The sequence below is a fragment of the Panthera uncia genome, chromosome C2, assembly GCF_023721935.1.
Source record: "Panthera uncia isolate 11264 chromosome C2, Puncia_PCG_1.0, whole genome shotgun sequence".
In the NCBI taxonomy this organism is placed as follows: domain Eukaryota; kingdom Metazoa; phylum Chordata; class Mammalia; order Carnivora; family Felidae; genus Panthera; species Panthera uncia.
The window spans coordinates 72,694,807-72,764,772 of NC_064810.1; the positions used below are offsets into that span (position 1 = coordinate 72,694,807).

Genomic DNA, 69,966 nt, shown 5'->3' on the forward strand with positions numbered 1-69,966 from the left:
TAGGTCGGATTCTCAGCCCATTCGTTTTCATCCTTTCTTCCTCGGCTCTCCACCCCCCCCCCCCCCCCCCCCCCCCCAAGTACTGCTTTAGCAGCAGCTCCTGTTTTAGGCTGGGGTATTATTAACACTTGGCCTCCATTTTCGTCCACTTCTGCATTTTCTCATTTCCATTATGAGTTGCTCTTCGAACGGAGTTATTTGGAAGTGTGCTTTTTATTCCAATATTTAAATAACTTTCCTGTATTGATTTCTAACTCACTTGTGGTCTGTATGATGCCAATTCTTTGTGTCGAGTTGTTGTTTTTTTAAGATATTTTTTCTTATTTATTTATTTGAGAGAGAGAGTGCGTGCACATGCATGCATGAGCAGGGAAGGGGCAGAGAGAGAGGGAGGGAATCTTAAGCAGGCTCTATGCTCAGCATGGAGGCTGAGGAGGGCTTGATGTGGGGCTCTAACTTACTACCCTCAGATCATCACCTGAGCCTAAATCAAGAGTCAATTGCTTAACCGACTGAGCCACCCAGGCGTCCTTGGAGGTTTTATTGTTAAGTAATCTCTATGTCTAACGTGGGACTCAAACTCATGACCTGAGATCAAGGGTCACACGCTCCCTCTACTGAGCCAGCCAAGCGCCCCTATGATCTCAGTTCTTTGAACGTTTTTGAGACTCATTTTCTGGCCTAGTACATAGGCAGTTTTTGTAAATGTTTCTATGTGCTTGAGGAAAAAAAAATTCTCTTTTAAATCAGGTTCATGGAGTGCCTGGCTGGCTTAGTCGGTGGAGTATGTGACTGTTGATCTTGGGGTCCTGGGTTCAAGCCCCATGTTGGTTGTAGAGATTACTTAAAAATAAATAAATAAATAGGGTTCAGGTTATTAAACATCCCTTAAATAAAGCTTATTAATTGTGTTGTTTGACACTTCTATAACCTTACTAAGTTTTAATTTGCTTACCTACAGAAAAAAGTTTGTGAATTTCTTAAGTTCCTATTACAATTCTATCATGTATCTGTCTATCATCTATCTATCATCTAACAGTATATAGCCACATGGAAATTTTAAATTCCTGGTTAACTTAATATTTTGTAAGGTTATTTATGTTGTTTTGTCTTTTTAAGGTTCTAAGGTTATTAGGTTTTAAAAAATGTTTTATTATGTAGTGTTAGTTTTTGTCCCTATAGCATTTTCCTTTTAAAGACTATTTTATGTGGGATTTGTTTGGTTTTTTAGCCATAGCAGTTTATTTTGGTTACCATCTCTATGACACATGTTTTTTCATTCTTTATTTTTACCTTTTCTCTTTGGTTTTACTTTAGGTGTACATTTTGTAGGCAGCATATAGTTGGATTTTTCTAAATTTTATTTAGATAATATCTTTCTGTCCATAACTGAAGCTAATCTGTTTACATTTATTTTAGCTGCTCACTGATGTATTGTTACTAAGGAGTTATTCTGTGTTTTCTATTTCCCATTTTCTCTCTTTGCTTTATTGTCCCCCTCTCTTCACACCCTCTGGTGGATTGATAAATTTATATTACTCCCTCTCTCTCTCTCATATACATTGGGTTTTTTTGTTTGTTTGTTTGCTGTCTTTCTTTTAGTGGTTATTTTAATGTGCGTAATCAATTATAAAATTAAATTATATAAATTATAAAATTTTCCAACAAATTTTAAAGTATTCAGTCTTCCTTTTCTCTTTCTAAACATGGCGTGGATTTTACTGTCTTCGCTCCCCAGTGAACACACAATTTAACTTTGGGTTTGACCTTTACAAACTTGATTAAAGCTTTAAAAAAATTTTTTTTTAATGTTTATTTATTTTTGAAAGAGCGAGAGAGAGGCAGAGTGCAAGCGGGGGAGGGACAGAGAGAGAGGAAGACACAGAATCCGAAGCAGGCTCCAGGTTCCGAGCTGTCAGCACAGAGCCTGATGTGGGGCTCGAACCCACAAACCGCAAGATCATGAGCTGAAGTCAGATGCTTAACCAACTAAGCCACCCAGGCACCCTGAAGGCTTTTTTTTGGTGTGTGTAATTGAACTTAACCTTCTGATGTATTATGCTTTTTTTTTTTGTAATTGAACTTAATCTTCTGATGCATTATGCATTTATGCTCATATACATTAGTGTGAAACAAATGAAATTTCTGATATTCAACCATTTTAGCCTTAAAAAAAACCACACACACAGCTTTGTGTGATTCAGCTGTATAGTTCCAGCACCATGTAGTTGTTCCAAAGGTTACTTTTGTACTTACATTGCAACTTTCCCGTCTTGGTCCATCAGCTACAGTCTCTCTTGACACCTCTTTCCATAAGTCGCCATCAGTGCTACAACTTGTCCCACGCCAACTTTTCCTTTCCGCCTGCCAATTGCTGTTAAGAGTGGTGACTTTTAGGGGTGCCTGGGTGGCCAGTTGGTTAAGTGTCCAACTCTTGATTTTGGCTCAAGTCATGATCTCACGGTTTATGAATTCAAGTTCTGCGTGGGGCTCTGAGCTGACCCCAAGGAGCCTTCTTGGGATTCTCTGTCTCCCTCTCTCTCTGTCCCTCCACCCCCAATTCAAAATAAATAAATAAACATTTTTTTAAAAAGTGATGACTTTTATATTCTCTTAATGTAATTAAATTTTTGCTGACTGTTAAAAAACTTGAACATGAATAAAAAAGAATTGATGTTATTGCTTCTTTGTAAAGATTGTTTACTACGGTGTCGGGTAGTACATCGTAATTACACTTCCTTTCTAGCAATTCCTTCGTTTTTCTCGAATTTTGAGAAATTGCTTTAGGCCTGCTACCCAGCTGTTTCCTGGAGCTCCTCTTCATGGCTTTCCTCAGTTGCTTCCACTGTTTCCTAAATTCCACATCTTCCTCTTTCAAGTTTACTCCCTTATTTTGTAACTTCTTAAGAAAGGGGATACAGAAAGTATCCTCTTTTCTGAGTCCTTGTGTAAAACTTTATTCTCCATTCACACTTGATTGCTAGTTTAGCTGGAAATAGAATTCTGAATTCAAATTATCTTCTTCCCCCAAGGTTGCTGGTGAGCATTTGTTATTATTTATAGTTGACTCATTGTTTCTTTTTAGAAGACTTTAGTATCTTCTCTATGTCCTTTATGTTCTGGTTTCAGTATCATGTGCCATGTGTTGCTCTTTATTTCATTCACACTGCTGGAAACATCCAGGTTCTCGGGAGACTGGTGTCCTTAAGTTTTGTGAAATTCTTTTCTAATATTTCTATCTACTAATTATATTATCTATAATTTTTTGTCCTCTCTTTTAATTTTTCTTCTCTTATTTCTTCTCTTTTTAATCTCTCTTGTACTTTCTGGAAACTTCTCAACTCTATCTTCTAACACTTTAATTAAAATTTTAAGTTCTGCAATTGTATTCTTAATTTCCATGATTCTTATTCTTTAATTGTTCCTTTTCATAGACTCATATTCTTGTTTTATGAATGCAGTCTCTTTTGGGTTTTTCTTAGGATACTAGAGTTTACATTTTATAGTTTTTAAAGTTCCCTTTTATTTTCTGAACTGTATGTTTTCTCTGGGATTTGTTGTTGCACTTCTTTGTTGTTTGCTTCCCTTAAATCCTTGTTTGTTGGTTCATATTTTAAAAGTGAGGCAATAGGGGTAGCCAACTTTGAGACTTTTGTACACACAGGCAAGTGTTGTTGACTGGCAAGCTTCACTTTAGGGTCCTGGGGTAGCAAGCTGAGTACTATGCTGGGAATCTCTACAAGCAGGGATGTTTGTGGAGGGTTGTTTTCTCCAGGACCTTATTCTTTAAATAACTTTTTTGTTTGTTTTCATAGGGATGGGAGTAGAGGCAACTGTTCCACATACTAGCTTTCAAATAACTTCCTGGTTTTTACTTCCACAGTTCATCTCACCTGTCCTGCACTGTACGTGGCGTGGTCAGTCTTTAGGCCTCCATGGGGCTCTGTTAAGGAAAATGGCTCACGCTGGCCATGGCTTCCTCCTCCTCACCTACAACTGTTCAGTTCAATAAACTTGCTGAGTTCTCCAGTCCACTGATACTCCTCTCCCATTCTCTCTGATGTTGTGGGTTTATACCATTTCAACTCCTTTACGCCCATCTAAATAGGATCCAAGGAGGGAGAGGAGACAACTGGGTATGATAAATTCACACATTTAACTGAAAGCCCATCCATTTCTAGTTTATAAGTTTCTAGCCCTGGAGCTTCTTTGACTGCCCCTGGGCAAAACTGGGTCTTCCTTGTCCTGGGTCCTGGGCTCCTCCTATACTTTGGGGTCCCATAACCCCCCCCCCCCCCCCCCCCCCCCCCCCCCCCGTTATCATTGGCTTCTCTTCCTGGAACCATTGCAGGTTGGGCTCTGAATCTCTACTGACATTGGGACTGACCAAGTCTGTTTGGGGAGAAGTCACTCTGGGCTTCCCAGCCTTTAAAAATCACCATTACTGCTAGGGCGTGCCGAAGGCAGGGAGATTCCAGGACTCACTGCCCAGTAGCTGCACACACCCTCATTAGGCATCTGGAATGTTACAAGATGATTTCATCAACATCATAAAGAGACAAGCATTAATTGCATTCAGTGGCTGGATCCAGATACCGGGAGCCTGAGATGCCTTGGGGGAAGAGCAATGAACAGCCTCTGCTTCGTGACACCCTTCCCTCCATCACTTTCTACCCCTCTGTTGGTCCTTCCTGGCTCTTATTACCCCAACACAGATATTGATATATCCAAGTCCCTCAGGAGACTTCTGTACTCCAGCTACTGACGCATTCTACCAACCTTTATTAAATATCGAATACATTCCCGGCACCATGAAATCAATTTTTCAAGCCCTCACACTGCCTTGGGAGGTAGGTATTATTATCCTACTTTACTGATGAGGAAACTGAGGTCCAGGGTGGGGCAGTAACATATCTGAGGTTATGACTGGCAGATCTGTCATGTGAACCCCTCTCCTAGCTTCAGGCCTAGAGCTTTCCAAGATCCTGACCCTACTGCTGCTTCTGGTAGGGATGGGCTCAGCTACTCAACAGGAACCTGTTGACTTGGGGACGCAGGCACTGGGAGCACACTCAAGTTCGTGGTTGTAGGCATCCTGATTCAGGGGTTCTAGTCCCTCCAACCTAGCAGGGGCCCCTGAGAACTGAACATCATTTGTGGCACTCTTGGCTGGTGAGAAGGAGAAAAAAAGAGAAAATGAAGAGAGGAATACAGATACAGAAGAAAAAGGCATGGGGAGAGAGGTGGGAGAGAGGGGAGGAATGAGAGAAAGGAACTGGAAATCTTTTTCTTTTCCTTTTTAAGTTTATTTATTCATTTTGAGAGAGACAGAGAGCTCATGTGCTTGGGGAAGGGGCAGAGAGAGGAAGAGAGAGGATCCCAAGCAGGCTCCGCGCTGTCAGTGCAGAGCCTGATACGGGGCTTGTTCCCACAAACCATGACATCATGACCTGAGCCAAAATCTGACACTCAAGTGACTGAGCCACCCAGGCGCCCCAGGAGCGGGAAACCTTAAGTGTAGGCCATCGTTGACAATTGCTGCAGGCCTGGCCCTGACCCAGCAGGAGCGATCCAGAGTCCACAGGAGGCATCCACATGTGGTGGGAACAGAGGAGAGTTGGTCTCAAATGTGGGTCCCAGCCATGCCACCGACTCAGTTTCCCTCACTGGGGTGTTACAACAGTCAAGGATGATAATGGATATATAAATGCACTGTAAACTAAAGCTCTGTTCAGCACTGAGGGCAAGGTGGCTGCCGCTCCATTGCCTCACACCCCAGAGCATCACCAGGAACAGTACTGCCTGACATAGAGGAGACCCAGGGACAAAGGACATCAACAGAGGATGTAGAGAGATACCAAGGATATAGGATGTGTCTTGTCAGCCAGCCTCTTTGTGGCACTGTCCTCCCTCCACAGGCCCCACAGCCCAGAGTTCCTGCCCACCCCTATCCCCTCAATGGCCACAGCAAAGACTACCTGGACAGAGGCTGCCAGAACTCAAGGTCACCTCAGGCAGAAGGCAGAAAGCTGGGCTTCCTTCCTGGCTGCAAACCTCTAGCAATTTATGTTTGCAGGGACACCGAAAGAGAAGTGGAATATGTCAGCACTTCTGCGTTATTGTCTTTTCACGCTCAAGTTCCAATTCAGCCTCAGCTCAAATTCTTCTCAGTTGACTTGTAGCACAGGAGTAGAGGAGGTGGCCTCAGTGGAATTCTGGAGACCATCCATCTTTGGGACTGATATTGTTCTAATAAGCTATTGGCCTCATGACCTGTTCTGAGGCATTTAGGTGGAACAAGGATGAACCTCAGAGAATCTTCTGGATGTATCCAACCCCTGTGTACCATGACCCTCCCACTGCCCAGTACCCATTTCTGGTCCAACTAAGGTAACTCTTGGGCACTGAGAGATCTATTAATGTTTCCAGTGATGACAAAGACAGGAGGGTTCAATTTAAGGACGGTTCTTCTCTGGAGCTGTCAACGGGAAGACAGGAGCTGCCTTGAAGGGTAATGAGTGAGTCTCTAAACCTTAGTGGCAATCAGGCAGAGGCTGGGTCTTTTAGAAAATAAATCAAATAAAGGAAAAAACTCTCTGTGCTTTCTTGTCTCCAGGCCTTGTAGGAGCACATTCTTTGTGTAAGTCCCTTTTCCCTTTTGTGCCAGGGTTGTCCTTGAAGAGCCTTAAAGGATCCATTCAAGTGTAACACGTCTTCCCCCAGGTGGAGTTAGTTGTTTCTGGGGCTGCAAAGATGTCCTGGTCCTAGTCCCCAGAAGCCACGAATACATTTTACCTAACAGGGCAAAGGGACTTTCAGAAGTGGTCGGGTTAAGACCCTTGGGATGGGAAGGTTATCATGAATTACCCAGGGGAGCCCAATGTAATCACATGGGCCCTCCTAAGTGAAAGGAAGGGGCAGGAGGTTAGAGAGAGAGAGAGATTCGAAGAAGCAGCAACACTGCTGGCTTTGAACGTGGAGAAAGTGCCACGAGCCAAGAAAGGCAGGCAGCCTCCAGAAGCTGGCAAAGAAGATCCGCGCATCTCCGGAAAGAACCCAGTCCCACTGACACCTTGATTTGAGGTCAGTGAGACCCATTTTGGGTTTGTGGTCATTTGTTATAGCAGTAATAGGATTGACCTCTCGCGGTTCTCATGCCTCCACGATAGCTTCTAGCACACTTTATTGTACTTCTATATGTGCTGATCTCCCCAGTTGGGCTCCTTGGGATAAAAGTTATATACTAAATAGTCTTTCTACCCTGGAGCTCTGGGTGCAGGCATCAGCTGGCCTCCAGAATGGGACCTGACAGATTAGCCTCAGCACACACTGTGCTATTGGGGGATTTCACCCCGGACCTCGCGGCCTTTTGCAGAGTTAAATACTCTTCCTTACTGGTGTTTTGGAAAATCAGGGTTTGCCACACTTGTGCAAGTATGAGCCACGGGGTGCCCGTAACTCTGCTTTCTCTGAGCAAGTATGGCCTCCCCGTCTGGGTCTCGGAAGCTTGGATCAGGGTTTAAACACCAGATAACAGAAAACAGAAGGGGCACGTGTGTAACGCTTTGAGGTGCTGGCCTTCAACTTCAACGTCATGTTCAATCCTGGGGATCCACAATCCGTCGAGTGGAGAGAGTGGAGTCGGAAATAAGTAGGATGGAGAGGGGCTGGAAGAAGGGCTGAATGCAGTCCTGTGGGAACAGGTTTAGAGAGCCAAGGGGATTCAGCCTGGAAAGGGGAGGATTTGGGGGTCCTGGTCACTGTGTTTAACCAATTAGAGGGTTGGTATAGGGAAGAGGAAGGGATGTGTTCCATATGGTTTCAAGGGATAGGATGAGGATCGATTAGGAAATACAGAGTGAGCAGGGGAGGAGATTTGGGGTGAGTCCAAGAACTTGGCCGGCTGCCATCAAGGGTTGGAGTGGCCCGCCACCTGGGGCTGTGAGCTGTCTTTGGAGGAGTTCAGACGGTGTCTGAGCAACCCCAAGATGGAAAGAATCCCAGTGTTTGATAGAGATAGGTGTGAGGCTGGTAAATGCTCATTAAGGTCCCTTTTCCCTCACACGGTCTGTGATTAATCGACCCAGCCCTGGGTTGAACTGGGTGGATATGGGTGTAACCCTCTGCCCGGGCACTGGCCACTGGAGACGTTGGTCACGGCCTTGTTGAGCTGACCTGTGCTGAGTGGAAGACCAATTTGTAGGCATTGTGTTGGCGTGGGTGCTTAGTACCCTGGGATCCATCCATGTTCTCAAACAAACACGCGTAAAACCAGCTGCCCCAACAGCAGGCTTTTTGCAGCTGGCTGCTCTGGGAAGGGGGCTTCTCACTGGCCCACAGAGGCTTCCTTGGGTTTTGTATTCCCAGATTGCTTTGAAAAATCTCAATCTTGGGTTCCCACATGATCCTGTGCAGGGCTGGCCCCTAGCCAAAGCATGTGTCTGGCTTTCTCACATCTCCTTTTGCCCTCCCTCAAGATACCCAGGATTGCCTTCCCAGGGATCAAATCTTCACTCTGCTCTTGACCAGCTTGTGTAGCTTTGAGTCCATTTTTCCCCCTCCTTGGGCCTTAGACCCCCATCCATAAAATGGAGGTCTGGACCAGAAAGTCCTTCCCACTCTGATGCTACAGGAACCCCAAATCTACGTCTTGAATCAAATCACTTTCCCTCCCTTGTCCATCCATCTACCTCTGTCCTTTCAAAGACATATCCCTGTCACCTGACCCTCCCTCCCACCCTCAGGCCGTACTTGAATGGCTGACCTTGCTCATCACCTAACACTTAAGCGGCTACCGAAAGGGCCTTTCCTGGGACATGGGAAATCAGGGTAAGTGCCCACTCCTGTGTCCCTGTCCCCATACGCATTCCCACTGCCCTCACCATGCTTTGCAGGAATGCACTTTGGCTGGTTCTCATGACTCCTTGTTGTGGGGAACCCTGGCGAGGTTCTGTCGGAGTCACTCACTCAGTCTGTGCTGGGGCTGGGCCCAAGGCTCCCTGCTGCCTGGGAGAGAAGACGCATCCTCTGCCATTGAGCATGGAGTGTCACTTTTCCTACTGCGACAGCAGGAAACGTCCCGGTTGCTGCAACCCTGCTCTTAACCCCCACAGATGGCCGGGAATAGGCGTTCTTGGAACAATCATGGTGAGACCTGGGTGAGAAAGTGCTCTGTGACCAACAAAACTCTGTGTGAGCAATTACTGAATCCAAAAGGTCCACTGGGCACCCCTGGTCCTCCCCCGGGGGCAGGTCCTCCCCTGGACTTGGTCTCTCCTTAGTAACATCTGCACAGGTGCGTCATGTCAGCAGGTGTATTGTACCTGGGGTCAGAAGTGTTGAGTTCAGGTGCTTCCTGGAGAGACACAGAGAGAGAGAGAGAGAGAAAGAGAGAGAGACAGAGACAGAGAGACAGAGAGAAAGCCTGTGGACTCCTGACTTGGCTGTGCCCCTCACTGTATGACCCTGGGCAAGTTCTCCTCCCCTCTGGACTCAGTTTCTTCAGTTTCCTGTAAGTTGAGAAGTTTCCTTTCGATGCCATAGACACCCACACATCCTTAGTGTGGGTGAGATTCTGTGAACTCAAGGATCTTCTCTGCCTACCTGGGACTCCTGGTCCACACTGCCCTGGAGTTGTGGCTGAGGCTGAGGCAGAGGCAGCAGGGAGACTAGGGTGGTCTGAGCAGTGAGTGGATGAGCGGCCAGAAGGGCCATGGACACCCCTGCTTGAGCTGCCCCGAAGCCTCCCTTCCCGAGGTGCCTGTGAGGAAAGTGGGGCTGCTCCACATGCCCGTGAAATGTCACATCTTCCCGAGAATGTCATCCTCCTGACAGGCCTGCAGTGCTGGACTCTTTTTATTTTTTTAATTTTTAAAATGTTTTTATTTATTTTTGAAAGAGAGAGACAGAACACAAGCAGGGGAGGGGCAGAGAGAGAAGAAGACACAGAATCCGAAGCAGAACCCAGGCTCTGAGCTGTCAGCACAGAGCCCGATGCGGGGCTTAAACTCATGAACATCGAGATCATGACCTGAGTTGAAGTCGCTTAACTGACTGAACCACCCAGGTGCCCCGGCAGTGTCAGCCTCTTAAACAGCCCAGCCCTCTGGACTTGGTTTATAGGTTGAGTTTTGGGATATCACTGAAATGCCCAGTTGAAAACCAATTCTTGCATCTTCCTTTCTTTTGGAGGAATTCTTGTTTTCGCTCAGGTTAACCAGGTGGTTTCTTTGTTGGGCACTTCTTTTTAGGCAACTTGATTTTATAAAAGGTCAACTCCAGTAAGGGTGGGTCTGTATTTTCTGGAGAGAAGCCCAGCACCTCGACAGTGGCCATCTGATGAGGGGAACGATACTTAGGGAGAGTTGGTGGAAAGAGACATGTGCTGTGTCTCACCACTCCTCCTGACAGCCTAAACTCTGTCCCCCAAACACACCAGAGTTGCAGAGGGCTGGGGTCTGGACCGCACATACTGGGCCCTCCGTAGAATTTGCTTCCTATTTTATGGCAATTCCCATTGGCTCATGGAGGAATGTGCTGAGAAACAATGGGCTGAATCTGAAGTGGGCTCCAGGCTCTGAGCTGTCAGCACAGACCCTGACGCGATGCTAGAGTCCACAAGCAGTGAGATCATGACCTGAACCAAAGTCAGATGCTTAACCGACTGAGCCACCCAGGCGCCCCTTTTTTGCTATGTTTTATTTGAGTTACCTCAAATCTTTTTTGGAGCCAGGCAGGATAAGATAAGAAAGAATACCCAAATAGATGGATGGGTGGGTGGGTGGACATACAGTTCTCTGGCATGACCAGGCAATGGATCTACCCAGAGTCACCAGTCTGAGAACCATGATTCTGCCCTAAATGTGAGGAAATGCCCCCCCAGGAAAGAGGGGGTGGGTAGATCAGAGCAGGGGGAGAGCCCAGGGCACATCCTTATTCAGCCCAGATGCCAGCTCTCTCCTTCTTGTCACTTGTCATCTGGGCCTCCCCTCCATCCTGTTAACCATTATCTGCCTCATTGTAGGTTCCCAGTTATAATAAGCACCATCATGGCACTCCTGTCTTCAAACTCCTCTCCTGTCAGAAACGAAGCCTAATCACTTCCCTTAATTTGCCAGCATGGAAATGGCCAATGCCAGAGAAGACAGTCTGTCATTCCAAGGATCTAGGTGGTGGCTCTCACATGGGACCTAGACTCATTACGATCACGTGGCAGTGTTTTCCCCTTTGGAGCAATAACATAGCTTCATTTATTAGGAGCAACAGCTATTTTATCTGTCTTATTTCTTATGCTAAGGTTGACCAGAAGGCAGTCTTAAAAAGTAACATGTTGTTCTTCTGAAGAACAGAGAGTAATAGTAAGAAAGTGTGGGGTAAGACAGGGAATACTGGATTCTAATCCCAACCACTGTCTGAGACTTTTCTGGAATCAGTTGCCTTTTCTAGAAAAGTACATAGTTAAACTAGATGAAATCTAGGGTCCTTTCAATCCCCATCCTCTTTCTCCCCTCTCAAAAAAAAAAACCTGTGGTTTTGGGTCAGTAATGGTGTGAGAATCCTGACCACTCTAAGGTGGCAAAAATGTTTCTGGATGACACAGTTTTAAGCAATTGTTTGAACCAAGGAAGAACTCTATTCCTTCTGATACCAATTTTATTTGGAAAACTCTACTGGATTTATTCTTTTTCTTGACAAGCCCTTCAGAAAAGGGGATGTTGAGGGGTGGGGAGAGGCAAAGGCCTGAGACAAAAATGTCTATGAGGGAGTCTGACTTTCTGAACTGTAGCTACTGTGACCTTTCAAAGTATGGGATCGGATAAATGGCCTGGAATCCAACCCAGGCTGGACTTAGAGATTTTCAAAGCAAGAGAGGAGACAGAATTATATAGATGCCTCAGCTTGCGCAAGCCATCCAAAGGGGGTCCAGTTTGAAAGGCTGTCTTCAGGACTTACTATGGAACTGAGTTCCAGAAGGCTGTGAGGCTCGGAACAAGAGCCAGCGATTGGCCATAGCCTTACCTGGATCCAAGCAAACCACCTCCTACTCTGCAAGAACTTCTGGCTCCCACCCAGCTTGAGGAGACCAGGGCCAACCCCAGGACTCTGTGCAAACATTCTCCAGGCCCCTGGAGACAATTTCCATCCCCAGGACTCAGACCTCACTGGAAATTCTTGTCCGCAGTCCCCTAAACCTCCTAAGGGAAACCTCTCCCTTGTTCAAGACCTGCTTTTACCTTCTTCAACTCCAGATCCACCATCTTGGTTCACTCTCTGTACGGGCGCCATGGGAGAAGGATGGAAAAAGGGTCTCAATTAGCATTTATTAAACAGCTGTTTGGTCTGGGCACCGCGTGTGGTAGGCAGTGCAAGGAGTTAGGAAAGCTTGCGGTTAGTCAAGGTGGATGCAAATAGGAACTCTGAACAATTTCTGCCTCCCTCCCTCCCTTCCCTTCTCCTTTATCAGATGAGATGAGCCGAAAAGATAGGATTTTTTTTTTCCATAGAATAACAGGCTGCCATAAGTGGTTATCTAGTGTAATGCCCGGTCCCACTTTACGAATGTGAAAACTGGCACCCAAAGGGGGAAAGGACTTGCTGAAGTCCGTGTTCTGAGCTCCTAGCCTTCCATGTCTTTCTTGAACCTTGAATCTGGCTAAGTGACCTTCTCCTGTTCCTTTTTGGATTGTGCACTGAGAAGAATTTGTAGGGAGATGAGCAAGGCAGGTTTCTCAAAGTGGGGGAGCAGGGGGAGGCTAGGGCTCCCTGGATTGAGCCCACGTGCCCCTGTGTTTCTGTGCAAACTTCAGTCATGTATGTCCTTCAAAACAGACCTGTTCGTTCATGTAATAATTAAGGAAAACACAACAGCTCCTCCAGCACCCGTCTCTGACCTTTAATTAGGTGTGGTGACGCTCCAGCCGTGAGGAGTATGAAGTTGCTAGTTTAATCATTTCAAAGGCTGCTCTGTTTTACTGTGGCATAAAATTTGGAAGTCTCATATTAAAATATGCCAGTAAATGTAACTGGAATTGCTTTAGGCCAAAGAGAACTTTTCCCTTCCTCCTGCAGCCAGCCCCGACTCTTTCCTACCCCCATCTGTCAGCTGTCTGGCCTCAAACTCTCGGAATCCCTTTGAAGGAAAGGGATGGACGGGCTCTTTTTGAAAAACAGTGTTTAAGAAGACACTTGGCAAACTTAACCTGAGTCCGTCTGTACGTTCCGGGACACCCCGTGGCTGGGCTCAGGCTGTTCTGGAGGCTGATGGGATGAGAAGACAGACCCTGGGGCTTCTTGGACCGGGCAGGCTGGGTCTTGATAAAATAAATGAAACAATAATGACCACCACCCTTCCCGGTTCGCTGTCACCTATGGAGAAAAGTTCAAGTTTCTCAGCCCAGCTTAGAAGGGCTTCATAATCCAGCTCTCTGTCAAAACTCACTCCCTACAAACACAGCATCTATTCTTTGGGCCCTCGCCTAAAATGCCCACCTACCCCCTTCAAACCCTTTCATTCACCCTCAAAGGCCTGTGTCCACCCCGCCATGCCTTCCTTGCCCTATCCTGGCTGAGCAAACCTTTCCGTCCTCTGTCCTTTGTGACTGACCTGGGAGAAGAGAGCATTGCACGCCGGGAGCTAATGCTGGGCAGCGGAGGTCCCTTCTGAGAAACACTGTGCCCTTGCTCACAAGGGCTGGCATGGAGGGCGGGGTCTTTAAAATATGGAGCATTTAAGGAATGTTCACTTCATTATAAAAACTGTCAAGTCATATACGGAAAATGTGGAAAAAAATATAAAAGACAAAATTATAGGGGAGGGAATGATGGCTCACATGCACATCATCCAAAGGCAGGCCAGCCTTCCTCAAAGGCCGGGGACACAGCCGCTGGGCCAGGAGAGCTGAGTTCAGGCCGGAGCAGAGGGGTGCGTTCGGCGACCTGTCCACATGCAGGTCAACCAGGAACCAGCTTAGATTGGCTTTGCGTGTTCTCTATTTTTGATAACGTTTGCACGAAGGCCTAATTTTTCATTTCCCAGAAAAACGTTTCACAAGTTCAACAATGGTCTTCGACTCTGTCCAGCATAATTCAATCTGAGGATCGTTTCGTGTGTGTGCGCGCGCACGTGTGTGATAAAATCTACGGAACATAAAATTTACCACTGTGACCATTTTTTTGTGCGGTTTGGTGGCATTAAGCGTAGTCACGTTGGAGTGCCACCACCCGCTTTTCAGTCTTTTGGGTGCACCCTTAGAAGAATCGCCGGATCTTAGGGTAGTTCTGTGTTTCAATTCTTGAGGAACAGCCATCCCATTTCCCATAGCAGCGACATCATTTTACATTCCCAGCAGTGATGTACCAGGGCTCCAGTTTCTCCACATCCTTTCCAACCCTTTATTATTTTCCATTTTTTGGATAGCAGCCATCCTTGTGGGTGTGAGGTGGTACCTCACTGTGGTTTTGGGTTTGCGTTTCTCTGATGACTAGTGATGCTGAGCATCTCCTCATGTGCTTGTTGGCCATCGGTGTATCTTCCTTGTTGAAATGTCTGCTCAGGTCCTTTGCCGGTGTTTTAATTGAGTTGTTTGTTTGAAGGTTGCTCTTTCACGTGTGAAATCCTCTCTCCTCCACCCACTGCTTCCAGGCCTGACAGCCTCCGACCAAATAGCCTCCTTGGAACACTCATGACTCTGAACACATCATCATCATCATCATCGGGAACAGAATGCGGGGGACCGAGGACAATCTCATGACACTCGTCTTTGCAGAAACATCACTAATAACCAGCTATGGATGGAGATGAGTCTGGCAGCTGTCACTGGGGATTTTAAGAAGGTGACTGTCTGCTTGTTGGCCCTGTTGGTATTATTCTATATATTGTCAGTGTTTCTGGCTTCATTCTTCCACAAGACGTTGGCGTGCAGTACTTGAAATAGACCGAATTCTGCCCCTTTGGGACAAGTAGGAAGATTATAAGGTCCTTTCCTCAAAGACTGCCCTTTTGATGTGAGCTAAAAAGCAACAATCCTATCAGAAGGGAAGGACTGGGAAGGTAGAAAGGCCCTCCCACTTACTGGGCATCTGCTGCGACCAGGACCTGAGTTGGACATTTCCACACATGATTTTTCTTCTAGTCCTTTCATTATTCACATCAGGCAGGTGGTTATCTGAGTTCACACACGGGGACAAAGAGGCTCAGAGAGGTGGATTAACTCGCCAAGGTCCCGATCACTGCCAGGCAGAGGTGGAAAGCACCCTACAAGTCTGAGCCCTTTCTGTGACAGCGAGCACTTCTGTTTCTGCTGCTGGGACCACACCCGAGTGGTAAAGTTGGTGCTAGGAGCCTGTTTCCAGAAGAAGATATCGTTTGCTCTATCTCTGCTCTTCTCATTACCTCCTTCTCTGCTGGACATTTCCATTCAACCTCTGCCATGTTTAATCTGCTGCCATCCTAAAAGCCAGGCCTGGCCTTCCCTCCAATCTTTCCCTCTGGGATGTGTCTCCTCCACCTGCTCCTTCCGCTCCCTCGAAACCACTGACTGTCTTTGTCACAGGCTTCCCGACATCCATGGGCCTCACTGATTTACCACCCATTCTTCTTAAACCCTGCTCCCTGCTGCCCATCCAAACCCTCTGTCTTGCTGCTCCTAAGACCACCTTCATTGCTCTTTCCTGGTCCCTTTGGTTTGCTCTTCTTCCTCTACCTGCCTCAGTAATAAGACGGGGGAGATACCCAGGCTGCCATTCTGAACCCTCTTCTTCTGCATCCAGATCCTTGAGAATCTGATGAAAGTCATGAGCTGCCTTCCTGGAAAAGCATACAGCACATTTCCACATAACTTACAGACAATTTCAGGAAATTCATAGGCTGCAACTTCCTGTCAGTACTTTAGGTGTAGGGAGGCTGCTTTAATGGCTGGGGCTTATGGACTCCAGATTAAGTACCATTGCTAGACTATCTCCCCTTTATGGTTCTGTGGTTTCTTAGAGTTCTGTTCCCACCCAGACCCTTGCCCTGAGCTCAGACCCTGATTTCAGGCTCCGTGGGACAGTCCACATTGTGGTCCCACAGGGCTCAAAGGCAGCCTGTTCAAAATGAGTCTGCCCCCTTGCTTCTTACCACTTCCATGTTCACGAGTCCTCTTAATGTTACCCACCATCTACTGGGTCCCTCATGCCAAAAACCTGGCTGTTCCTTTCATGGCTTTTTCTGTTATCACCCATAGCATGGACTGCTAATAGCCTACCAATGGCTGCTTCCCTCCTCTTCTACTGTTATAAAAGTTTTAATTAATTAAGTTTTATTTTATTTTGAGAGAGATAGAGAGAGAGAGAGCAGGGGAGGGTCAGAGAGAGAGGCTAAGAGAGACTCTTAAGCAGCCCACGCTCAGCGTGGAGCCTGATGTGGGACTCCATCCCACAACCCTGGGATCATGACCTGTGCTGAAATCAAGAGTCAGATGCTCAATCGACTGAGCCACCAGGCGCCCCTAAAAGTGTTCATTTATATATGGTGCTCAACTCAAGACTACATTTCCCTTGCAGATAGGGGCAGCCGCATGACTAAGTTCTGGCCAATGGAATATGAGCGGAAGTGATGTGTGTAGCTTTTAGGTCATGCCTTTAAAGAGAAGGACTGAGATGCTTCCTCTCTCCTGCCTTTCCCTTGGCTAGAATATGAACATGAAAGCAGGAGCTAGAGCAACCATCGTGGGCATGGATTGAAGATGGCTGAGCAATTGGATGGATGGGGTCTTGGTCCCTGATATAGTCAAGCCACCATTCCAGGCTTGATGGGAAATAAACATCCGTCTTGCTTAAGCTCTTGCTATGTTTGACTCACTTTGTTGTGGTGGCCTAACCTGTATTGTAACAGCCCCACTGTATCGCCTCACTTCCCACCATAACCAATCCATCACCGTGTTGTACCAGTTCACTCCTTATTATCACCTCCTGATTCAGTCTCTTTTCTCCATTCTCACTGCCCTGTCTTCGTTCAGGTTTTCATTGCCTCGCATCCGAGCTGTTGCTATAATTTTTTCTCAGGTCTTCTTACCCTCTCCAACCCACACCCCCTCAGTGATCCATCCTTTATGCTGCTGCTAAAACTATCCACCTTCCATATCTGTGCTTCTCAACCTCAGCACCATTGACACCTCAGTCCAAATAATGCTTGGCTGCAGGAGGCTGTCCTGTCCCCTGGAGGATGTCTAGCCTCATCTCTTGGCTGTACTCACTAGATGCCACTTGCATTCTCAAGTTGTGACAACCCCAAATGTCTCCAGATACTGCCAACTGTTCCGCGGGATGGGGAAGAATCACCCTTGTTGCAACCACTGCCCTACACCCATCTGACTACATCTGTCCCTGGCCAAACCCTTCTGTGGCCCTCCATGGCCACCTACAGACTGAGTCCCATTTGGTGAGGCCCCTCATACATTGGGTCTTGCCTTCTTCCCAGGATGGTGTTTCTCCTAAGCCCTCACGTGCACCCTGCTCTCCACTTATCCTGAACTGTTTGTCACATGCTGGATGTGCCATGGTCTTTAGCGCCTTTGAGACTTTGCAAATGCTATTTGTTCTCAGAGGCCCAAATGCCCACTCATCCTACTGGGTTTAGTCCAAGGGCCTCCTCTTTGGGGAAGCCTTCCTCCCGTGGTCCAGGAAGGCTCAGCGGCTCCCTTGTTGGCCCCAACCCATGTATACCTTCCACCTGAATATGACTGTTCCTGTATTTGAGTGCCTCCCAGAACAAATTCACCCCTGTATACTGGCACTCAGCCTGGGCCTGCCACTTACTGAATGCTCCGTTTGCTGAGTGAATGCAAAGCCCCGTGGCGAGCAACCAGGACAGTTGAGGGAAGGGACTACGTGTGGTGTGTCCAAAGGGGCAGATGGCACGGAAGCTTTGGAAGGGGGTGAGCCTGTTCATGGGTCTCAAACATCTGAGGTGATGGCCCCCAGGCCAGGGCAGGCACTATGGGGCCTGAAGACGGGAAGGGAATCCACTGGTGGAGGTTCCAGGAGGTGGGTTTTGGTGTAATAAAAAGAAATGTTTAAAAGTGTAGAACTTTAGGGGCGCCTGGGTGGCACAGTCAGTTCAGCATCAACTCTTGATTTTGGCTCAGGCATGACCTCACAGTTTGTGAGTTCAAGCCCTGCGTCGGGCTCTGTGCTGACAGAGTGGGATTCTCTCTCTCCCTCTCTTTCTCTGTTCCTTCCCTGCTTGTGCTGTCTCTTTCTTTCTCTCTCTTTCAAAATAAATAACTAAACTTCAGAAAAACAAAAGAATAAAATTTTTAATTATCTTTTAAAATAGTTGTTCTAATTGTCCATGAGATGCAATTCAGGAATGTGTTTCTATTTAAATGTAACGTAAGACAACACACAGTTATAAAAAATCCTTATCCATCACTCCCTCTGCTACTGCAGCAGTTCTGTGTGTCCTTCCACGTCCTTGTCCTTTCCTAAGCATTTATACATAGCTATAGACAGAGGTCACATATGTGCACACGTGTGCACACACACGTCTATGTACACACAAACACACGCGTGCACACACGTGTGCATACACAGACGTGCGTGTTTACATGCACTGAACACACGCATGCACACGCATACATGTGCGTACATACGCGTGTGTCTGTATGTGTGCATGCATGTGTGTGAATACACACACACACATACACATAGATATAAAACTGGATGAAACTTTATCTCACCTGCACTGTTCTTTCTGGTTCCTCCTCATCTGTGTTATGAAAGCTGTTTTATAAAACTGAGAAAACCGACAGAGACTTGGCTGGCAATGTAGTTTTTCAGTCCTGTTGTGAGAAGCTGTCCACACGAGCGAGAGAGATGGCTGTTGGTCTTTGAGAGTCACTGCTCTGAGAAGCGACCTAAAATTCTTCCTTCAAAGAACAGTCAGGGCTTTGGGAATGAGCTGGAAACCAGGTGGGGCCCCATGGCCTTCTCTGATTCCAGCATGGCTGGGCGCCACCCCCTACCCCTGGGGACCAGCAGGTGGGAGCAGAGCAGAGTGACCTGGGGAAGAAGAGGGGTGGGGGACAGGCAAAGACAAGAGCCTTGGGTGCTCATTTGAGGCTGATTCCATGAGCCATTCAGTAGGAAAACTGATGTTCTGTACCATCTTCTGGCATCTTGCGTGATCATGATGGGCAAATAGTGACATTGTTTTCCTCATTATGTTTCCCATATATTGAAATATAACTGAGGAGTTATACATATATGTGTTTCCCCCTAAAACCAGGAAGTGCAATATATAAAAATATATATATAATATTAATTATAATATAAGTAATATAATGTACATTAATTATAATAATTTTAATAATGTATATATATTAATCTCTTTTTTTAATGTTTTTTTAATTTATTTTTGAGACAGGGAGAGACAGAGCATGAACAGGGGAGGGTCAGAGAGAGGGAGACACAGAATCTGAAACAGGCTCCAGGCTCTGAGCTGTCAGCACAGAGCCCGACGCGGGGCTCAAACTCACGGACCGAGAGATCATGACCTGAGCCGAAGTCGGACGCTTAACCGACTGAGCCACCCAGGTGCCCCTATATATTAATCTCTTAATACATGAAGTATATTTTTCTTCTCTGGCAAATGAAGATGTATCCAATCTTTTTAAATTGGGTACTTGGCATGGGTTTTTATGATACACGGAATCATTGTCTTATGGAAGGACATTCACACCGTTAACACAACCTATTGTTGCAAACAATTCTGCGCTGCGTGTTCTTGGGCATGTAGCTTTGTGCACACATACGATCGTGTGTGGTGTTGCACTGACCGTGGTGGATGGGTTTACACATTTTGAATTTTGATAGCTGCTGCTCTACCAATTTATATTCCCATCAACAGTACCCACATCCTTAGGAGCCCTGAGTGTTCTCCACCTTTTTTATCTTGCCAATTCCCCCCCACCCCCAGGGACTTCATTGTGCAGTCCTGACTTTCCCCTCCCAGAGGTGGACCAAGCAGAGCTATAACTCTGTCTCTTGAGGTTGCTGTGAAGGGCTTTCATGACCCCAGTTCCCTGGGTTCTATGCATATTAACTAGACTTGGGAAACATGCATGGGTGGGAGGGATAGACTTCTTTGAAGCCCTAAGGCAACCCCGGCCCTTCTGGTTCTAGGGGAGGGGAGGGGGGCCTGGAAAGTGAGCCCAGAGGTTTATAGGGCCTGTGGGTGGTGAATCAGGCTCTTACTTTCACCAGGAGATCTCACTTCTGGGGGCTAACTGGGGCCATTTTGCTTTCTCAGTAGCAAAGAACGTGCTGCTCCATGAAAGAGGGGTTCTTGGTGAGCTAAAGCTCATAGGTCCTGTAGCTGGATCCCCAGTCTGGAGAACTGGTCCTTCCTGCATGGGCTACTTACTGTCTTGAAATCCATGTCCTGTCATGAAGACCAGAGAGGATGGTAGGAGTGCTTTGGAAACTGGATGCCCTGTGGACAGCCAAGGGTCCTCCACTAAATCTGAAACTCCTGCCATACTATGCTTCCTGCAGTGTGGCTCTGTGCCTCTACTCTCCTCCCAAACCCTCGGTGTCTCCCTACTGCCTGTAAAGGACCTCATGTTCCTCAGGGAGGCGTCCCAGCCCTCTCCAGGAAGACCTGGCACAAAGCCTAGGCTCAGAGTTTTTGGAGAGCCCCCTCTCCTTGCTCTGATTTAATGGTTTTCCTTAACTTGCTGCTCTCATATTTCCAGATCCTGCTCATCTTTGACGGCCACCTTCTTCACGAAACTCAAATGCATCCACATTTATCCAACTTATGCTGAGGACCTCACGTCCCTCGACTTCTTGAAATCCTTACTCTAATTTAAACACGGCCACACTCCTATCTGCAAGAGTTAAGTGTGTGTAAGCACACAGTGGGAGGGAAAGCATACAACGCACATCCAGGGTTTGAATTTTGGCTCTGTCACTTAGAGTGTGATCTCAGGGAAGTTAGTTAACTGCCCTGAGCCTTAGTTTTCTTATTTGTAAAACAGGGACAGTTACTCCTACTCACAGGATTATTGGTAGATCAGTGGCTCTCAGCTCTGTGCGTGTGTGGGCGGGTGGGTGTGCATGCTCTGGCAACATGCATTTTTGGTTGTCTCAACTTGGGAGGGACGCTAATGGTATCTAGTGGGCTGAGCCCAAGGATACTTTAAGCATCCTACGATACAGGCACATCTCACATTTTTGCACTTTTTTTTTTTTTTTTACAAATTCAAGATTTGTGGCAACCCTGCATCAAACAAGTCTATGGGTGCCATTTTTCCAATAACATTTGCTCACTTCATGTCTCTGTGTCGTGTTTTGGTAATTTTTGCAATATTATAACTTTTTCATCATTATTATATTTGTTGTGGTGATCTCTGATCCGTCGTCTTTAATCTACTATAGTAATTATTTTGGGGATCCACAAACCACACCCACATAGCATGGTGGACTTAATCTATAAATGTATGTGTTCTGACTGCTTCACTGACTAGCTGCTCCCCCTATCTGTCTTCCTCTTTTTGGGCCTCCTAATTCCCTGACCCATAGCAATATTGAAATTAGGACAATTAATTGCCCTCACATTGGCCTCTAAGTGTTCAAGTGAAAGGAAGAACCACACGTCTCTTGCTTTAAATCAAAAGCTAGAAATGATTAAGCTTCATAAGGAAGGCATGCCGAAAGCTGAGACAGGCTGAAAGCTTGGCCTCTAGTGCCAAAGAGTTAGGCAAGTTGTGAATGCAAAGGAAAGTTCTTGAAGGAAAATTAAAAGTGCTACTCCAGTGAGCACATGAATGATAAAAAAAAAAAAAAAAAAAAAGCAAAACAGCCTTATTGCTGATATGGCAAATGTCTGAGTGGTCTGGATAGATCAAACCAGCCACAATATTCCCTTAAGCCAAAGCCTAATCCAGAGCATGGCCCTAACTCTCTTCAATCCTATGAAGCTGAGAGAAGAGAGGAAGCTGCACAATTAAAGATTGAAGCTAGCAGAGGTTGGCTCATGAGGTTTAAAGAAAGAAGCCGTCTCCATGATATAAACGTGCAAGGTGAAGCAGGAAGTTTTCCAGAAGATCTAGCTTGGATAATTAATGGAAGTGGCTGCGCTAAGCAACAGATGCTCAACGTAGACGAAATAACCTTCTCTTGAAAGAAGATGCCATCTAGGACTTTCATAGCTAGAGAGGAGAAGTCAATGTCTGGCCTCAGAACTTGAAAGCACAAGCTGACTCTTTTGTTTGGTGACTTGAAGTTGAAGCCAGTGCTCAGTTACCATGCTGAAAATCCTAAGGCCTTTAAGAATTATGCTAAATCTGCTCTCCCTGAGCTCTGTAAATGTAATAACAGCACCTGGATGACAGCACATCTGTTTACAACGTGTTTACTGAATAATTTAAGCCCACTGTTGAGACCTACTGCTCAGGAAAAAAAAGATTCTTTTAAAAATATGACTGCTCATGGACAAAGCACCTGGTCACCCAAGAGCTCTGTTGGAGAGGGGAAATGAGGTTTTCATGTTTGCTAGACCGACATCCATTCTGCAGCTCACAGGTCAAGGAGTCATTTCTACTTTCAAGTCTTAGTCCTAAAGAAATACATCTCAGAAAGCTCTAGCCATCATAGATAGTGATTCCTCTGAGGGATCTGGGCCAAGTACACTGAAAACCTTCTGGCAAGTCTTCACCATTCTAGATGCCATGAAGAACATTCATGATTCATAGAAGGAAGTCAAAATATCAACATAAACGGGAGTTTGGAAGAAGTTGATTCCAACCCTCATGGATGACTTTGAGGGCTCAAGACTCCCGTGCAGGAAGGAACGGCCAATGTGGTAGAAATAGCCAGAGAACCAGAATCAGAAGTGGAGCCTGAATATGGGACTGATTGTTGCAACCTCTTGATAAGATTTGAATGGATGAGAAGTGGCTTCTTAGGGATGAGCAAAGAGGGTGGTTCCTTGAGATGGAAGAGACTTCTGGTGAAGATGCTGTGAAGATGGTTGAAATGATAACAGAGGATTGAGAATATTACATAAACTTAGTTGATAAAGCAGTGGCAGGGTTTGAGAGGTCTGACTCCGATTTTAAAGGAAGTTCTGTGGGTAAACTGCTATCAAACAGCACCACGTGTTCCAGAGAAATTTTTCGTGAAAGGAAGTGGCAAACTCCGTTGTTGCTTTGTCTTAAGAAGTCACCAGAGGCCACAGTTTTCAGCAGCCACCACCCTGACAAATCAGCAGCTGCCCACACTGAGGCATAGGTTCCTATCAGCAAAAACATTATGACTTGCTGAGAGCTCGGATGATGGTTAGCATTTTGAAAAAAAATCTTTTCTACATTTATTTATTTTTGAGAGACAGAGCACAGCGGGGGAGGGGCAGGGAGAGAATGAGACACAGAATCCGAAGTAGGCTCCAGGCTCGGAGCTGTCAGCGCAGAGCCCGATGCGGGGCTTGAACTCACAGATCGCGAGATCATGACCTGAGCCGAAGTTAACCGACTGAGCCACCCAGACGCCCCTATGGTTAGCATTTTTTAGCAATGAAGTATTTTGAAATTAAGGTATGTACATTGTTTTAGACATGATGCTATTCTTCACTTAATAGACTACAGTAGAGTGTAAATGCAACTTTATACGTTCTAGGAAACTAAAAAATTCATTTGACTCGCTTTACTGTGATACTGGCTTTATTGTGGTGGCCTGAAACTGAACCCACAATATCTTTGAGGAATGCGTGTACCTGGGACAGCTCCCCACAGTAAAGAATCCTCTGGCCCCAAATCTCAGTAGTGGCAACATTTAGAAACCTGGTATAGATAAAATACTGTAGAGATGTAATAAGGTGCCTGTGGGCTCTATGGTTCACAGTAGGTGCTTCATAAATGTCTGTCCTTCTCTCAGCTCTTCACGGGCAAGAAAAGTATCTGATTCATCCCTGTGCGGACCTTGGCAGCCAGTGCAGAGTGGCTGAATGTTAGAATCAGGAAGGAAGGAAAGAAGGTAAAGAGGGGATATTTTTTTTCTTCCAGGTTCTACAAAAAGGCGGTCGACGGCTCCAGTTTGGGGAGGTGAAGGTGCCTGGGTAGTAAGAGGGAGGGTGTTCTCCGCACAGAATGTTATTTGGAAGGGAGGTTGGTCGTTGAAGAACCAGGGCTGGGAGCTGTGGGGAGATCCCTCCAAGCGGTGCCTGCCCCTCTTGGGCTCATGTCACTTAATGGACAGGGTGCTTTTTGTTTCTGGCTCTGAATCATGGTGCCACCAGTGAGGAGGAATGTGACATGATTCAGGCTGTAGGGCTTGACCATTGCAAGCCACCCAAGTGACTATTTCGGTAATAACACTATGCAGTTTTATATCTTCCTTTCATCGCCCATCTCAAAGCACAGTGCAAACATTAATTAAGGCTCCTGGCATTCCATGAGGCATTGTGTGTAAATATCACTCTCCCCACTGGGCTGAAAAGGTAAACTGAGCCAGGGAAGGGCACGTGGCTCAGCCCAGCGCAGTTCCTGCCTTATTGAGACTGCATCTTGGAGAAGATGCTAGGGTTTGGCTGCCTCCTCACCCCATAAACTGTGACTTCTTTCTCTTCTTCCCCAGGTCCTCTTGGTGATACCAAGAACAGAAATGGTTTCTTGTCCCCCACTAGGGCAGCCGGGAGTGGGCTCCAATGCAGAGGTGAAGGTCACAGGGAGCCTCTCATTCTTAAATATGCCCCTTGACTGCATGCCCCTATCTCTGCGGGGCGGCAGCCAGGGAGCGGAGGATGATACCAGAAGGGAAATGAAACTTTGCTTTTAGGGGGGGACACGGTTGGAGGGTACTTTATCTCTCTTTGGAACTTAAATGCTTTTCTCACCATGTTAACAAATAAGCAAATTGGGTTAGGCACAGAAGAGTGTTCCTTGTATTATTCTTGCAAATTATCCGTAAATTTGAAATTACTTCCGAATTTCAAAGAAAAAGGGAAAAAAAATCAATGCTTTTCTACAGCCACGGAGCTTTTCCAGAGCCGAAATGGCCAAGGCAGCGACTGAGTCTCAATGGAGCATTGGAGGCAGGAGGAGAACGTGTTCTGTAAAAAAAAGAAAGAAAGAAAGAAAGAAAGAAAGAAAGAAAAGAAAAAAAAACAACAACACACAACTAAATCATACAGGAGAAGCCCCCGCACCCTGCATCTCTGAAGAGGCTGTGCCCACGGCTGGGCCGCCCGCCGGCCCTGGCCCCTCCCCGCCACCGCGCCGACACTGCCCCCGGCGGTGACTCACGCCCGGACCGTTTAAATACGGGGAGTGCCGGGCCCGCCGCACTCATGCTGCCGCCTTGAGCCGGCCGCGTCCTGCTCTCGGGCTCCCTCTGGTCGACGGCGGGCGGGCGCCGAGCTGCTGGTAAGTGGGCAGGCCGGCCGCCGCGCCCTCCCTCCCTCCCTCCTGCCGGCCAGCGCCCCGGCTCTGTCCCCCACCTCGCGTCCGGCCGGCCGGCGTCCCGGGGAGAGGCTGGCGGGGTGCCTGGGGATGCTCTCCGGAGAGGGCCAACCCCCGCGAGCCTGGGGCCACAGGCCCCCTGCCCCACTTACCCTTACCGCCCCATGAGGTCCGTCTGCGGTGCTGCCCAGGTAGTTTTCAGATGCCCCGAAAGTTAACTAAATTATCACCGGGACTGTGCTATTAGGGGAAGAGGTTCTCTTTTTCCAAGGTTCAGGTTATTTTGAACCCGTGTCCTTTCCCCCAGCACTTACTGTGGTGGCCGCCAGTGGCCTGCCTGGCATGTGGGTCTGTCCAGGACCAGTGGAGGGTTTCCCAGAAGACAGATCTGTCCTCTTTTCCCGGCCTTATCATTGCTACAAAAGTGGCTTCAGCAGAAGTGCCCGCCTAGTTCGGATCTCCAATTTGGATTTCGGCTGTGGACTGAGCATCGTTTCGGGGTCTAAGTTTGTGTGTGGCTTAGGCGGCTTGCAGCCTTGCCCTCTCGCCAGCCAGATGTGTCTGGGGGTGGCCGGGGCTGCTGGCTCTGAGCTGGGAGTCGGGGCTGGGTGTGCATGTAAAATCCTGTGACTGAGGCACCCTTACCCACATCTCTGCTCAAATGTAGAGGCAGGAGTGGGGCCACGGAACCAACTGTGGAAAAGCAGAACTTTTCTAGAGCTTCCCCCCTGTGCTGAAGTGTGAGAGAGCCAGTCTACCTCCAGGGCCAGATGTATTACCTCAGGGCAGGCCGCGATGCTCTTGGATTAAGGTGTCACTCAGACTGAAGGTGCCAGCACCTTCTGGGATTATATCACTGGATCTCCAGCGACTCCCAGATATGCTGGTGCCACTGTCTCCATAATTTAGAAATTCTCTAACGGCTATCACTTCTTTCACTGCACTGATGGGACATCTGGGGTACAGTCAGGATCGGACAGTCCCATTTGCCTGTGGTCTTGAGTCAGTGGGTGGGCTCGGCAGTGATGAGACAGGCCTGGGAGAGAGGTCAGGGCCAGGGGGGAGCGTTGTGAACAGACCCTACAGAAAGTCAGGGCACTGGAGGCTACCTGGGCTTGCTCCGTAAATGCCGGGGGTGCTGGGCTACAGATGGGAGTAGTTCCAGATGCCGAGAAATAAGGAGAGATGGGGGAGAAGCTGTCCCCACTCGGTCCTGCCAGCACATGCTCCCGAGGCTGTGATTATACATGGCAAATTGCTTCCCTAAATCCCGACCACGAACGAATGACTATAACTTCTGGTTTCACTGACTCTCTGGGGCTTTTGGGACATAGGATTTAGAAACTTTTTCCAAGATGCTTTGTTAAGAAGTTCATCCATTTCTGTCTGTTTTGGGTCCCCTGGGTGTCACCCCGAGCAGGGAGCTGTAGCCGGTGGCTTCTTTCATAAAAGCATCGGTCGAGTGGGAGCTTCTCCCCTGCTCTGCTGGCAACTTTGTTAGTATCTCCTGCCCCTTCCTGTGAGCTAATTACAGGCCTGCTTTGGCCTCTGCAGGAAGCCCTACCTCCCCTAACCCTGGGGCTGGAAAGGACTTGCTTTTTCTTACTCATGTTCATTTTTAAACAAGTGAAGAATGTTTTGGCTTTGAAGGACCAAGAGAGATGGGGTCAACAATTGAGTCAGGTGGGGGATGAGGGGGTGGCTGGTGTTCCCTTGGGGCTCCAGCATGCTTTGTGTTTGGGGTAGAGCATTCCTAATTTGGATAAAACCCTGAGGGGGCTGTGTGTTCAGATTATGGGATTAATCCCTTCTGGCAACCCCTTCTGTCCCTGCCCTCTGCTCTTCCAGGCCACTCAGGTGAAATTGAGCCAACATGAGCATCAGAGCAGCCTTAAGGAAGGACATCCCTCAAACAATGCAGGCTGGGAGTAGGGAGGGGTATTTGATCTTGGTTAATAATGCTGGGCAGCTGGAGGGTGGATTGCATGTGAGCCTGAGATCATTTTAGGACAGAGGGACTAAAGCCACCTCTTCCCCCCTTTCAGGCACTGCCAGACACGTGGTGGATAAGGTCCTGAAGCCTCGTGATAAGGTTCAGGGGCTCACCAAGCTCTACAGTTAGGCAGAGTCTTGATCTGGATGTCAGGAATCTTCAACTGACTGTGTGACCTTGAACAAGTCCGTTCCTCCTCTGGGCCCCTTAGTTTTCCCATCTACAAAATGACCAGATGGTTTGACAGGATAGTCAAAAGGCCCTTGCACCTCCGATGCCCTGGGCTCTAAGTGCTGCTTTTGGAAATAGCCTCTACTGCTACATTCAAATTAGCACAAATCTCAGATTTCTGACAGGGGTGACGAAAGGGCCAGGGAAGGGAATATTGGTAGAGGTCTCTGGGCGAGGTCTGTGATTTGGCCTTCAGCCTCCTTGATCCTGAGTTCAGTCTCTCTGTTCTTGGCAGGAAATGACACAGGTCAGGAGTATGTATCTGAGCTGGGCTAGACCCCAATGAGTGCTTCCGAGTATAGACCATGGACACCTACATCAGTGTCCCTTGGGGAATTTGTTAAACACTGGAGAGTCTGGGGCCCACCCAGGCCTAGGAATCAGGATCTCTGTGGGTGGAGTCTCGCGAGATCCTGGTTTTACTCAACAGCAGAACGAACAGTAACTATCAGTGACATTTATTGGGTACTCATTCTGTGCCAAAGACGCCTCTCAGTGCTTTGTGGGTAGGATTCATTTAATCCCCACAGCTGCAATGCTACTTCTATTCAACAAGCATCCCAGGATCTTCCAGGTGATTTTTATCTACTGATTTGGGGTGTAGGATGGTTACCCCCCGTTTAGTGCGATGGGGACATCTGGATGCACTGAGCCTCTCAATCAGTGGCTTTAAGCCTGTTGACCAAGCACTGATGAGCAACTTGATAGAGGCTGATACTGGCTGGAGGGGATGGCAGAGTTGCTGGGGGTGGGGGAAGACAACCCCTCAACAGCTCCAAGCCTGACATCTCCCTCGGCTGGATGGGGCAACATGTCACTGCAGGTGAGGCCATGCTTAGGGGAAGACCTCTGTGGGGAGAGGGCACAGACCAGGGAAGGAGATCTTCTCTCGGGTCCTCAGTCTCCCCAGGTGCACTGGAGGGGGTCAGGACCAGAGGCTCCACAATCCCATGAAATGGCTCTTGGCTATTTGAAGATGCACTGATTAAGAAGCGGGGTTGCCCTGCCTGGGAAACTTCTGCAACAAGGTAGACCTGAAAAAATGGGTATGAGTTCCTCAGTCTTGGCATGAAGGGGCTAGGCCAGGTAGCGTTGCCAGCCATTCAGGGTAACCTGCATGGTCTATGGAAGGGAGGGCAGGTGAATGGTGGGGCTTCAGGCCAGATTTCCTTTCTGTCTCCAGTCAGAAGATATCAGAGCTATCAAGGGCCCTTGGAAGTCTTTACAGGAGGCCTGGAGAATGTACCTAAACTCACACTCCAGTTTAACATCAAGACCAGCGTCACACATCTGTCTCCCAGGCTTTTTCCAGAAGTTTGCTCTGTGGCATTGCAATAAGAAGGCATCTCCTCCCAGGGAACCTCATGTTTAGGGGATGTGAATGATGGTAATAAACCAAAAAAGTGCCAACCCACCAACCAACAAAGCCCAGGGCTTCAGCGCTAATTATGTGTTCACTCATGAGTCACAGGCAGTTCTTGCTGAAGAGACTCACAGTCAAAGTGCCTGGGCCAAGTGCTTCTACTCCTGGGGAGGGACCGCGTCAGGGTGTCCGGGTGAGCTGCCTGTCCGTCTGCTTGGCTTACTGAATTCCTGGGCCAGCGACAGACCCCGGGCTGTCCCTCCTCCTAGGACAGGGGCTGGGCTGAGTCGCTGCAGTGACTGAGGACGCCTTCGGCCGCCTGGGGGAGGAGGGTATAATTAGGGTAGCTTTGTGGGTCTTTAACTGGCATTTGTCACAGCTGCCAAGCGGCACCGGGCAGCGTGTGCTATTAGGCTGCTGTGTGCCGGGCTCCTGAGCATGGCCGCAGCACTCGCTGGCTGGCCGGCCCTGCGCCTGTGGCCCCTCCATCCCCTGAGGGCTCTGTAGCTAGGTTGGAGGTGGGCCCTCTGGAGGTCCTTTGGAGCAGTCGGTGCCTTGTGGCGGGAACAAGTGCTGGAAAACAGGAAGCCGCTGCGTGTGGCGCTGGGGCGGACTCCGCAGACATAAGGATTTATAAGAAGGAAAATCTGCAAATTCTTGCAATATTTGTCAAGCTGAGTGTGGTCCATTTTAAACAACAGTGGCTCTGTTCCCATAAGGGAATTATCTTTTCTCTCTTCCTCTCAAGCTGTGAGGCACCCTCCCCTGGCCCTGGGCCCTTCCTGAGACTGGCATGATGCCCTCCCCACCTCTCCCCCGCCCCAGCTGGGGAATGCAGACTCAGGGAAGGTCTGAGATGGCTTCCTCAGAGGGCATCTCATCCCACACCCTCACTTACAGATGGGGAAATCTGACAGGGACTGCCTTGGACTTGCCAGGTTGTGGGCACTTAAGTTAGTCCCCGACATTGGGACCACGGCACCATTTTGAAGCATGGTGAGCATAGAAGTAGACATTAAAAATAAATGAAGCACATCGCATTACCAGGAGCATTTAGAGCTTCTCCTTTTTTTTTTTTAATTTTTTAATGTTTATTTATTTTTGAGAGAGAGACAGAGGCAGAGCATGGGGGGGGGGGAGGGGCAGAAAGAGAGGGAGACACAGAATCCGTAGCAGGTTCCAGGCCCTGAGCTGTTGGCACAGAGCCCGACGTGGGGCTCGAACCCACAGACTGTGAGTACCTGACCTGAGCTGAAGTCGGACGCTTAACCAACTGAGCCACCCAGGCGCCCCATTTTGTTAAGTCAGTCCAGGGGGTAAGTCTTTCACACACACATGTACCAAGGAGATGGGCCAACACCCACACCTGTCCACACAGACCCTTGGGAGCACAGGCACAATTAGCTGGGTATATGGATCTCACATCCTTGCTCTGGACTCAGCCTTAGAATCCCAAAATCTTGGGGGATAGACAGGACATCAGCTGTCATCCAGTTCAATACCCTCCCAGCTGTAGGAATCTCCCCTCCAGCATCCTTTCCAGAGAGTTGGTCTGCCTCTGCTTGAACACTTCCAGTGATGGGGAGCTTACTAACTCCATGGGTTGTCCATTCTGATTCAGACAGTGGTGAGCTGAAATGTGCTCCCCTACAGTTTCTGCACACCACTTTTGACCTCTGGAGCTACAGTAAAGCTGCCTTCTGTGTCCCAGGGCAGTCCTTCATGTGTTCTTGGCAAGTGCTTATAGCCTCCTCCTATCTTCTTCCAGGTATCTATCCACAGTTCCTTCAACAGGTGCTCGGAGGTTCTCATTTCTAGGTCCCCTCACTGTCCTCTTACCCCTCTCTACAGGGCCTTCAAGGGACCAGTTTGTTATTGGCCTTCTTGAAGCTGGGGCGCAGAAGCACAGGTGTGGCCTGATGAGGGCCATGTAGAAGAAGACCATCACTTTCTTTGTTCCACACTTAATACTTCTGTTAATGCAGGCTAAGATTGACATTAGTTTTTCTGGCCAGTCTTCTTTCTCTGCTACTATCAATAAAAAGTCTTAAGTCTTTCCCCTGGGGTGGATGTTGAGTCACTTTTCCTGTGCCCCATGTTTAGGCTGTTCATTTTCTACTCTTAAGTTCTGGACCTTCTTTTGTCTATACAAATTTGTGCTTCTGGATGTGTCTATAGCTTCATCGGACCCCATTCCTCTACATCTAGACTCTGGTGGCCAAGTTTTTCTTTCTTTCTTTTCTCCAACACGTTACATAGTTACTCAAGTCCTTAATGCAAAAATACAACAGGTCGGGGCTTGGATGGGCTGTGAATAAATGAAAAATCAAGGTCTGGGTGGGGAGAGATAAACTTGGGTTCTGTCCTCAGAGTAGGTTTGTTGAGAGGGCAGGAAAAGGGTGCACGGAGTTAAGGCCAGGTTGGGAAGCCTGGATTATTCTGAGTTATGGGCCAGACTTTGGACTCCATGAGTTCAGGAAGAGAGGCTAGAGAAATACCTTCCCCACCCAGCCAGTTTATGCCTCACATGCCATCATTTCAGATTCCTTGCTCTGACCTGCATTGCATTGCATTAACACTCAAAGCACTCACCCAAGAATCTGGAGGTCCCGGATTTAAGCTCCGAGCCTCAGTTTCCCTGCTTCCTTCATCCCCAGAAAATAGTGGGGATGTATGATCAGCCGTTCTTCACCCTTTGGAAGTTAGAGACCCCTTTGAACCTCAGTTGGAAGTTACAGATACTGCTTTACACATACTCAGAAATCTCTAATCCCCTTGAGTAAGATTTCCAAGATTAAAAACACTTTGAGGCCTTCCTGCCTCCATGAGTCTATAGAGTCCAAGTCGTGGATGACCTTGAACAACCGCACGCATTTGCACAACACTGTGCAGGACACCCCCACATCCATTCTTCTGTTTGCTCCTCCCAGCAGCCTCAAGAAGGGGCAGAGACTATCCTCCCAATTTAACACACGAGAAAGCTGAGCTTGAAGGTTTCAAGTTTCCTTTCAGGTCAAACAGCTAGTTAGTGGTTCTTAACTCTACGTAGGGCTCAGTGCCCACAGCTCATGGCTCCACCACATTGTATACGTTATATATCTAATTATATATATATATATATATATGTACACATATCTGTACATGTATCACTTCTGACCTCTGATCTTAAATATCACCTCTGACCTCAAATATCGAACCTTTCATGGGTTTGGGCTCCATTCCCAGATCAGCACCATGCCCTGTGGGAGCATATGGCCCTACCACCTTTCAGCTCAAAGTGCATCCCAAGTTTTCTGGGACTTACTCAAGGCCACTCAAAGTTTCTTTGTGGAAACTGGAACTAGTACCCAGAAGGTAGACCCCAGGCATTGGCTCCTTCCAGAGAGACAGGAAGTGTCATAATTTCCTTTCACTGGGAAGGGTTTGAATTAAAGCCGGGAAGGGGTACCGAAGGGCCAGGTTGTCAGTGGTGGTGATGGGGCAGGGCAGTGCCGGGAAGTGCCAGGCAGAGGAAAAGCTCAACTTGCCCTCTCGTCCTTTCTGCCAGATCAGCAGCGCATCCTACCTTTGTTGGCTGCTGCTGCTTTCCCAGAAGAGGTCCATGTTTATGGTCTTAGCATCTTCTGCCAGGTCTCATTTCCTATCTGCTCCTCCCGAGGAGGTCATGTTCAACCAGCAAGTTAGTTGCGCTGTGAGGGATACAAGGATGCGTCTGATCCAGGGGGCTGGATCCAGGGTACAACCCAGACAAGATACTGTTCCTGCCTGAAGGAATCTCTGGGGATGAATGATGAACATCCCTGCCCTTGAAAAACTTATTGACTAGAGAAGGACAGAGATGGGGACGCAACGAATTCCGAACGAGGCCAGCTGTGGCATGGCCATAATGGACACTGGGAAGACCACCTGCGTGGGAGGGCAACTAATGCTGACTCACAGAATCTGGGGAAAGCTTCCTAGAGGCGACCGTATTTGAGCTAGACTTGGAAGTATGGGGAAGATTTAGATGAGGACAAAGAGCACTCCGGGTGGGGGAATTGCTTGGCATGTGGGAAAGGTGAAGGGGCTTGCTGACCGGACCGTAAGTAGCATATGGCAGGGCATATGGTTGTGGGGTTCAAAGGCAAGCCGGTGTTTGGCACCAAAGGTTGACGTGGGCTTAAAACTAACAGCAGTGTTGGTGAGATGACCCTGACTCACGTGTGCTCTCTCCCCTTGCAGAGGCCATGTCGCTGAAACATTACCTTCTTTTGCTGGTGGGCTGCCAAGCCTGGAGTGCAGGGCTGGCCTACTATGGCTGCCCAAATGAGTGTACCTGCTCCAGGGCCTCCCAGGTGGAGTGCACTGGGGCACGCATCGTGGCAGTGCCCACTCCCCTGCCCTGGAACGCCATGAGCCTGCAGATCCTCAACACGCACATCACCGAACTCAACGAGTCCCCATTCCTCAACGTCTCAGCCCTCATTGCCCTGAGGATTGAGAAGAACGAGCTGTCCCACATCGTGCCTGGTGCCTTCCGTAGCCTGGGCTCGCTGCGTTACCTCAGCCTTGCCAACAACAAGCTTCAGGTGCTGCCTATTGGCCTCTTCCAGGGCCTGGACAACCTCGAGTCGCTCCTTCTGTCCAGCAACCAGCTGGTGCAGATCCAGCCAGCACACTTCTCCCAGTTCAGCAACCTCAAGGAGCTGCAGTTGCACGGCAACCACCTGGAATATATCCCTGATGGTGTCTTCGACCACCTGGTGGGCCTCACCAAGCTCAATCTCGGCAAGAATAGCCTCACCCATCTCTCGCCCAGGGTCTTCCAGCGCCTGGGCAACCTCCAGGTCCTCCGGCTGTATGAGAACAGGCTCTCAGAAATCCCCATGGGCACTTTTGATGGGTGTGGAAACCTCCAGGAGCTGGCCCTGCAGCAGAACCAGATTAGTATGCTCTCCCCTGGCCTCTTCCACAACAACCGTAACCTCCAGAAGCTCTATCTGTCCAACAACCACATCTCCCAGTTGCCCCCTGGCATCTTCATGCAGCTGCCCCAGCTCAACCGTCTCACGCTTTTTGGGAATTCCCTGAAGGAGCTCTCTCCGGGGATCTTTGGGCCCATGCACAACCTGCGTGAGCTTTGGCTCTACGACAACCACATCACTTCTCTGCCTGACAACGTCTTCAGCAACCTCCGCCAGCTGCAGGTCCTGATTCTCAGTCGTAACCAGATCAACTACATCTCCCCAGACGCCTTCAATGGGCTGGTGGAGCTGCGGGAGCTGTCCCTCCACACCAATGCGCTGCAAGAGCTGGACGGGAATGTCTTCCGCATGTTGGTCAATCTACAGAACATCTCCTTGCAGAACAACCGCCTCAGACAGCTCCCAGGGAATATCTTTGCCAATGTCAATGGCCTCATGACCATCCAGCTGCAGAACAACCAGCTGGAGAACCTGCCCATGGGCATCTTCGATCACCTGGGGCACCTGTGTGAGCTGAGGCTCTATGACAACCCCTGGAGATGCGACTCAGACATCCTACCACTCCGCAATTGGCTTCTGCTCAACAAGCCCAGGTTGGGGACAGATACTCTCCCGGTATGTTTCAGCCCACCCAGTGTCCGAGGCCAGTCCCTCATCATCGTCAGCGTCAGTGCTGCTGTCCCCAGTGTCCAGGTCCCAGTGATCCCCGAGGTGCCCAGCTACCCGGAAACACCACAGTACCCGGACACACCCAGCTACCCTGACACCACCCCCATCTCCTCCACTACTGAGTTCACCAGCTCCGTGGAGGACTACACTGACCTGACCACCGTTGAGGTCACCGAAGACCGTGGTACGTGGGGCATGACCCAGGCCCAGAGCGGGCTGGCCATTGCCGCCATTGTCATTGGCATCATTGCCCTGGCCTGTTCCCTGGCTGCCTGCATCTGCTGTTGCTGCTGCAGGAAGAGGAGCCATGCAGTCCTGATGCAGATGAAGGCACCCAACGAGTGTTGAAGAGGCGGGCTGGAGGCGGAGCTGGGGGACAGTGGGACCACTGGAAGATCTGGGAATTTCATTGTTCCACCTCCACCCCTGGGTCCACAGAGCCATCCCCTGCTTCCTCTCTGCTCCCCAAGAGAAAGCCCCCCCCCCCACTTTTTCCTGACCTGCCTGGTTCTCCTATAGAGAACTACAGGAGAATCAGCTCTTGCAGGGCCTTCTTAGCCACCAGGGAGATCGAACTGGCCATGGCAAAACCCCCCTGGGGTTTCTAATTCATGTCTAATTCACTCGAGAAAGCCCCTCTCCGCAGCCTCACCAGCTCTCCTCCAAGAACAAGCTTCCCTGTGTCCACGGCCCTGCTGGCCTCTGTAGACTCCGTTCTCATGTCTGCTCACTTTGTGGGAATAGTTCTCCCCGGGGGGGGGTGGGGCAGCTCCTCTCCCAAGTATGATGTAAGTTGATTCCCCTTCCTTCGCTCCCCCCCCACCTGTGGCATGGCTGTCCCCTGTCCCCTGAAATGAAAGGTCTCCCTCAATGTTCTGCTCCTGAAGGCAGGGTGAGTTCTGTCCTCAAAGACGGCTTCCACCCACTCAACTGGCTTCCTGAGAGTGGCCAAGCACCCTGGCTTTCGGATGCTGTGAAAGAGACAAGGAGGGACCATGTCGCTCAGTTCCTGTGGAGAGGGCCGCTGTCAACATCTCTCACGGGATCGTTATCTGGAAAAGGAAGAAGGGCACCAGTGCAATAAGTCAGCCTCGTGGAGAATACTTCTGAACTGCAGACTTTGCTTTGAAAATTTTGGTCCCTTGGGGAATAAGATCATGTAGAATGTCTGCCCCCTAAAAACATTTAAAATCAGCTTATTGGTACTGGATGGAGAAAGCACCCAGGTACCAGGGGGCCCTTATGTTCACCCCTAGGGTTTTTCTCTTTTAACTTTTTATTGAAGTGTAGCATACGTACAGGAACGTGGGAGTGTGATCATGTAGTGTTGGATGGATCTTCACAAACAGTTCATACCCATGTAATCAGCATCCACATCAAGAAACAGAGTATCACTAGAATCTTCAATCCTGGGCTTTAACTGGAGAATAGAGGCTTTTGGAGATGGGTCCCCATGAGCCAAGCCAGCCCCTCACTGTCCTTGCCAGCCAGCCCTTGCAAAGGCCCAGCTGCCAGGGGTGGCGGAGAGGATGTGGGTACATTCTGGCCTAGACAGCAGATGTTATTAGATCCCCATGCCCCAAGGCACCCAGGATGGCCAGGTTAGAGGCATCTCGACTGCAGAAGACCTTTCTCTGCCAGCAAGTTGTCTGCTGCTGATTGGAGGCCCCTCTGCCTGGTCCTTTTATGGGCATGCTATGCCTTATATCTGTTTTTAATTTTCACTCCCCATTTGAGGGAAGTGAAATAGTTCAGAGATGAGATCCTTTAATTGAAAAGCCAAGTGTAATGGAACCCGGCAATCCTGTTAGTGTGGTAAAATCCCCCATCAGTCAGCTAGACACGGATGTTCATCACATACAGCAGGCAACATCAGGGCATACAGAGAGGTCACGCTGGGTCAGGGGGCTCTCTGGGACTCCTTGTGCCTGTGGCCTGGTTATGAGAGTGGAGTTGTTTGGTCCGGGGTTATAATAGTCACGTAAATGCCTGCCTTTGTCACCCTTCCTGCTCCACACACATTCACACTGGTAAAGAAATTTTGCTCAGGGCAACTCACATCTTCGTCTGGACAACTGGTCTATCAGTTAAGAGGTAAAAACAGTGAAATGGAGAATTTCGGGTGCCTATGTCTGCCCAGGAAAGAGCTGCAGCCAATGCTATCACGATTCGGAAACCCTGACTGGCTCTTACTAGTTTCCTCTGTAGCACAAGATGAATGGGAAATCCCGCGAGGCCTTAGCAGCACGGTGCTACCAGGTTCCCAACAAAAAGGGTCCATGAAGGGATGTGCTAACTAGTACACTTAGTAGTGTTATACTCTCTGTTCCAGAGAATCTGGGAGAGACAGGGCTTGTCAAAGGCAAAAAACATCTTCTCTCCAAGGTAAATCTGGGCCTCCAAAATGTTTTCAAAATATTTATAGCAACTAGTGGACAGGTACTGACACTTGCCAGAGCATGAAAGGAAGTGAGCCCAGAGCTTGGGGCATGGGCATCATTCCACTGATGGTGCTGCCCTATTCGATCCTGGGGCCATCAGGGGAAGCTGCCTGCTTTCCTCCAGACAGGAAGCATGGTGTGGCACCGCCTCCAGTGTCTCGTTGTACAAGGGTGCAAGTGGGCCAGAGATGGCAGGGAGGTGAGGAAGGAGTCATCTTCATCCAGTGTGTCCCCTTTACCTGACCCTCTGGCTTGCCTGTCCCTTTCTTTCATCAGAGTGGCTTGGATGGAGCCACTGGGCCTCCAATTCTTCGTCAGGCGTCTTGGCCTCTGCACCATGTTGTCTGGTCAGGAAGCTACCAGAAAAGCTGGGTGGAGTTTCCTTTCCAATAAGACATTGCATTTGCTCACTTCTCAGCGCTGGAGCGAGCTGCTTTGTCCCCCAAGGCTGAGGTAGGGCACAGGGTTCACTTTAATTTTTCACCTTGTCGGTACTAGCAGCTTCCATTAATGTTAATGTTGCAGGAAAGATAATAAAAGCCAGTTAGAACCACTGTTTAGCGACGATGCTTACTTAAGTGCGTAGATACCCTTTAAAGCACTTAACGAGCATTTTCTTTTTAAACTTCACAGCACCCTTGTGCATAGATACTACCGTTATCCCTTTGAAATGGGTCTAAAATCACTTTCTTCCGCAACGTTATTCAGTGGGCTGTGGGTTTCCTTTCTGTCTTCAAACTTTGTACGAGACCTTGTGGCCTGTCCTGCACTTTCATCAGTCGAGAAAATGGGAGTTACTTTCCTGTTGCTTCTTATAGTCCCAGGCATGGGAACCTCATGTGGTAGTGTGTGGACCAGAAGCCTGGTCAATACAGGAAAACATGAAGTTCACCCGTCCCTTACAGAAAAAAGGCCCCTCTCATGGAAACTGTTGGGGCTGTGTGTGTGCTCTCTTCCTCTTTAGGAGTTAAGGGCGCAGCTCAGCTCTCAGGACTCTTCATGGGCAACAACACAAGTTCACAACCCTTCAGATGTCAGTGCGGAGCAGTTTCAGGAATCTGTTTCCAAACTCAGGAAGCTTATGGAGAGCAGACAGCTAGAGATAACTAGGTAACTAGAGCCGGTAACCAGATGTTGGCTGTATCCCAGCCTTTAGCTACAAACCACTCCGAGCTCAGCCCACAGATCCTAGAGTCAGAACCGAATCCAGGGTGCTGGGGAGGTGGTGGTGGGCTCGAGGAAGAAGCCATCACTGGGGTTCGGAGAGGGGGGCCGGGCGGGTGCTTCTCCAGGCCAGACTCCTCCCAGCCTGGATCTCTCCCTCACCTACGGAGAGCTCCTTCTCACCAACCTGTTGCCTTCATGCTGCATTCAAAAGTAGATCATATTCGCCTCGCTTAGAGAATCACTGCAAATAATCCCAGGTGCTTGGTGATGCGTTTAGAGATTTCTAGGCCCCCAGGGTTTTATAGAGTGTGAGCCCTGGTGGGCAGGGTTGGGGGTCCAACTTCGCTGGACGCTGCCCGTAACAACCGTGGTGTACAGAATCAACAATAAATGGTATACACAGGACGCCTGTGCTCTCTATGGACGTCTTGGCTAAGGAATCTCACACCTGTTGATTCTACTCCTGTCACATGCGTGCAAGGCTGACCCAGACAACCCCTGACAGAGAGTAGGTTCCAAGCTGGGAAAAGGCCTTTCGAAAGTGAGGGGGAACAAAAATGGAGTAACAAATGCTATCTATAGGCCACTGTGGCTGGAAGGAGTCTTAAGAATAGGTTCAACCTGAAGAAAGTGAGATCCAAGGGGGAAATGAGTTTCCCATAGTCACCTAGTGAACTTAGCTGAGCTTGGACTGCAGCGGGTCCCCAGACCTCCAGACTGGAGGTTCTTCTATGTCACCAGAGAGGCCACGAAGTCCACTCAGCCTTCATTGACCGTGCACGTGAACACGCACACGCACACACGCACACGCACACACTCAGACTCAGGCGGACAGGACTCTTCTGCACACCTCAGGACTCCTATCAGTGCTGAGCACCAGGCTCGGTGAGTCACAGGCTGTCAGAAGACACTAGCTCCCTCCAACATGTCCAGGTGTCCCCAAAACTCGTTCAGGTCTCCAGATTGCAGGGGCTGCCATAGTGGCTGGCATAGTGCTTCAGAGAGGAATGACTCTGTTGTTCCTTTATCCCGCTGCTATGCCCAATAAAGGAGCTTCAAACTGTATTTTCCCAGGCCCTTTTTAGCTCTTAGATCCCTTCTGCCAGGTGTACGCTTGTCCCAGGAAGCTGGACCTGAATGGGGGTCAATAGTGTGCTTGTTGTGCTTCAATGGTTGGGGCAACGCTTGTTGTCCTTCCTTCACCACTGGACCTGGCCTCTTAGACAAGTTTCTGGAGTTCTGGGTAATGGAAAAAGGGGTTAGAGTCTTTATCCAATTTCCCAGAAGGTCCCTAGAGTTCCTAATGCAAATCTCCCCTTCACACACACACATCAGCCCTCTACCACACCCATTGCACAGATGGGAATGCAAAGACTTATAGAGATAAAATAACTTGTGTGAAGTCTGGTTAATTAGGTGAAGAGCCAGGATTCAAACCCGGATCCACTGATACCCAATTTCTCTTGTTCACCATGATATTGACAAATAGACAAACTCTCTTTCTGCAGATGAGTGTCAATGTGATAAGAACCTATTCAGAGCACAGGGCAGATTGGACTGTTCCCCTAGCCTGGCTGTGAGTCTTCTCCAGAGGTGTCTCCCCTTCATTCACCCCTTGGCCTCTGGCCATTCTTCCAATGTGCCATCTTGCCTCTGTCAGCCTGGGTGCTACGAAGGTGGGTGCTATGAAGGGCGGGTGACTTGGAGGGTGGGAGCTATGGAGAGGGGGTGCTTTGGAGGGCGGGTGCTATGAAGGGTGGGAGCTATGGAGGTCCACAGGTTTTCTCCCCTCTGACACGCTCCCATTTTCCTCTGCCAAAGTGTGGATTTGTAATATGTCTCTATTGAAAAATGTTTTCTTGCTACATTTTATCAGACCTTTGTGGTTTGGCTGATGAAATATTAGTTAATATTTGAAAAGGAGTGAGATAGATATTAATACCATGCAACGAATTTTAAAGTCAACAGTCTGCTTTGAATGGTAGACTGGACATTGAAAATCATCTGAGATTGCTTATCTGGGTCATGCCTTCACCCTGCATCCCTTAAAACATATACATGCTTGGGGCGCCTGGGTGACTCAGTCGGTTAAGCGTCCGACTTCGGCTCAGGTCGTGATCTCACAGTTCATGAGTTCGAGCCCCGCATCGGTCTCTGTGCTGACAGCTCAGAGCCTGGAGTCTGTTTCGGATTCTGTGTCTCCCTCTCTCTCTGCCCCTCCCCTGCTCATGTTCCATCTCTCTCCTTTAAAAATAAATAAACATTAAAAAAATAAAAAAACATATATATGCTCATATACACCCCCCACCCCCCTCCCGCCCCCTCCCCCCTCCCCCCTCCCCCCTCCTCCCCCTCCTCCCACACACAGTTTGCCTCATTCTGTAGCCCCTGGATGAACCTTTCTAAACAGGAAAACCACTGCCTCCCAAGGCAATGTCTTTCATCCTTGGCTAGCCCTGTGGTGAAAGCATGCCTCTCCATATTGGGCCCCAATCCACCGCCTTCTATCTTCTCCCTTTTTAACCCAGAAAGGCTTTAGAAAGTTGGTTTATGAAACAAACAGACAAACCAAGGAACCAGCCCACAGCCCTCTTAGAGTGTCTCCTGTCACTGATAGCCCAGCAGATGTCTGTGGCTGGCTGTTTGGCTGAGGTCAGGCTCCCAGCACTGGCCTGGCCCTTCACCAGGAGAGGATGTAGGCGTGGACCCCCGGTCCTAGTCCTCACCTCGGGATAGGCCTATTGGAAACTTTCTAGGGCCTAGTGGATGCCCTGGGGTCCTCCTGCAGGTGCCAGGCCTGGGATCTTAGCCAGATTTTGGCCTCAGTGTGGATCTGTCCATGGAAACAGTTCAGGGTTATTTTGTAATCTTTAGAGGCCTTGTGCCAGATTCTATTCTCCTGTCCTGTGACCCTGGTGACATTCCGGGAACACTTAGGCCACGTGAGGGGAGGAACCACTGCCTGGAACTTTGATCCGTGCTGGCACTGCTGGGTTCATACTGATCACAGACCACACCAGACCCTTCTGCTCCACCGGAAGAGCCAGGGCGGCCGGTGTGCACCTGCTCAGCCCCTCACGGTAGGTCTCCTGGGGTCTGTAGGAACATGGGAGGAATCTGGCCTCAGTCCCGGCTGTGGGGCACAAGAGGGGAAGGCCACTCTCCCAGGTTTCAGAGCATGTCCCCAACTCCAGGCAGGCTGCACTATCTGTGCCCATGGGAGGAGAAGCCCCTGAAGTGCTCAGCTGGGTGGTCAGGTGCTGGCCTGAGGCAAGGCTTTCCTGAGATCAAGGTGACCCAGTCCCTGTGCTCTGGGGGCACATAGTGAACCGTGGGGATAAGCAGACAACCACATGCCCAGGTTTGTCTGGTTCCAGCCTTGCTTATGCCTTGTTAATGTCACCCTGGCATAATTATCCTTAGCTCCTGTTTTAGTCCTGGCTTAGTTGATAAAGTCTATAGTCCCTCTAGGAATAAAATACGTACGTAGCTACCTTTTATTGAACATTTACTGTTGCCCAGGTACTGTGTTAAATGCTTTATATTTACTATCTAACTTACGCATCGAATACTAATTTTAACCCTGAGGGACGGGGTTATAATCATGCAGGGGAAAATGGAGGCTGGATGACCTGGCCAAGCCCACACAGCTTGTAGGTAGCAGTGTCAGAATTTGAACCCAGGTCACAGCCCCGGCAGAGCTCAAGTGCCCCCCGACTCCACTAAGCAGAAGGAACATAAGGCGTGATGTACAGGGTGCCACAAGCCACAGACACCTGTGGTTCAATTCAGCACACAGCACCTCGCCCGGGCTCAGCTCGGTGCTGGGGACGCTCTGTCAGGTTGGACCCGCTGCAGAGGACAGAAGCCCAGCCCCCTGAGGCTCACAGTCAGATGGCTGCAAGTGATCAGAATTTAGAGCAGAGGAACCCAAGCGTTCCACTGAGGACGGGAATGGCCTGTGGGATCCCCAGGAGATGCAGTCAAGGAGGGCTTCCTGTAGGAGGTGTGACTTGCACGGGCTGGGGGTGCAGGCAGGATGGGGAGTCTTGGGGGCATTCTAAAATGAAAAGGGCTGTAGAAGCAGAAGCTAGAGGTGGCACCCTGTGGAAAGCGTTCGAGGAAACCCCGTGCTCAGTTCACAACTTGTCTGATTTCACAAGGCTGGCTATCTTCAAGAACACCATGGCAGCTGGGAGACGGGCTCTTCCAGGCTTTTGCAGTGTAATTGCAAGGAGGGAGAGAAATCAAGGGAGCCCATTATGTGTTTGGAACTGTGCTGTGTGTTTTACAGGATGACCTGAATTTTTATAATAACTTTTGACCTTATATCAAAAGCCACTGGTTTGTTATATTTTTAGAATGTAAAACATATATGATAAAGCAAAAGGAAAAAAGTAAAATCACCCACAGTTCTATTTTTCTTTTTTTTTTTTTTTTTTTTCACAGTTCTATTTTTCAAAGATTACCCAAGCAAATACTTGGTACACAATCTGAACTTTATCTAGGGGCCCACGGAGAGTCACTTCATTGACATAAAGATGTGGGTTGAAAGGCGCTGATTCTGAATAACAAAAGAAGCCCCCTATTATCTCTCAGGAAGCTTCAAGGGTTTTTGGAGCTGTGTCAAGAACCAGGATAAAGAGAGCAAATGTATATTTTTTTTTTGTTTTTTAATTTTTATTTATTTTTGAGAGACAGAGAGAGAGAGAGACAAAGTGAGAGTAGGGCAGGGGCAGAGAGAGAGAGAGGGAGACACGGAATCCGAAGCAGGCTCCAGGCTCTGAGTTGTTAGCACAGAGCCTGACACAGGGCTTGAACTCACAAACCCATGAGATCATGACCTGAGCTGAAGTCAGACGCTCAACTGACTGAGCCACCCAGGTGCCCCCAATTTTTTATGTGTATTTTTTTTTTTTTTTTGAGAGAGAGAGAGAGAGAAAGAAAGAACACAAGTGGGGAAGGGGCAGAGAGAGACAGAGACACGGCATCTGAAGCAGGCTCCAGGTTCAGAGCTGTCAGCACAGAGGCCGACCCAGGGCTCGAACCACAAATGTATATTTCTTATATCACCATGTCACTTACCTTACGTCATTACCAGTTCTCTTACGTGATTACCGCACTAACTGTAACAAAGCCTTAATTTAGGTAGTAGTGTTACTATCGTGACTGTTCTCAATTTACAAGTGCCGAAACTGTCCCCGAGGGGCTACTCCCTTGCCTGGGACACAGTGGGCAGCAGGGTGGGGAGGACCGGCTGGCTGGGGTGGAGGCAGGAGCCCAGAAAAGGAGGCTGGGATCCAGGCAGTGGCAGGCGTTCCCCGGGGACTGGGATGAAGCAGTCAGTGGCTCCAACCTCTGAAGCCCCTCTTGCTGCTCTCGGATGCCCTGGGGCCCAAGAGGCAGAAGGCAGCCCTGTTGGCCATGCAGACACCAGTGTCGACATCTTTGAGTATAGCAGCAGCCGCTGGAGGTTTGGGGCTGGGGCTCTGGGCTCCCATCACCCTCTGGAAGGAGTGAGGGTTGGCTTTGTGATGGATGAGAGACTGGCTTGTGGCACACACAGAAATGTATCAACCCAAAAGCAACTTGAGAAGAGGAAAAAGTTCATCTGCGAGCAGTGAACCGCCCTCCCTGCCCCCACCAAAGCCAGACTTCCTTGGCTTGCTAAAGGCATGGAACAGTTTTTGTGGGCATTGGCTGGTCTCTGCATCAATGCAGAGGTGGTTTCTCGGATGAGAAGCAGGAATCTTCTGGCTGACGCCCCACAGTCCCTTCTGGTACCAGGCTCCATGGTGCCTAGGCAGGGGCACTTCCCATCTCCAGAGCCCCCGGTGACCTGCTCTTAAGGGCAGTTGAGAAAGGGGCCCAAGTCCAGGGCATTCTAGCCAGAGCCATCAAAATCTGTGCTCTTCTAAACCAAGGACAAAGCAATTACATGTTTCCCTTGGCTGGGAGGAAAGAGCCAGAAAAAGTGCTACAGAAAGGCATCTCGCTGGTCCATAAATGGGGTGGTTGGACGATCTCATCAGGTTTTCCATAGCTAACTTCTGTGACCACTTCAGAACAAAGCTGGGGCTGGCCTGAACTCAGAATAATCAGGGTCATTAACGCTCTGTTGCTGAACACTCACTGTGGGCAGGGCTCTGGGTTTGTAGCTTTCAACACATTTTCTCATTCAATCCTCAGAACAACTCCATGAGGAAGGTAGTATTGAAGCTTGCTGGTTTGAAGATTAGGACCTTGAAGCACAGAGAGGTTAAGTAATTCAGCCAAGGCCACACAGCTAATGAGGGATGGAGACAGGATTTGAACCCATGCTGTCTGACTCCAGAGCACAAACTCTTAGCCATTCTAGAGTGGTGACAATGAGTCTCGGGCTGAGAGTGGATCGTTTGGAAGTGGTCAGTGTTCCACACCTTCACTGTGAGTGCTGTCCCCTGCTTCCTCCAACCCCCCCAGACCGGGGCTCTTTCTTTCCTGAACTTCAGAGGCCCTGTTCTGGCCCTCTTCCCACCATGACACCTCCAAGGGGTGAGAAGTTTGCAAAACCATAGGGACATAGCCATCCGGAGGCTATGCCCTTATTTTATTTTATTTTATTTTATATTTTATTATTATTTTTTATTTTTTAGAAAGGGAGGGGAGAGAGTGTGCGTGAAAGCAGATGAAGGGCAGAGGGAGAGAGAATCTCAGACAGGCTCCATGCCCAGCATAGAGCCTGATGCTGGGCTGGATCTCATGACCACGAGATCATGACCTGAGCCGAAATCAACACTTGGATACGTAACCGACTGAGCCCCCCAGGCCCCCCGGTGCCCACATTTGAAATCATGCTTCAGGTACCCAGGGGCCACGGCTCATGTAGGCTGCCTTCCCAGGTCCATTTTCACTATGCTGATTATGTCACGGAAGTGCATGCCCTTAGGGATCTGGGGACAGACAGCACGTGAGGTCCCTTGTATATATCCACTCCAGGGTCTTCATGTCCATACTAGTGGAAGTCTTTCTGGAAACTGCCTTTGAGAACCAAAGACTAAAGGGGTTTGCAAGGAAGGATACTGGCGCAGTATGCGTTTTTATGCATTATGGCACGTTTAACATAAAAATTGTTCTCCTCTCTTACTCTCTGGAGGGGAAGCTTTCGAGTCTGCTCTCACGGCCTGGCTGATGGTCATTCACTTGGGCTTGAACCATGCTAGGGAAGGGCAAATCTACCTCCCACGCTGCTCATACCAGCGATGAAGCGTTTGGGGCCACAAACCCTAACCAAGTCCACAGTAAGTCAGCACCGTGCTGGACGCTGAGCACAGAGATGAGCAGCCTCATCTCGCAAAAAAGGACAGCCATGAAAGGCCACCATTCTGGAGGGCCCAGCTAGCTGTCAAGATGGAGAAGCAACCACCAAGCACCTCATTCCTGGGCTCAAGGAAGTCTTCTGTCAGGATCCCTAGGGGCAGCCTGGGTGGGGGTGGGGCAGTGGCTGCCTCATCCTTCTCCAGAACCTCTGCTTCTTATCCGTATCCTATACGTACGACCTCAAGAGAATAAAGTCTTGTGCTCAAGCTGAACTCTGTAACTGCTGGTCTAAGCCTTGTAGCACCAGGGGGCACACGCTTGTCTGACGCTTGTTACTTTCCCGCCTGTGCCTGAGTGGCAGGCAGGCGCAGTTACTATGTGTCCTTCCCGGCCACCTCCTGTGGCCGACTCAGTGTCTATGCAAGCATCAGAGGAGCCTCAAGGGAGGTATGCACTTTCTGTGGGACAAATGGTCCCTTCTCTATTGATTCGGCAGAAAAGTTCCTGGAAAAACTGAGTTATTGAGTGTCTGAATGGGGGGAGGGTATAGGGGGCTTTTGTAAACACTGTGTTTGCAAACGGAGCCCTTTGGCCAGAAGTGGAATCTTGGGATGGAAGAGGCAGCCAGCAGAGGGCAGCAGAGAAGCAGCCAGCAAAGAGGCCGTTGGGGTCCAGATTTTCCAAAACCAAGCCAATTGTGAGTGCTTACTGCGGACAGGTTGTTTCTGTATTTCTTCCTTCTCCCTTGTCTCTTTTCTTCCTTCCTCTCTCCCTTCCTAACTTCTTTTCTGTCTTTTTTGGTAAAGTCAAATGTATTCTGTCTAAAGGGCATTCTGCTCTTCCCACTCTTTCGGTGTTTAAAAGAGTAATGATGTAATGATGAGTAATGATGCAAGGTGGCTTGTAACCTTGAACCATAACATACTTTATTAATTTCTCATTCCATGTTAGAAACTGGCCTAAAATTTTGCTTATTTGTTCTGATTGAGTTCTCGCAATTCCCCTGACATGGTAGGCGCTACAGATGAAGTAAGACGCCCACGGTCCCACAGCTAGAATGTGATGGAGCTTGTATTCAAACTCACGGAGCTTGGGCCACTACAAGCCATGGAAACAATGGGCGGGGGGCTTAGCAACCTGGAGGGGGGGCGGGTTGCACACCCCCTAATGGGGCAACAAAGCCCCAGTTGGTCTTGTCATGTGGGAATGTGAGCCCACAGCCCCTAAATCATCCTGAAATCTGGACTTAAAAAAAAAATCTTTTTTAATGTTTATTTATTTTTGAAGGAGAGAAAGAGCGTGAGCAGGGGAGGGGCAGAGAGAGAGAGGGAGACACAGAACCTGAAGCAGGCTCCAGGCTCTGAGCTGTCAGCACAGAGCCTGACGCGGGGCTCGAACCCACGAACTGCGAGATCACGACCCGGGCTGAAGTCAGACGCTTAACCGACTGAGCCACCCAGGGGCCCCCTGAAATCTGGACTTTTAATGTGAGATTCCTCCATGTTTACATGTTGGCTGATAGTTCACATACAAAACAGACTGAACCCTAAAACACACTTATGACCCGCAGCGCCAATCCAATCCTGTGGTTGGATGCTGGCATTAAAAATTTTTTTTTAGTTAACTAAAAACTCAGTCCTCTTCCCTTGAAAACAGAAACTTACTGGTCTGTGGAATCCCTGCAGCTGGGACCCTCTTTGTCCACACAGTGTTGGAGAGTTCCAGGGGCTCCGAGGTGGGGGGTACAGGCAGGTGGGCAGGAGAGCACTGGGCAGCCGTAGTGAGGAGCAGGGATCATTTGAGGTAAGAACCTGTCTTGTCCCTTCTGCTACTCTCACCTTCAGCGGATGCACAGGAGCAGACGGTGAAATCTCCTCATAATTAGGGTCCGAAATGTGCTGAGGTCTGAAAGCTCAGGAAGAGTTACGGTTTAAAGATTTCCAACTCACTAATAATCTGCCCATATTTGGCCCATGACCTTAAAAAATTCCATGGGCAAAAATACCCATGCTCTCCTTACACCCTGTCTTTCATGCCTTTTTATCCCATTTCCGCCCTTTCTCTCATCTGGAAAGAGCATGGGAAGTCCCAGAGGCCTGGGTCGCTGTCTTGCCACTAACCTGCAGGGTGACTGGGCACAGGCCACATGACACCCGCATTGTCAGGAGGTCAGAATGCTGGTCCTGCTGACCTCACGAGGCTGCCAGAGGCAGTATGGGAACAACCACTGAAAACACAAACGGCTGCCCCAACGGGTGGCCTCCCTGACAGCTGATCCCCGTCCCTTCCCCCCACCCCCCTGGGTCTTCTGGCTGACCCAGCGGTGCGCTGGCCACCATGCTGCACTGCCCTTAAGGTGTCACTTCTGTTTTCTCTTCCCATTGGGGTCAGGAGATGCTGCCCAGAGCCTGGCTACCCTGGGCCTGCCTCCTGCTCCTGGCCAGGCACGCCCAGCCCTGCCCGGAGGGGTGTGACTGTTTCATCGGGGAGGTGTTCTGCTCCGATGAGGGGCTGGCTGCCATCCCGCCAGACCTCCCACCACACGCCACAGACGTCATTTTCGTAGAGACCTCGTTCGCCACGGTGGGAGCTGGGGCCTTCAGCGGCAGCCCCAACCTGACCAAGGTGGTCTTCCTCAACACGCAGCTCCGCCACTTGGGGCCGGACGCCTTTGGGGGGCTGCCCAGGCTCCAGGACCTGGAGATCACTGGCAGCGTCTTCTCCAACCTCAGCACCGACACCTTCTCCAACCTGACCTCGCTGGGCAAGTTCACCCTCAACTTCAACATGCTGGAGGCCCTGCCCGATGGCCTCTTCCACCAAATGGGCGCCCTGGAGTCTCTCCAGCTGCAAGGCAACCGGCTCCAGAGCCTGCCCGGGAGGCTCTTCTGGCCCCTAGCCTGTCTGAAGACCCTCAACCTTGCTCAGAACCTGCTGGCCCAGCTGCCCGAGGAGCTGTTCGACCCCCTCGGCAGCCTGCAGACCCTGAGGCTCAGCAGCAACGCGCTCTCCAGCCTGCCCCAGGGCGTGTTTGGCAAACTGGGCTGCCTCCAGGAGCTCTTCCTGGACGGCAACTCCATCTCCGAGCTGCCGCCCACAGTGTTTTCGGGGCTGTTCCATCTGGAGAAGCTGTGGCTGCAGCACAACACCATCAGGCACCTGCCCAGCTCCGTCTTCTCCTCCCTGGGCCACCTGACCTTCCTGAACTTGCAGGGGAACGCGCTGCGGACGCTGCCCGCCGGCCTCTTCGCTCACACCCCCGCCCTGGTCAGCCTGTCTCTGTCCTACAACCAGCTGGAGGCTGTCGGCGAGGGCACCTTTGCCAACCTGTCCAGCCTCGGTTCCCTCACGCTCTCGCACAACGCCATCGCCTTTCTCCCCACCGGCGTCTTCAGAGACCTGGAGGGGCTGGTCAAGCTCTACCTGGGCAGCAACAACCTGACAGCCTTGCACCCAGCCGTCTTCCAGAACCTGTCCAAGCTTGAGCTGCTCAGTCTCTCCAGGAACCTGCTGACCACGCTCCCTGAGGGCATCTTTGACACCAACTACAACCTGTTCAACCTGGCCCTGCACGGCAACCCCTGGCAGTGCGACTGCCACCTGGCTTACCTCTTCAGCTGGCTGAACCAGTACAGCGACCGGCTCTTCAACATCCAGACCTACTGTGCTGGCCCCGCCTACCTGAAGGGCCAGGTGTTGCCTGCCCTAAAGGAGGAACAGCTGGTGTGTCCCGTCACCCGGGACCGCTTGGGCATCCAGGCCCCGAGGATGGAGGACAGGGAGCCCGGGGAAAGCTGGGATCTGGTAGCGGAGGAGAGGGCAGCCGGGAGCCGGTGCACCTACAGCAACCCCGAGGGCACCGTGGTGCTCGCTTGCGATGAGACCCGGTGTCGCTGGCTGAACATCCAGCTGTCCCCGAGGCAGGGGTCGGGCTCCCCAGGACTGACCCACAATGCCAGTCAGGAGTGGGACCTGAGGTCGAGCTGCGGCTCCGTGAGGCTCACTGTGTCTATCGAGGCTCGGCCCGGGGGAGACTAAGTATAGGGTCACAGAGCCGGGAGCCTGCATGGATGACTCCCGGGGCCTGACCAGGCAGGAAGTGGGGGCGGAAGGGGAGCTGGTGCTTTGCTTTTTCAGAGGGACGGAGCTACATCTCCAAAGGAGAGGAGGCCACGCGGCCAGCTCCACCAGCCAGGGTCCCCTCGTCCTCCTCCTCCTCTTCCATGATTACCACCCCAGGTCAGAGGCTGCGCGACCCACCGAGACCTGCCTTGGCCTTCCTCAAGTTTTGCAAAGCAGCCGTTAAAGCTGCACCACAGTCTGGAGAATAAAAGAACATTCTCCCTGGTGTTTCTTGATCCTCTAATACCCATCTCACTCTCATCCTGCCCTGAGGTTCCGGAACCTCCAGTCCACGTCCACAGCATGGAAGCTACCCTCTTTGGACATCCAGATGTCCAAAGGCCAGATGTCCCTTTCCATCTCTCTCCCTGGAAATTTGTTTTTCATCGACACTGAGGAAAACAAAGGAGGTGATAGAAGCGGGAGTGACCGGAAGGTTTAGGGGCAGAGGTGTGACTGCTGTGCGGGACACTTGTGTCATTAGGGGCCACCTCTGGCAGCATGGCCGGGAGAAACCAGGATGAATGGTGCCTCAGGAGAGCAGACACGAGCTGTCTGGCTCTCCCCACACCAAGCCCGCTGCCCCTCACGTCCAGCAGAAAACGGGGCTGCTCCTTGAGGAGGAAGGGAGGAGGGGGCATGAACTGGGTGGCCTGGCACGGAGGTGCTTCGGTTCTTAGCTTTCTGATGGCATCTGACGCCGTGGGCCACTCGTTCACCACAGTGCTTCTCTGGTTTGCTTATAGCCCTGGCCACTCTTCAGCCCCCCGGCCACCTCTTCCATGCTGCTGCCCTGATGGTCAGCCTCCCTGGGGAATCTCATGCATGTCCCTGGGGTCCGATGCATGATGACCTAAATCTTCATCCCGGGTTCCCGTCTTTCTGGCCCCCTGACGAGATATTATACTTCCCATGTACAATCATGCAGCCACAAACATGTGTAGACCAAACCCCTGTCCCCAGTTCCTCCCAGATTCCCATGGAGCAGATTGCCAAGGCCAGGGGCTGAGCGTGTTCTCCAGTCTCTGCTCGGCCTTCATCTCCACGGCCTACCAGTTGGTGGATGCCCATGAGTACCCCTCTCGCCATTTCTCCCTCCCCCATTCCCAGCCCAGGGAACCACAGTGCAGCGTCTTACCTGGTTCTCTGTGTGTAGTGCGGATGGGTCTGAGAGAACCGCTCGGTGGGGGAGGGAGAAATGAATCTGACGTATGGCAGGCCCTCCAGGAACTCACTTGAGGTCTGGTGGGAGAGATCAGACGAGGGGGCATGTGAGTGGAGTGACTCCCAGCTTTCTCTCCTGGGTGGCGGGGAGGACAGCGAAACCATTAACCAAGGACAGGAACAGATTTGGGGGACGGGAGGAGCAAGAGGTCAGTTGCAGACAAGGAAGTGGAATTCCTCCTTCATGTCCAGGGATGCCCTTTTAAAAAACGTGCTTCCGGGGCGCCTGGGTGGCTCAGTTGGTTGAGCGTCCGACTTCAGCTCAGGTCACGATCTCGTGGTTCGTGAGTTTGAGCCCCACGTCAGGCTCTGGGCTGATGGCTCCGAGCCTGGAGCCTGCTTCCGATTCTGTGTCTCCCTCTCTCTCTCTGCCCCTCCCCCGTTCATGCTCTGTCTTTCTCTGTCTCAAAAATAAATAAATGTTAAAAAAAAAAATTAAAAAAAAAAAGCGTGCTTCCTGGGGGACCTGGGTGTCTCAGTCGGTTAAGCGTCCAACTCTGGATTTCGGCTCTGGTCATGATCTCGCAGTTTGTGGGATCGAGTCCTGCATCGGGCTCTGTGCTGACAGTGCAGAGCTTGCTTGGGATTTTTTCTCTCTCTCCCTCTCTCTCTGCCCCTTCTCAGGGGCTTCTCATGCCTTCTCTCTTTCAACACAAATAAATAAACTTAAAAAAAATTAAATTAAAAAAACCCCACACTTCCTGAGGCTCAGATCAAAATCACAATAGATTCTAAGGTGATGGAAGATAGAGTTCAGCAGATTTGCCGGAGGAACAGACTCTCTCCCAAATTTACCGGGTTCAGTTCCCAGAAGCATTTGGTTTCATAATCCCAATTGGTCCTCCAAGGCTGGGGAACCCTGCCATCCCAGAAAGGCTGAGGCCCTGGGTGTCTGACAGCCGTGTAACACCAGCCCCAGGCTGCTGGCACAGCCCAGGCTGGAGGCCTGGCTGCGATAGGCTGCTGGCGGCCATCAGGGGGTGACACTATTTGGGTAAAGCATCGTCACACCTAGCATATCTGGTGCTTCACGAACCTCCATCCAATGAATGAGCTACAGCCCAGGGTCCAAACTGTCATGCGTCGATGGCCAGGGATAAAGGAACAAAATAATCAAGCGGACATTTCTCTTAATTATATTTTCCTCCAAACTAGAACTCTTTATTCAATTAAAGTATAATCACTTCTGTCTGTGCTGAATGATGCTGGGGAAAGAGCACTGGCTGGCGGCCAGGGGCAGTGCGGTCTGGGCAAGCTGCTTGCTCCCCCTCCTGGCTATGTGACTGACCCCAGATGCACCGTGTTCTTTCGGGTAGGACTGCTGGATTCTGCAAATAAACAAATAAACCTATACATGTTGCGTGGGACATACTTATACTACAGAACAACTGGTAGTTTATCTGGAATCCAAATTTAACTCGGTATCCAGTGTTTTATCTGGCGACCCAACCACATGATGAAGGTTGGGAAAACAGTGGAGCAGAGGTGGTGGGGAGCGGATGGTTCTCCTCAGGGCCAGAGGGAGGTCGGGGCTGAGTCTGCAGTGGTAGGAGTCCTGACCACTGACCACAGGACCTTGCCGGGAAGCAGGAGGTGTGAGCTTCCCTCCAGCTCAGACGGGGGGAAGCAGAGAAGAGGCTCCGAGTGTGCCGCACCCCCCAAGCGTCCTCATGCCCTGCTGTCTGTCCCCTTGTGGAGCCGTCCCAGTCTGGGGCAGCAGTAAAGCTTTTGATGGGTTCTGGAATAGAAATCAGGATACTTGACTCCCCCCACTTCCTTAACCTTCAGCCTCTGGCACATCATGGAGCCTCTCCGGGCCTTTCCTCAGCTATACAAAGGAGTTTGGTTCTCAATGTGGATTGAACCTCAGAATCACCTGGGGAGGTTAAGCAAACCCCAACAGCGGGTACCTGGGCCCCACTTCCAGAGATTCTGATTCAGGTGGCCTCGGGCCGACCCAAGTACCTGTTTCATTTTTAGTTCCTGCAGGGACCCTAATATTCAGCCAAAGGTTGAAAACTCGGGCTCGATTTTGTCCTGTCCTGGGTCTCACGGCCATTTGTAGCTACACTCGAGGCAGTCAGACCCACCTCCTGTGATGCTCCGGATGAATTCAGGAATGAAACAAGCCCCAAAGCTTGTAAATGTAAAAATATTTCATAGGGTTTTTTTTTTTCTCGTTGGTGTTTTTTTTATTTCACCATCCTCCTGCCCCCGGTAGATTTTGAACAAACAAGCTGGATGCATGCTGCCTTGTTTTCCTGAAGTACAGGAAAGGCTAAGTCGTCCCGAAGCACCTCCTTCCAAAGCACCTCGCCCTGATGTCTTGAACCTTCCACAGTTCGGTGGTTCCCTGCCACTTGCTCGCAGTGTACTCTTGGGCAAGTTACCATAGCTCTCTGTGCCTCAGTTTCCTCATCCATCCTGTTTATCACCGGCACAGTGCTATTATTGGTGAAGAGAAAATAAGTGCATTCATGTAAGGTGGCCAGAGCAATGACACGTGGGCTCCCAGGAATGCTATCTGTTATTATTTCTAGAGAAGTGTGGTGGGTGTGGCAGGAGGCAAGAACTGGCCAACCTGTTTCCACTGGTGTTTCTGGGAGGCCATTAAAATTGCTGTCTGCATGTGGAAATTGTATTGTTTGGGAGGACCGGAGAAGCCATTGACAAACTGTGCATACTTGCCGGGGATGCTGGAAAGCTGGACAGCAATGCCAAAGATCAGACAGTTTAGCACAGTGTAAGCCCAACAAGTTCTTTCCCACCCTGTGTTTTCAACCTGCCTCCACGTCCCCATCTGCAGACTTTTCCACATTTCACGAACGGAACACGGGCCGATTCGGCGTCCCAGGGCGCCCCCTTGTGGCACACTGGAGGAACGGCTCTCCTCGCGGGGCCTAACGAAGCGGCGCGGGCGCTGCGCGGTCCGCTGCGAGAGACAGAGGGGTACATTGACTCGGTGGCGCGGGGGCCGCTCCCGGGCAGGCGGACGGAGCTGCCGAGGCGTCTGTCTCCTGCAACTCTGGGCAAGGGCCAGGCCGCTCGGTGCCCGCGCCCGAGGGGCGTCCGGTGGCGTCCGGACACGCTGGGGCGTTCTCGTTTGCCCCAGTGATGCTGCGTGTCCCGCACCGTGGGACAGCCCCGCGCGACAGGGAGTGGTCACGCGTCGCCCACGACTTGCCAGCGGGCTGCCAGGCACTGCTGTGGGTGAAATCCTGTAGGGGTCTCCGCTGTCATTGACCCTTTCACAGGTGGACACAAAGTTGTCCTCCCTGATGGGACACTTCTGGTTTTCCAGGACGGCACCTTAGCATATACGTGCTGGGAAGACGGCTTTTTCTTTGCAATTTTATCAGAGGTGTTCAGCATTTTGGAAAATCTTACCCCCTTGGCGAGGCTTACCCCGTATTTTCAAGAAGACAAATACAAACAGAAAGCAAGTTCTCTTAAATTGATCCTTTGCTCAGTATCTAGTAGGCAAAAGCTGCTGACTGCTTCATCAGATCTCTAGTGAGGTCTTACTGAGGCATTTGCATATGGAAATGAATATTCTTTTATCCTAAACTACCTTTTATTTCTAATTGATTGCTGTTAGGACACTTAATTTTTAAATTCTCTACAGGATCTGATTATAATTGTCCCTTCCTCCACCCTTTTGTTCTATTCCGGCCCCTCTTCTGGAAACACCCTCACAAGACACACCCAGAAGGAATGTTTTACCAGCTCTCTGGACGTTCTCAAGCCCAGTCAAGGTGACCCATGAAATGAACCGTCACAGTCTTTACTGATTTGGATTATTTCCCGGCACTTTTCCCCTTAGGAGGTGGAGGTCCTGGGTCCCTGCCTGTGGCTCCCCCTTCCCTCGCTATGGGAGAGCACCGCTCATTTCCACTTTACCAGAGAGGCTTTGTAAATGGGAATAGAGATTGAAGTCAGGTGTGGAGGGAGAGAAAAGATTAGGGACAGTAACCAGGGGCTTTGTGCACACATGTTCTCTTCAGATGGGTGTGTGGAGGGTCCAACCTTCTGCCCCTGCCCTCCCGGGTCTGCCCACCTGGCCTGGGGGATGGTGGGTCCCCCGGGAACAGGGCCCGGGCCAGAGTCGAAACTCTCAGCCTTGTGGCGGGGGAGGGGGGGGGGCAGCTAGACTCCTGGGCCACAGCTGATGTGCACGTCTCTTTTCCCACCCACTAGAGCAGGCATGTGACTTCTCGGGAGAGGAGAAGTGGCCTCTGGCTTAGAGTTGGAGACCAGACGGGGAGATCTGTATTCAGTCCCTGGACTGAATTCATTTTTGTTCTCAAATCTGTGTGTCAGCCACTATTCTTTGTGTACGATATTGTTTTGACATCTGTGAAGCTGGCGAACTGGTGAAGTCTCCTAGAGTTTTGAAAATTGGATCTATGAGATGAGCATATCCTAATAAATGGCAAGCCAAAAGCCGTAGGGCCTTTGCGATAAGTATTATTAGACCCACTGCGTTTGCCCACAAACACATCCCGTATTTAAATTGAAATAGGAGGAGTCATTCATGCAAAATTTCACTTCCCAACTACTACACTCTCCAAGTTAGAGCTCCAAACCAGGAAAAAAATAAAAACATCTCCCAAGCAGCGAAAAGAAGTTTCCAGTGCCTTAGATGAAAGCTTGTGCGTTGCTCAAAGGAACATTCCTCCACTCAGAGTCCGTTCACTTTTATGTCAGACACAAATCTATCAAGTTTGGTCATATGGCTTCCAGACTGTGGTAGATTAAAGGCAAAAATCACAAACTGGGAGGAGGGTGGAAGTCCTGCTGGAGACTTGCAACAAAGAAAGAGGTGGAAACATGGCAAAAATCAGACACAAACTCCCAAAGAGCACCAGCCCGGGCTGTTTAGCGGAGGGCAACTCCCGAGCTCCCGAGGCAACACATCACTCCAGCACAGAGCTGGGGGTAATGAGCTGAGGCGGGTGGCCATGACCCTGAGCTGCCCGGGAAAAGTGGACATTAGGAAGAATATGGTTTTGGTTTGCGTGCTCATGAAGGCAGAACTTGGGGCAAGAACTTGGATGTAGTTTGATGGGGAGGGAATCCCAGGAAGCAGCACCATTACAGAAGGACAAACCACACAAGGATGTTCTGTGGACACTGCTGTTGCCCACGGGGCTCAAGTCCCTAAGGACCTGCCTGAGAAGCACCCAGAAGGTCCCGGAGCTGCCCTTACTCGCCCCGCACCTACCCCCAGCTTCCCTTCATCCCCACTTCTGGAAGTGGCCCTGGGGAAGGCCAAGGGGCAGAGAGACAGCGACAGCCAGTTTTGAGGCGGGCAGCTCCCACGCGCCCAAGCTGTCGCTGAGAATGGGCGGGCTGGAGGCACCTGCCGCAAGCACCCTCTGTCTACAGCAGCAGCTGTGAACTCCAAGCGGTGTAAACGTTGGATGCGGTATCCATCAACAGCGCGAGTACTCAGTTATCCAGATGAGCCAACCCAGAGTGGCAATGCAAGCGGGCTGTGGGCTCACGGGGCGTCCCTGGGAGTGTGGAAGAACCCATGCTCGTGGGTATGGTCACGGGGGTGCTGTGGGTGCAGTACCTACGTGAGCGGCTGTAAGTGCAGACACCTGGGCACTTGTCATTAATCCTGGCTTCAGCCCTCTGCACACCGTCTTTGGGCCAGGGCTGCTTCCCTAGTGTGACACCTTCCCCTAGTCACACATTATGTTTCATTTGACCCTCTCCTGGGCTGGTATGAGGGTCCATCCCTTCATTCCACAAATGTTTCCCGACGTCTTAGGTCAGGCTCCCCGGAAATAGACGTTGAGATGAGGGTCCAGATGTAGGTGATTTCTTTTTTTTTTTTTTTAAGTTTATTTTACTTATTTTAAGAGAGTGTGTGAGCAAGAGTGCGAGCTGGGGAGGGGCAGAGAGAGAGGGAGAGAGAGAGAATCTGAAACAGGCTCTATCCTGAGCCTGACATGGGGCTTGATCCCACAAACTGTGAGACTGTGGCCTGAGCCATGATCAAGAGTTGGATGCTTTTTTTTTAAAACATTTTTTTAATGTTTATTTATTTTTGAGAGAGAGAGACAGAGACAGAGACAGAGCATGAGGGGGGGACGGTCAGAGAGAGAGGGAGACACAGAATCCAAAGCAGGCTCCAGGCTTTGAGCTATTAGCACAGAGCCCGATGTGGGGCTCGAACTCACGAACCGCGAGATCGTGACCTGAGCCGAAGTCGGACGTTCATCCGACTGAGCCACCCAGGCGCCCCAAGAGTTGGACGCTTAACCAACTGAGCCCCTCAGGTGCCCCAGTGATTTCTTGAAAGGAAATGATCCCAGTGAGAGAAGCAGGACAAGGACAGGAAGCCATGCAGCATGTGATTTCAGGTGGAGAGTCAGCCTCCCGCCCAATCCAGCAGGAAAGCTCTGGAGTGCAAATTGTTTCTCAGTTTGCCCCAACCTAAGGCAAGGAGCTGGGCTTTCTACCCCTCATCAGTCAGCCACTGCTAAGGACAAGTCCCCCGCATCCCACCTGCTCCCCAGGATGCGAAGCAGCTCCAGCAGCCTGGGGACAGCTCTCCAAAGAGGCACAGGAGCTCAGGTGAGGAGTGAAAATACCCAGAGGCCAAGGAAGAGCACACAGAACAAGAAAAAGGGGCCCCAGGGATCTGGAGGAGCTTTGCCGGTGCCCAATACAGTTAGGCTTTACTCTGAGCCCGGTGCAGGGTGGGGCTTTACCAAGAACTCTGGGAAGAACTGATTTTGGCTATTCCTGTCCCCAAATGCACCAGACCCTAGGAGACGCGAGTCCTCTATCCAACCCTGTAACTTTAAGAGCTTTGGTTTCCCATATATAAGTGAGGGGGTTAGACTCTGTAAGACCTCTCCCCTTCTACACTGACAAGTGGCGTGGTTGGTCACTGAGGCTTAACGTTATGGCACATATGCACTGACGAACGGTACACATTTTAGCAATCGCGTCATCTTTTTTTTTTTCTAGAAGCATATGATTAAAACTCTGCTATAGGGCTGCTGATGAGACAGATTGTTTTCTTCGGTGGTAGGGTAGAATCACACGAGCATTTTACTTATGTAAATTCCATCACAAGAATTCCGCAGAGGGAGAGAGAGAGAGAGAGAGAGAGAGAGAGGCAGAGAGGAAGTAGGGCGGGGTATGTGATTTTAGGTGGTGTTGAGGGTGTTGAGATAGTCGAGACAAACCAGGTTTAAGAACAAAAGGTACGAATGAAAGAATAAAAGGTAACTGCCACTTGAGACCAGGGCCAAAGGAGAGTAAACAGTGGAGCTGCGCTGTCATCTGGCTTTTGCCCACCCACGTAGCGGAGAACACAAAGGCCAGATTTCTGCCTGGAGTAGTAGCTGTTATACGGAACGGGGTGGCTGTGGTTGCCGTGTGGGGTCATCTGTGGTGTAGGATCCACCGTGACCAGATCCACCTCGTGGATGCGGCTGTGGGTCTGCTTTCTGGAGCCCATCCAGGAAGGGGTGGCGTTTTGAGCGATGAGGGTTTTCCTGCCTGTCTCCGGCATCCATAAAGTATACTGGCAGGGCACGGGGACGGCTCAAAGCAGTGTGCTCCTGGCTGACCCAGTCTGTGCCTGGGAAGGGCCGCTGCACCCCCAAAGAATGCCTGGGGCCGGGGTCGGGTCGAGGCGGAAGCCTGAATGCCAAGCAGTCATTAGGGGAGATTGATGGACGGCCGTGCTTTGCAGGGGAGGCCCCGGCAGCCCGCTGCAGTTCCACTGTGGTTATTTATGGCCCTGCTAGGGTGTCAGAAACCAGGTTGACAGCTCCCCGTAACCTGACCCGGCTGGTGCACGGCCTGCGGCCTTCTGCCTGCTCATCCCTCAACGTGAGGAATGTCGGCCTCAAAGACAGTGACCAGACCCGGTAGGTGTGGGAGGAAAGATTCCAGAATGCATCTCAACCCAGAGACCTCTTTATCCAGAGGGAGGTGTGTGTGCGTGTGCATGTGGGACACATGCTGGGACCCCCTAAATATTTATAGAAGCAGACATTGGTGAAATAGAGCACAGATAAATGGACTGGTACTCTTGGTCCCGGGCAAGGGAGCTCCAACAGCCCCAAATAGTAAGTCACCCAAAACCAGTTCTTTGTCATTGGCTTGGGGAACGTACGCTGACGGTTTTTGTGTGTTTGTCTTCTCGGTTTGTTTGGTTTTGCTCTGCGCGCGCGTGTATCTTTTGGTAGCCATAGTGCCGGTTCTCATCCTATTTGATTTACCCGAGCTTTTTTTTTTTTTTTTTTTTTCCTGTGCTTAACTGACGCTGCAAGTCAAGAGGCCTAGAAATGTTCCAGGTGCTGAGGGCTGAGCCAAGCCGGTCAGGTGTCTGTGGCTGATTCAGCCACCCAGGCCCATGCAGCCGGGCTCAGCACGGTGGTTTAGCAGCAGCCCGGCTGACGGTGGCCAGCATGGGGCGAGGTGTGCAGGCACAGGTCTGGGCTGGAGTGCCAGTGGGATCCATTCCCTTTACAACACGGGCCTTGTCATTCCTATGGATCTGCCCCCATGGCCGTGTGGCAATCGGGTCCAGCCGTGGAGAATGGTTTGGTCTGTGACTGCAGAGCGGTGTTCTGTGTTCGGGTGGCTCCCTGTGGGGTACAGCCTCGGGGAGTGGGGGGTTCTCTCTGGGGGTCTTATAGAGTCCCCGGGGCAGCGGCAGGGAGGGAGAAAGTGAGGCTCCATGAGAAGAAGGACACTGTGGAATCCAGTGAGCTGTAAATACAACTTGGTGGTTCCCTGAGGTCATTTAGGCTGGAGGGACATGGCGGCCATCGGTCCCTCTATGTCCTTCATCTGTTTACTCCACAGATGAATGTCTGCAAGCCGTAGGAGACCAAGGTTAGTGTGACCAGTTCGTGAGGCGTTCAAGGTTTAAATGAATATATTCTCTCAGATACTTAATTCATCTAAAAAACACATATCTCCCGGGGCACCTGGATGGCTCAGTCGGTTTAGCGTCCGACTCTTGATCTCAGCTCGGGTCATAATCTCATGGTTTACAAATTTGAGCCCTGCGTCGGGCTCTGCACTGTCAGTGGGATTCTGGGATTCTGTCTCCCCCTCTTTCTCTGCCCCTTCCCTGCTCCCTGTCTCTCTCAAAGTAAATAAGTAAAAACTTTTTAAAAAGTGAATAAAAATCACGTATCTGCCACCTTTAGAGGAGTAACTCAGCTAGGAGTTCATTTTATTTTAATTTTTTTTTAACGTTTATTTATTTTTGAGACAGAGAGAGACAGAGCATGAACGGGGGAGGGTCAGAGAGAGAGGGAGACACAGAATCTGAAACAGGCTCCAGGCTCTGAGCAGTCAGCACAGAGCCTGACGTGGGGCTCGAACTCACGGACCGTGAGATCATGACCTGAGCCGAAGTCGGACGCTTAACCGACTGAGCCACCCAGGCGCCCCTAGGAGTTCATTTTTGAACTCCTGCTAGTTCCTGGGTTTCGTTGGGCAGAGGTTTGCTGAGTGCCCTTGGGGCCCCAGAAGGGAGGCTGGCCCGGGATGTGGGGATGGCGGGTGGTCTGGGCCCTGGGTCCTCAGGGTCTAGCGAGGAGCCAGAGCTGTCTGCCAACAGTTACAGCTCATGGATAAAATGTGCTGGCAGAGAGAAGCCCAGGCGTCATGGGCCTCCAGAGAAGTACTTTTATCAACTGCTGCACAGCAAATTACCCTAAAACAGAGTGGTTTCAAGCAACAGCAATTATTTATTACCTCTCTGGGTTTCCGCGGGTCAGCACACAGACAGGCATGGCGGGAACACTTTGTCTCGGCGCCATCATGGGATAACCTGAAGGCACACCTGTTGTGACCTGTTGGCCCGGGGGCCTCCTGAGCATGGTGGCTGGGGTCCAAGAGCAGGTGTTGAGAGAGAGAGACAGACAGAGACAGAGAATGAACACGAATACGAGTAAGAACCAAGTGGAAGGGCTAACCTCTTCTGACCTAGCCTTGGAAGTCACAAAGCCTCACTTCCCCTACACTCAACGGGTCAGAGCTCTCACCAGACAGACCCAGACCCAAGGGGAGGGCCTGAGACCCACCTCTCCACAGGACCAATGTCAGTCACACTGCCAGGAGGTGGGATGGGACAAGTGCATGGGAGTGGCCATCTTCGGAAAATACCATGTGCCCTGCTCTATGGGAGAGGGGGGAAGGGCAGACGCTCGCACTGAGTCTTAACGACTGGTAAAGCTAAGATGTACGGCGAGGGGGGCGGAGAGGGGCTCCAGGTAGCGAGGCAGCACCACCAGGCACCAGGATGTTGACGAAGCATGGAGACTTTGGTAACTGCAAGCAGTTCCGTGGTGCTGAAGCCACTTGTGTGAGGCGGGGACGGCAGGGGACGAGGCTGTGGAGTGGGGGGCGGGGGGGCTCAACCTGGAGTTCGTGACCCCCCGGGTCTGCCAACTCTTCTCAGAACCTGACAGAAGCTATGGCCCCTCTCTCAGGAAATGGTGCACAGGGTATTGTACACCATTTCAGGGACCGGGGCAAGGCCTCCAACCCAAGAGGACCTCAAAGACCCCTTCCCGCCCTGCATTCTCTGGAGCCAGAGTGGGCCCCACGCTTGCCAGTGGCTGTGAGCGGGGCGCTAAGGGCAGGGGGTGAGGAATTCACCCCCCGCTGTATCAGGAAAGGAAGAGTTTGAACTTTATGTGGGGGATGTGTCCGTGGGTCAACGCCGGCTGCTGAAAGGCCCCCGTTCAGTGTCCTCTGCTCTGCCCCCCATCCCCAGACATCCCAGGTGAGTGGCGTGGCTGTGGGGACACGACGTGTCGTGCTGCGCTGGGATAACGTGAGTGCTTGGGCGGAGCTCTCGAGGCCGGGCCTTCGGGAAGGACCGGGCCTCCCTGTGAGCAGGGCTCAGTCATCCCCATCTGTGTGAGGGGTGTGAAGGTGAGCGCACATTACATTTTTTAGGTCAGCGTTTCAACACTTCGATTCGTTGTCTAGCAAAACAAAACAAAACAAAACAAAACAAAACAAAACAAGTGTAGGTTTACCTTGTCGAGTGAGAACACTGACTGTTGCCGTCTCTCTGCCCTTGTGATACAGCCAGCCATGGTGCAGACACACAGATGCACCCGTGTGCCGCGCTGTTCCTGTGCCCCGTCTCTCACGCCCTTCCCTGGCCCTCCGGTGGCCCGGCTCCTGCCTGCACACCCACCGGCATCCGTGGTGTCAAGGGTACTTACTCTTAGCTTGCTTGCCTCCCTGCTACCAGGGATGGGGTCACAGGCCTCATAGGGACCAGACAGTCTGTCTCTCCTTGGGGCCTCACCTGCCACTCTGCCTTCTCAGTCATTTACAATAGGGTGGCTCGTCATAACAGAAAGGCCAGAGGCGTGGCCGGGCGGTTAAAACTCACCAGAAACTAGCCTTCGAGTCCAGCAGTTGGCAGCAGGCCGATGGCACCAGCCTCTCTGCGGGTGTAGGTAGTCCCAGGAGGCCCCAGGAGTGCGTCAGATTCAACCCAGCCCTCGTCCCCAGTGCCTCGGTGGCGTCATTGAGCCCTGGCCAGGTCTGGCATCTGCTTGGCACTCTGGGTCTTCCTGCAGTAGCTAGAGCCTCACTGTTCACAGAGTGCCTCTGTATGGTTTCCAGTCTCCCACTGGGGGGAGAGGCGGGAGGGTACGCTCTTCACATATGGGAAACCGAGGCCCAGAGGCACTGTTCACTTGCCCAAAGTTGCATGGCTAGTTGCTGTCAGGACTGGCTGCTGCCATGAGCCTAGCAGCCTCTCCAGGACAGCCCCGTTTCCACAGCACCGTCTGGTGTCCCTGATATCACTGAGTCACCAGACAGCACCTTGCCCGGCCCCACCCGTGAGGCTCGGCTCTGGGACAGTGTGGCCTAGCTGTGAGTCAGCTGTTGCCTCAGCCAGGGAAACCTCCAACAGAGCCATGCTGACCCGTCCACATCTGCTAGCCCTCCCAGTCCATGTCTTCAGTGTGGACTAGCTGTCCTTTCGGGGAGGCGCCTCATGCTCTCTGTGTTCCCACTGTCCTCCCCTCAGCTGCCTACTCTGTTCTGCCCTTGCTAGGCACTGGCCTGCCGCTTTCACGCAGAGTCCTGGCCTTCTCTGCTTGCTTTCTGTGCTGGGGACACATTTCCCAGGCGTCCTGATCTCTGGGCTTTCAAGTAGGCTTGGCCAATAGCAGGCGTGAGGTGGGAGGGTGGGCGAGGAGAGAAGCCAGGCCATTCTTCCGTCCCTTGTCCCTGCGCTAGGCTTCCTCCACGTGGCCTCAGCCCGCACTGCACTGCACAGGCCTGCTTTGGTTTGTGCAGGGCCCGGTGGTTCCCGGCTCCTGGCTCCCGGTACAAGCCTCCCTCTTTTGTCCTTCTTGCCCTAGATGATGCTGGTGGCTTCTCACCATGGCTAACCTCTGTGCTGCCTCCACACCCTGTTCAGCTTCTTAGCTTTTACATTGCTGTGTGACTGGTCCTCTGTATTAGATTCCCTCTGTCTGAAGGGCTAGTGTGCTTCCCGCCCCCCTGCACCCTGCAGATGGGGCCTGCCCCCAGGTCCCTTTCCTGTTGGGATGACAGCCACCAGAGAGTCAGGTGTTCTTCTCCTAACCCCAGGGCTTACCATTCCCTGACATTCTCAATGATCCTGGTTAATGTTTAATTTCAGTCTCTTTGTTTTCTGTGAAGCTGAGAACAGTGTGCTGTAGCCGGGAATGTAAAAGACCACCAGAGGACAACAAATACCCACCCAGTTTTACTTAACAATTGCAATTGATTGTTTGCACTCCCCCCAGATTCTGGGGAATGAAATTTTATAATCTCGTAAAGCCCCCTAAAGCTGGAGCTGTAGGCATCAGCAATATGCTGGGCTCTGAAGAGCCTCAGCCTTCCCGGAACTTTTTACCAAGGTCGCTTTCCTGCATCACAGGCCAAATTCCAGTGGGATCCTGGATAAAGCTCAAACTCATCAACTTTATATCCAAGCCCCACCTCCCGCTCCTCCCTCTCTGTTCGGCCTGGACCTTTTCCAGCCAGACATCGTGTGTACGGGTTCCAGACAGGCCATGAGGTGGGTCTTGTCTCTGCACCTTTGGAGGACAGAGTAGAGGAGCGATTAGAAGTGCGAGGTCCAAATTCGGACAAGCTAGGGATCACGTCCAAGCTCCATCACGCCCCAGTTATGAGGGCCACACAGCCTCCAGGAAGCTCTCTCGGATTTCTCTGACCCACTTTGTGCATTCCCAGTGTCCACCTGTTCCAAATGCCATCCTTCCTAACACTCCCATGGACATCAAAACCTCCAGTCTTGTGATGTCTATTTCATTGTCATTTATTTGTGTGTTTGTCTAGTCTCCACCCAGGCTCTGTGTGCCCCTCAGACTGCCTGCATGAATTATATCTAAAGATGGAAACCCACTGTGCACTTTGGCCAGAGCTGGCCGTTCAGCCCACTCTGGAGACAGGCTGCTCAGTGTGTGCACATTTGTCTACAAGATAGGTACGTGTAAGATCGGCCTCTGATGTCTCTTCCTTGACAATTCAGAAGGAGAATCGTGAACAAAAAATTGGGCTGACACTCAAATCTCTATCTACCCTGTCCTCTCCTGGGTCACCTTGTACAGGCCACCTCCCACTGTGCTCTGTTGCAGTTTTCCTGTGTCTCCACTCGCTGCCTCAGTGCACCCCAAGCAGACAGGACAAGAAGGCCGTGGACCTCCACAGGCCTCCTCAAGTTCATGAGGTGCCTGACTTGTGGATAAAGATCAGAACTCACAAGTGCGACCTCTTGGGGAGAAGGAGGGGATGTTTATGCATGTATGAAATTTGAGGTGCCCAGGATGATTGACCCTGGACGAGTTCTTTCCCTTCTTTGGGTCTCAGTTTTCCCCCATCCGTCATGCAAGAGAATTGGATCAGATAATCTGGAACATTCCATCCAGCTCTCTGATCCAGAGATTTTGGGGAGGATTTTGCTAGCAGGCTCCACACTAACAGTGCCGGGATGAGGGCTTGACCTGACGCAACGGGAGAGCACGACCTGAGCTGAGATCAAGTGCAGGACGCTTAACTGACTGAGCCACCCAGGGACCCCTTAAATTTTTTTTATGTAGTTATTTTTGTCCATATAGATTTATAGAGTTCCCGTGTCAAAAACGGAGAGTGGTTGCCTTTAGCCTCTGACCCACCCCCTTAGAGTTTTTACAAATACTGGCGCCTAGGTCCCGCTTCCAGGGGTTCTAATTGGGATGTGGTGCCTTTTGGGCATTAAGATTTTTGAAAGCTTTCCAAGCGACTCTAATGCGAGGCCGATGAACCTTAGAAGGTATGAGAGGTGTCAGGCTCCACGCCTAGGCCTGCGGGGCTCCTAGACACGCTCCCTGAGCCGTGGCCACTAGAGTGCGCTGTCGCACCGCCTGGGAGGCGGCGGGAGGCTCAGACTCCTCCCCGCCCGCGGCAGGGGCAGAGCCAGGGCTGAGGGGTCGGTGCCCACGGGAGCGGCTCCTCGCGGAGGCCGTCCTCTCCCGGGCATCTGTACCTCGTTAGTGCAGGCCGTGGCCCCGCTGCGCTTGGCGTCAGTGAAGTGCTCCGTGCAGCGGAGATGCGGCCTTTGCGGCCCCACGAGACAAGTTGCTTGACGCAGCCACACGTACTGCGCGCCTCCTCCAAGCAGGATGCCGGGCTCACTCTGGGTACTGAGCCTTTGTTCACGCCCCTCCGACGACGACTCGGACTGAGACCCAGTGCCCTTCCCCATCTTCCCCAGCAGCTCTGTGCCTTGTCAGGGATCCGAAAGTCCCAGGAAATCCCCCAGGCCCAAGTCCTTGGATTTGCCAGGTCAGCGACAGGAACCAACTCAAACCTTTCTTAGGAGTTTTTCTTTTCCTTGACTCTCCTCTGCTCAGTTCCTTCCTTGCTGCCTTGCCCTTCCCTTTTCTGTCTTATCTGAGCTGTGTGGATCAGATATTCCAGGCTACTGTGTTTTCGTACGCAGGAGTGGCATAGATGGGGCCAGATTGCCACGGTTTCGTATGACAGATAAGGCAGTGCCATTTGTAAGCAACATCGGCTCTCTTGGTGGGTGGGAGCTGGGTGAGTTCTGACTGTTGATGTAATTAAAAAGAAAAAAAAAAAAAGAAGTACCCCTTCAAGCAGAGGCGGGAATTTATTCTGGAGATGAGAGCCCAGGCAGGTATAGTGATGCTGTCCTAACTTCCCTCACTGGCTGAAGACTCTCTTCCTTTCCCTGGAGTTGCTTTTCCCAGCGTCCACGCCAGTGTTGCTTTTTATCATAAACGTTCCATTTCATCCCTGCTTCTGCACGTCCCCCCACCCCCTCAAATCTGTTTGGTGTCTGGGCTCACTGGTGTGAGATTTCATCTGGAGAAAGACTGTGTGGGTAAAAACAGCTTGACTACCTCTGGTCCGGATGATGCCTCATGACCGTTATGGCTTCGACAGCTCCTTCTCAGAGGGGAAGAGGTAATTCTGGGAAGCAGGAAGCAGGCTTCATTTCTCCCTCTGGCCTTGCCTTCAAGTACCTGTTCCTAGTTTCTCTCGTTTGAGTCCCACAGCATCCACCCCCGGCCATGACCAGCCAGTGAGGTGGGTGTCCCTGCAGCCCCACAGGAGGGTGGCTGCTTGGACGTTGGTGAGGGACGTTGGCGGAGGGTGTCAACACTGGGCCGATGGCGGAGAGCCAGCCAGCTCAGAGGGGAACAGAGGCCCAGAGAGGGGAAGGGAGTTGCTCAAGGTCACACAACTGGTTCTTGGCAGAGCCCTTTTCAAGCTAATTCCTCAGAAGCCCCTGCCAAGGCCCCTCCGAGCTCCTACTAGGTCCCGGGTATGACATTTTAAGGCAGTGTTGAGGGAGTGGTGGCTGGGATCCAAAGGGAACCAATTGGGTTTAATTTGAAGAAATCTAGTTTCTCCTTGAATCCAGATGAGTGACCTCTTGTCAAAGCAGATGTCATTCCTGGGCTTAGCCTGAACTTGGGGCAACACTGAGTCACCGATCCAGCAGGGGTGTGGGTGGAAACAGCCTCCCCAGGACTCGGGGAATTTAGCCTGCCCCGCAATGGCCTTCAAGAGGGACAGAAGGCCAGGGGAGTATACATCCTGCTCCTTCCAGTGTAGCCTCTGATAGTGAGGCCCTGAGCCTTGAATTGGATCTCAGATGGGTCTGGGGTGGGGGTGGGGGGCAAAGATATCTAGACACTGGTGCATTTGGACTTGTGTCCCTGCTGCCCCAGCAGCCCATCCGGCATCAGGGACTCCTGTGCCATCAGCATGGAAAGGATCACGGAGATCCGTGTTCATGGCATATGGGTGAGAAATTTGGGTGTGGCAGGAGGGGGCTGGCCCAGGTCCCTGAGCAGTTAGAGCCAGTGCTTAGACACAGGCTCTGGACTCTGAGTCGTGTGTCCCACCACTGTCCTGTTTCCCATGTGGAAAGAGGCCCTGACCCCACCCTATGCGGGCTGCCTCTTTTCCTCCCTTTGGGGTCTGTAATGAATGTATCTGTGTTCATGTGCATGTGCACGTGCACAGACATTTCCTGTTTCCGGTATGCCTGCCTGCAAATCCTCTCTCTGCTTCACGAAAACCCAGAGAAAAGAGATTCTATAGACCTTAGCCACCGATTCCAGGATCACTATCAGGAAACCCTTGTCCCCACCTCTCCCGAATCTGCCATGCTCTAGTTTAAGTCCTTCCAGGTGGGGCTGGCAGAGTCTGGGACATGTTCCAAGGGCCCCCAGGAAAATGGGCTGGGCTGTTTCCCGAGGAATGCCTGCTCAGGGTGTCCACACTGCTGTCTCCAGCACATGCTCTCTCTGCCTGGGATCTTGAATGGTGCTGCTTTTGGGGGTGCTGATCCCAGCTAGTGATTTATTGCCCCCTTCCCCCAGACACTGCTTGTTCACTTCTGCCGGTGGGAAGGGATGGGGGGACGGAGGGCGGTGAACACGTGTCCTCTGAGCTGCAGAGGAAGCCAGCAGGGATGACTTATCACCTCCCTCCGACAGTGACCTCTACGAACTCTTCCTCCCTGCCTCTCTCCACCTGATGCGAAGCAGAATACACTTCCCTCCCACCTGGGAGGCTTCAAGCACCTTTTCTGCTCAGAGGACATTGAATGCAAAATTCCACCCAGAAGAGGAGGATGAAGGAAGGAAGGAATGCACGGAGCACTGCTCTGAGCCCCGTTATCTCACTGGATCCTTGTGTTATGACCCTAAGATTTGGGTATTGTCTCCATTTACAGATGAGAGAACTCATGCTCCGGGGGCTTACACAGCCTGAAGTGATATGGAGGCGGATAGAGTTGGCATCCGAACTCTTGTCTGGCCAATACCAAAGCATGCTCTTCCTTGACCAGGGTTTCTCAGGAGTGTGTCGCGGGCCCCCTGCGTTGGAATCCCTTCTTCATTCAGTCAGTTCTGTTAAACGGATAGGACCGACCCAGGCACTGATCCAGGCTCGTGAGATTCAGCAGGAAACAAGACCGGTCCTCCCTTTGTGGAACTTGCGTTACTGGGGAGACCAAAATAATTATAAGAAACAAATCCATTATACAGTTGTCTTAGCTTGGGCTGCCGTAACAAAATACTGTACACTGGGTCGCTTAACGAACCCTTATTTCTCACTGTTTTGGAGGCTGAGAGGTCTAAGATCAAGGTGCAAGCAGATTTGGGGTTCTGATAAGGACTGTCTTCCTAGTTTGCAGATGTCTGCCTTCTTGCTGTGTCCTCACAGGGCGGGGAGAGAGCTCTGGTCTCCCTCCTTCTTATAAGGGCACTAATCCCATCATGGGGGCTCCACCCTCATAACCTCGCCTCAACTTAATCACCTCCCAGAGGCCCTCCCTCCAAATACCATCGCATTTGGAGTTAGGACTTCAACATATGAATTTGTGGGGAGGACGCAAACGTGCAGTCTCCAGCAATGGCGTGACAGAAGGTGTAGTGTTGTGAGGAGAAGGAGCAGGGGAGGGGATGGGGACCAGGGAGGTGGTGTATGGGTTGTGGTTTTAAATGTAATGGTCAGGATAGGCTTTACTGAGAAGGTGGCATTGAACCAAGACTTGAGAGGCCAGTGTTTTACTCTTGACCCTGTGTTTCCTGTACCTACTTAGACCTACCGGCTCACTCAGAGCCTCCAGGAGTGGGGTCTGGGAATATGTATTTTTTGACAAGTCACTTAGGCACACCAAAACTGGGAAATTCCTGCTTGGCACCCTGGTGCTTTTTCTCCATGCAAAAGACTCTGACCTAACAGTTCAGGAAATATTGGCCCAAATCTATGTGTGACTTTAGGAGTTTAAGAGTGCAGCTGGAGGGGCGCCTGGGTGGCTCAGTCGGTTGAGCGTCTGACTTCAGCCCAGGTCATGATCCCGCGCTTCGTGGGTTCAAGCCCCACGTCGGGCTCTGTGCTGACAGCTCGGAGCCTGGAGCCTGCTTTGGATTCTGTGTCTCCCTCTCTCTCTGCCCCTCCCCCACTCTGTCTCTCTGTCTCCAAAAATAAATAAACATTAAAAACAAACAAAAAAGAGTGCCGCTAAACTCCAGGATCCTGACTTGATAATTGGCCAATATTTAGTAACTCAAGCAGTCAAAACACACCCCTGACCATGAGCGGGTCTGGAGAGCCCTTAGTGCAGGGCAAGATGTTGATTTTGTCAAGTCGAGGGGCAACCCAGCTTCTTGAAGCTACAGGCCGGGGTCATGAGAAGGGTGTGACTTGGAAGACTTGGGGTCTAGACTGGGCTTGACTGTGGTGAGCTTGGGCAGGTCATTCACTTTAAGGAGTTTCAACTTCCAGGTTTATGAAATGGAGCTGCTGAAGGTTCCCCTACTTATGTCACTATGCTGCTTCAACTTTGCCACCAGCCAGTCTGTGTATCCATCAGTCCATCCATCCGTCTGTCCATCCATCCATCCATCGATCCATCTATCCATCCACCAACCCATCAGTCCATCCATCCATCCATCCACCCACCCATCAGCCCATCCATCCATCCATCTACCCATCCATCAGTCCAACCATCCATCCA

General features: G+C 50.7%; 2 protein-coding genes across 3 annotated transcripts; both read left to right on the plus strand.

Annotated features, from left to right (window-relative positions):
- The first annotated feature begins 33,243 nt into the window (after positions 1-33,243).
- On the plus strand, positions 33,244-35,140 carry LRRC15 (leucine rich repeat containing 15). The gene has a single exon (XM_049629980.1). It carries the CDS (start codon positions 33,253-33,255, stop codon positions 35,005-35,007), a length of 1,755 nt encoding a protein of 584 aa, XP_049485937.1. The 5' UTR covers positions 33,244-33,252; the 3' UTR covers positions 35,008-35,140.
- A 6,086-nt stretch (positions 35,141-41,226) lies between these two features.
- On the plus strand, positions 41,227-49,913 carry CPN2 (carboxypeptidase N subunit 2). 2 transcript variants are annotated; one of them, XM_049628394.1, is made up of 2 exons: positions 41,227-41,347; positions 47,958-49,913. In XM_049628394.1, the coding sequence occupies exon 2, from the start codon at positions 47,961-47,963 to the stop codon at positions 49,602-49,604; it is 1,644 nt and encodes a 547-aa protein (XP_049484351.1). In that variant the 5' UTR covers positions 41,227-41,347; positions 47,958-47,960; the 3' UTR covers positions 49,605-49,913. The 2 variants fall into 2 exon arrangements, with proteins under 2 accessions (XP_049484351.1, XP_049484352.1); XM_049628395.1 differs by having other exon boundaries at positions 47,961-49,913.
- The last annotated feature ends 20,053 nt before the right edge of the window (positions 49,914-69,966 follow it).

Coding starts and splice junctions, on each gene's coding strand:
- LRRC15 (XM_049629980.1), top strand. CDS start 33,253: ATGTCGCTGAAACATTACCTTCTTTTGCTGGTGGGCTGCCAAGCCTGG.
- CPN2 (XM_049628394.1), top strand. CDS start 47,961: ATGCTGCCCAGAGCCTGGCTACCCTGGGCCTGCCTCCTGCTCCTGGCC.